A 57117-nucleotide genomic window follows, 5' to 3' on the forward strand; every position below is an offset into this window, starting at 1 on the left:
AGTCCCCTAGCTTAAGTGTATCCAGAAAACTGTTTCGCTCCATCCTCAAGCCGATCAGCTAGACTCACGGTATTCGTCTTACACTGGAGCAAGTGGATCGTTGAACCGCGATGGTACTGCAGATGCAGCTCATCGATGTAAACAAAAGAAAACTAACCTCACAAAAGGAGGATCGTATTGCAGTATGCATTGAAAGCACGGTTTAAATAGTGTATGAGCCGAAGAGGTTGGCTCTTTCATCATTTGTTCTTGCAAACCACCATTCTAAGAGTTGGGACCAGCATGTATACCAGTGGTTCGCTGTTGGTGGCGTGTTCTTTTGTCGCTGATGGTGAATGATGGTTGGGCTATGCGAAATTTGAGAGCTTCCTCTCCGTCGTATTTCGCAGTACGGTGCAGCGTCATCGGTAAACGAACGATCGTGAGGTTTCCTTTTACACGATTTTCAAGAATACTTTCATTATTACCGAAGGTTTTAGTCAACACGCCGTTTTATTGTGTAGCGTTAATCAAACATAGTGGTGTGACAGATATACGGTTTTGTACAGTAGAAACATTTCAGTTTCCGGACCGTGTTTTAATTTTTTCTCTAGGTTTTATAAAACGTGATTTCCTGAACGCTGTTGCTACCGGATACTTATGTTACATTTTGAGCCGTTCTAATTACCGCACGTGCTGAGTTCAGCAAGTGTTTGCTTCCGAAACTCGTCTCAAAACGAACGCATTTCATCGTGGTGGGTGGTATTATACAATAGCACAGAAGCAACCCTTTGTACTATTGGCATCCTTGTTTTAATTCGTAGACTGCCCTTGAATGCCTTTGTCTATTTTTGAAGAAAAAATATTCACTCTGAAGGAAAGCATCTTAGTCAAATTACGAAAAACACCAAACAGTGTAGAGCTGTAGCGACCTCACGCAGATTTCCTGTGTCTCTGCAGATGATTAGTTTTGTATGGTTTTAGGTGTCTTTTTCTTAAATGGCTTAGCAACCAGTAAACGATCATGGCCTGTGTTGCTAAAGCTTTCTATGATTTGAAATTTTCACGTAGCTGGCTATTCAGTCCTGCGTACGAAGGAGGCTCAATCGAGATTTGAACCCGGTTTTAGGTGTAGCTGTAGTTTTTTGTTGCTCATGAAAAAAAAGGTTTCCTAAGGTTACTTTTCATGGCGGCATCGATCATAACTCTGGACTTAGGTTTATATAAAGTACTGGTAGTTCGATCATGTATAAAAGTAGAGAAATAACAAACAGTCGTTTGAGTAGCAGTAACAACTACATTCTTTTGAATATTTCATCAGTGTAGTCCAAAACAAATTGATTGAAAAAAAACAAGAGCAACGACATTCAATTTCTCTTTGGACATTGTTCGTCAGATTTATTCTTCGTGATTTTGATAGCTCTCAACGAACCAATATCGTTCGAAATGTGGCAACGTTCGTCTTTTTATAGGCCGCTTTGATGTCTCCATCCATCTTCGTTATTGCTTGCTGTATGTCGTAGGTCGAGGTTCACTTTCTCGCGTTTGATCGATATCTTTTCAATTGGTTTAAAACGAAACCATCGTGCTGTCCTAGAGCAGTTGGTCGGTTCATATAGCCCGCTTCCATTTGAATATGATGGGCTATGGCCTTAAGCACCGTTGTTCGTTAGCGATCATGTTGCGGAAACAATGGTACCAGCTATCGCACATGATCTTTCCGAATAAGTTCAACGTAATCGGACATTTTAACCGGAGATCGTGGTTCGCTTGAGATGAAATATTAAAATGTTCAAAAATGTACCAACGATCGCTATCATATTGGTCGCACTACTCGCATTTCTAGCTATTAATGTTGCGGTGCGTTCAACCAACCTACACGCTATCGTTTGGTTTGTCGAAACTGACTTGTTTGCTTTCTTATGCTTCGTTCAAGAAAAATTTACTTGTTCCCGTTACATACACGCCGCATGGCAAATGATGGTTATGGGATTTGTCAGCAGATTGCCTCGCCGTCGGACCCGTGAAGGGTCGGTACTGAAATGTACACGTGCAGAAATTGTTGTTTTTTTTTGTTGCGTTCCCGGCGTCTGTATCTCCATATCATCGTGGTACTTTTTGCAATGTACGATCTTTATTTGATTGCATTTCATTTTTTTTCTTCTGTTTCTCTTTACAGCCTGGCTGGTAACGCAAATTTTGCCGAGCTACAATTTTTGAGTGCCCGTCGAGCCGCAGTTGCTGCAGCCGTCGCTAACGCTGAAGCCGCTCAGATTAGCGGGACAGTATTACCTCCACATCCGCCAGCTCCAGCAACGATGGTGCCTTTGGCCACATCGCCACCGGCCACATCTGGCGCATCGCTGAAAGGTGACGGTGAACGGTCGGGCAGCACTGGAGCGACCGGTGCGACCTCGATTAGCAACGGAACGTCACCGGCGGGCGCAGGGGCCGGTGGTTCCAGCCCAGGACTTCCTACACCGAACGGTACTACCGGTGCGACGGCGGGTCCTTCTGCCGGGCAGACCAATCTTCCCACCGTGGCGGTGCCCCATCCCAGTGACTTTCATCCTGCCTACAGAATACCCGGTTACATGGAACACCTGTACTCGTTACAACACGCATCGGCGTCTCTCCACGGTAAGGATGTAGCTCAGTAACTATTTTGGGACACAAAGGTCTTGTCACGCAATGCGTTTATGTGAGATCAGATACCGTAACCGATCATCAATCGTCGTGCTGGTCTCTAGCCGGAAGTGCTCGTTGGGAGAAACATTTCAAACAGTCAACAAACACATCGGAACGACCGCGCGCGATTGCAAACGCGCGATGCAAACAAATGGTTCCATTAGCTGTTAAAAATACTGCCTGCAACCGTGCGCATGGTGGCTTCCAGATCCTCATTTTCCGTCCCCTTTTAGCCACCTATCGATTTTTCTAGCGGCGCTCGAACACAACATCCGGCAGAATGTACCTTCCCTTTGCCACGGTATGGTTGTGGTCGCGGATGGTATTTTAACCGCCGAATGACTAATGTCTCCTCGCTGTCACTCTACTTCTTCCACGCACCTACAATCAAACCATGGTCGTCCTGTCCAACTACAGCACACCAAGCATAGGGTAACGGGTGTTGGTCGACAGTCAAAATATTGTTTCAAAAAACTCGTAAAATTCTCTACTTTTTCCCAGCATTGTACCAGCTTTGTTCTCGAATGACGTACTATACGCGCACATTCTTCGCCAGCTAGTATGGGCCGATGCTGTTTCGTACAGCATTTTTCATACACCGTACAGAGATCGCTCTGGCAAAACATTTGAATGAAATAAAAACAACAATAAAATGCAGACAAATTACGCCCTGCTTCCTACTCCTACATTCGAGGATTACTCTAAAAGCCGTGAGGAAAGGGAAGGAAATAGAGTTGCATACGCTAGCGTGCCGTGCAGAAGCCGCGGAACGGCGTGTAGGCGCAGATCCGTACATTGGGTGGACGAGAAACAGTGCGTGGAAGATGACGGCACTAGAAGGGTTACCTATTTATAAGTTCGATCACGTTCATGTACTAGGGATGTGAAAGAGAGATTCCGTCACGCCATGTACATACTGTTTCCTATGTTGATTCAGTTTCACATTGCTGGATACAATACTTTAATCCACATTTTTTTTATAAACACTGCACCATTGTGCTTAAATCGATAAGAAGGACGGTGTGACCAATATGTGTAATAACAATGTTGACCACACTGATTGTGATTTGGGAATGAAAAACTCAGAATTGATAGAAGGCATTCGAAGTCTGTTTTGATATTTCTATTAGGCTTACAATAAATTAGGTATTATATTTGAATATGAAATGATGCCATGTAATAATGTATCATACAATTGCCTCAACACATCTTTTAGGTAACCTTGACCATTTTCCACATCATCAAGTGCCACACACTGTCAAATTGTAGAATTATCTGTTCATTTTGTTTGAACAAGGATATTAACTAATTAGTGATTTTTGATGACGCCTTACTGGAACATTATTCGTACCTTTCATAAACTTACTGCTGCAAAATGCGCCAATATGTTTCATCACATGATGCGGGTCGAAGGTTTGTGTGGTTTCAAAGATGTGGTAAAACAACGAAATTGCATTGCTAGGACAATCTTTGAAAGTTCTTTGAAACGTCAAACGTATTTTTGTAGCATTTTGACTGTGTTGCATCGTTGATCGTTTTATTCAGCGTCAACGTGCTCTGGAAGTAGATTACAACGTGCATTCCTTTCCGGAAACGTTGTCATCATAACTGTGAGCCCAGGGAGCTCTTTGTCAAAGACGCATACGCTCTTAATGTACATTCGAATGCTCTGTGGTCGGCTGGCTAAAACGTTCGTGGAATACTGACGACGTTTTACAACCACACAACCAAGCCTTCGGCCAGCAATTTTCATGATCGATGCTCCGCCCGTATGAAAAGCTATTGATATGCTAGGTGGTGTTTCTATTCCTCGAGCTAATACGACCTTGTCAAAATTTAGTAGAGCTGTTGCAGTTGACTCGAGAAACTAGTCACAAATAAACCTCGGCAATACCTGATGCATCGGGGCTTCTTCTTGACTACACATGTGATAATCTTATGATTAAGTTTTGTTGCTTGCTTGGTGCAGTGTTTCACAATCTTTATGGTGGTGATCGTTAGTCGGGCTACAAGTATTGCACCGTTGTATTGTAAAAAATAACGCCATCGCCATTCGAACACGCGCACAGAAACGTAATCTCTAAACGTGGGCAATTTGTAGTTACTTATAAAACCGTAACAATAGCGCGCAAGGGTGGAAATGTGCGATGATGCCAAATAAGCGTCCTTGCATAATAAATAAAACCGCGGTGGTCATTTAAGCCAATGTCGTTAGGCTATATTGGCTAAGGTGCTGGGTCAAAAATGGTTTTGTCAAACGATCGTATATCCTTACAAGTGTTGTCATTATTCCCTTTTCGGCAATTATGTATCACTAACTCTGTTATTTCATTTCTCACATTCGAACACGTCGGACGCAGGGCTAGGTTTGACATCGGAGTACATAAATGCCCGCAACGCAATTGCTGATTTGCATCCAGCCAACTCACTGGCTAGTGCGGATTTTCACTTCAGCATTGACGCCGCTAGCCGATTGAATAGTCCTCGTCCGGGCAGCATTCGAGCCAGTGTGAGTCGGAAGCGTGCTCTTTCGTCATCGCCATATTCGGATTCGTTCGACATCAGCTCTATGATACGGTACTCGCCAAACTCTCTAGCCTCTCTGGTGAACGCATCGCGTAGTAGCAGTACTAGCGGCTCGTACGGCCATCTATCGGCAAGTGCCTTAGGTCCTGCTTTGGGTATGCATACTGCAATGCCGCCGCATTTGCAGCATCTACTTCGTAGTAGTGGATTTCTTCATTCACTCCCGGGTCATCACACACCGACCGCCAGTATGTTTTCATTATCTCACCACCCACTGCATGCAGGACATTCACTGAACAAACCACAGGTAAGAATGATCAATTTCTCGAAGTAAGTTTTGAAGCCAAATAAATAATTAATGTAACACAATCAATTCTTCTGTTCCGGTACAGCAAATAGCCGATCTCTCCAGTAAGAAACAAGAGCAACCTTCTTCCAGCTCGCAAGTGACTCGCGTCGAAGCCGACAGTGCCAGTAATGCACAGCAGAAAAAGTTACGCATCAAACGAGAGTGTCCTCCCCAGAACGGACAACCGCACAAAACAAGTTCCCGGGATGAATGCTCGACAATGATTACCTCGAACCATCTGCCAAGTCCTACATCAACGCAAGGACCTACGAATGGAGCCATTTCTGCGTCATCGACTACTCAAAAAGGGGGGCTGAATCTCAGTCCGATGCATCGAGCATTAAGCAACGGAGGGCTAACTGTTGAGCACAGCGGTGCTGTGGTAGGCAGCCCCATGGACATCAGTTGCAACGGTAACGCAAATGGAGGCGGTATTGGTAGCGCGTTTGGTGACGACGGTGGTGGCCGCGATGGGGGTACTCGTGCGGATACTACAGACCCAAAGGATGAGCCGGGTGATTTTATCGAAACCAATTGCCATTGGCGTGAGTGCTCACTGGAATTCAACACGCAGGATGAACTGGTGAAGCACATTAACAACGATCATATCCATGCGAACAAAAAGTCCTTCGTATGCCGCTGGGAAGACTGCTCGCGTGATGAGAAGCCATTCAAAGCCCAGTACATGTTGGTGGTTCATATGCGCCGGCATACGGGAGAAAAACCTCATAAGTGTACGGTAAGTAGTATCCTTTAAAAATGGGTTTCAACATTATTTTGTGTTTTATTAATCATTCCTTCACTTCATTTGTTACAGTTTGAAGGATGTTGCAAAGCGTATTCAAGACTGGAAAATCTTAAGACTCACCTTCGCTCACATACGGGCGAAAAGCCATATACCTGCGAGTATCCCGGATGTAGTAAAGCATTCAGTAACGCATCCGATCGTGCTAAGCATCAAAACCGAACGCACAGTAATGAGGTACGAAGAAATCAACAAGAATCCGTAATGTTTTATCTGTTCAGGAATTCATGGTCGTTTCGTTCTCCTTACTCAACCACTACTTTTTAGAAACCGTACGTTTGCAAAGCACCAGGCTGCACGAAACGATATACCGATCCCAGCTCCTTGCGGAAGCATGTGAAAACCGTTCACGGAGCTGAATTTTATGCCAACAAAAAGCACAAGGGTAACAACTATGGCGGTGGAGGAAGCAGTGGCGGCGATGGGCCTGGAGAAGACGGCGACGGCTCAAACCATATGTTTGATAGCAGCCCACACAGTGAAGACAAGACAACAAGCATGAGCAGCCCTAGTATAAAGTCAGAATCGGATGTTAATTCGCCTAGCCATCCGCCAATCAACAGTCCGATGTCAATATCGGCGCTTACAGCCGGGCTTGGTGAGGATTATCATGACAGTGGAAACATGCAGTTGGACGGTATCGCCGGATTGGACGATCCGGCGTGGCCATACGTCGATGAAGATCTTGAGGTGGCCGATCTACCATACGTACTACGTGAGATGGTCGATCTTGGAGGTCCTACAGGAGCAGCGGCCATATCAGCCCGTAGCAATCCACGGAATCGGTTTAAGAATCGCATCAACAACAAAGGTTCGTTACTGAGCAGCAGCCCTCTCTCAAACATTCCGGAAATTAACAATCAAACCATGCGGAACTTTGGACTGGGTGAACTAAACAAAAAAATAACCGATCTCAAAATGGAACCAGGAGTAACACCTCCACCGCAGCCAATGGGGCAGCCCATGCCCGCGATTAGCAAGAGTGGACAGACTGATTTAATGCGCCCGACGCTTCCTCCGTCATCCACAACCACGACGATGATGATGATGAATGCGTACCTCAATCCAGCCGCAGCACAGAACCGGCGAGATAGCAACAACAGTACAACAAGTAGCTCGTATTACAGCATGCGTTCGGCGGACATAAGCCGGCGTAGCAGTCAGGCATCACAGCAAAGCTCAATCTCGACCATGCGGCCAAGCTATTATAATTCATCGTCACTATACGATCCGATCTCACCGGGCAGCTCGCGGCGATCGAGCTCAATGTCGACGGCTACGACCGGAGGTCAAAGTTTACCACCGCCACCTTCATCTCACCTCATTTCAACGCATCTGCAGCGGTTCGGTGGCAATGGTCAGATGATGGGTTCGATGAACAATTCCGGCGGGCAACTGAATGGGAATGGAAATGGTGCACGGCATTCCATTCCAAACAACATGACAAACACCGGCATGGGATTATACGGTCAGTATCAAAACGCTCTTGCTGGACAGATGGACCGACGTATGTCAGAGCCAGTGGCTAGTGGATCGGGTGGAGGACGCACGAACTTTCAATATCTGAATCGTCGTTCGACTGCAGTTAGCAACGCCACAGTAACACGGAATGCTCAAAATGCAACGACCTGCACGGATGCTCCTGGCGCAACAGTTACAGGCACAACCGCAAGCAACAAAATGCCACCTTCAACCAACACCAGTAAGCTGCATCCCAACCAGGAAGTTGTGCTAGATGAAGTCGAAGAAGGCGAAATGGTAGAAAATAAGCTTGTCATACCAGATGATATGTTGCAGTATCTTAACCAGGTTGCCGATATGGGTGGTGATGCCGGAGGCAGTAAACTGTCAAATCAAGTAACTGCAACGACAGCTGCGACTAACAATGTTTCCGGAGCAAATCCCGGAAACAATTCCTGGAACATTCCTCAGAATGAGAACGAAAGAGGAACAACGGTTGGTAATCTGCCAATGGGACTACCAGAAAATCCGACTGCTAATTTTACTCAGCCGCGAACGAATACAGTCAGTATGATCATGAGCCCCCAATCCCAGTACAGTAACGACGAATGCAGTCTTCAAAGCAATGTCATGTCCCCGCAAACTCCGCAACACCAGATAATGTCGCCAATGATGCCAGACAACGCAATTACTCCACTGACACCCGCTATCAGCAATTTCACGCAATCACCCTCTACGGTTGTGGCGAGCCAGGTTCAACCTCAGTCTGGTCAGTCTCAGTCTGTGCAGACACCTGTTCAGTGTCAAATGCTGGCCAACGATAGTGGAACGCAGAATTTCACTAATGGAAACAACAATTATGCTTTGCTCAGTAATACTAACTGTTACGCTCAGCAGCAACGGTCACTGCACCAATCCCAGCAGCAGCTTAATCAACATCAACACCACCACCAGGTGCAACATCAGCAACGTCAGCATTCGCATCAGCTATCGCAACATCAGCAGCAACTACAACAGCAACAGATACAGCAAGGTCAGCAACACCAACAACCACAACAGCAGCAAGATCAACCCTACGAATCACGGAGTCGTCCAATTGCTTGTTCGAACATAATCGGCTACTATCACCGAACTGACCAAAGTGCCAATCATTGCTGCTTGGCTATGATGATGCAGGGATCGCTTCATATCAATCAACCCCCATCCGGTACAGTGAATCATCAGAACGCAAATGATCAGCTGCATCAGTTGTCTCCAAATAATCAGTACAAAAACCCGTTTAGCCTGAGTCTGACTAGTTTCAATACTGGCAACAACTCCCATCGGGAGAATATGGCTGTAGATAGTAATCCGTGTACTAACACCGAGATACAATGTGGTGACATCAGCCAGTCGCAGATGTCACCAGCAATAGCAGCTATGGCTCCTAATGGAAATGCCCCTTCGATGGCAGCTAATGAAAGGCAGCAGGAAGTAGATTTACCAATACTAGCGCCAACACGCCAGCAGCCGATGGAAAGCAGTTTACAAACGCCTCCGTTGCCATCCACACCTACTGGTTTTGGTGACGCTGCGACCGGTGCTGCTCCATTGCCAATGTCTCTTACCGCGGATAACGGAATGACCATGGGGCAGGTAAATAATAACACTGCCATGGGTTCTGACACATACCAGAGAACGCTGGAGTACGTTCAAAACTGTCAGAACTGGAGCGAATCGGCAGCTGATATGGTCAGTAGTAGCACACATCCCTCGTCTAATCTCGTCATCAACGACATGAGCACGTCGTTGAGCTCGTACTTTGAGGAGGATCGTTATCTGCAAATGATACAGTAGACAGTACAGTTGCCATTTACAATGTGAAGATTTCTTTTTGATTAGGTATATGTATGCGTCAAAGTTTAACATAGGATAGCTCGGGGGCGAGTTGACTGAATCAGTTTCCTATATTAGATTAGTAATATCCTCAGTTGACTGTGGCTATTTCCCGCTAATATCGTCTTGGCTATACTGTTTGTTCGCGCTTTCCTGCATTTCTTTTGTAAAGATGCAGAGATAAGAATGTCTGCAAAATAAACTTTGTTGGATACGTGTTTTTTATTGTTTTGTATTATCTCTACGATTGTATATAGATTTACAAGCTCGTACCATAGTGTATTGCTTGGTATTACATGGAACGAAGCTACGATGACTAAATATACAAACAGTCTCTGCCATCATTTCGAATATTGTACATGAGGACGTTGTCTGTAGATAAGATGGAACGCCAGCATACCTATTTTATTTGTAGACGGTGAAATAGTTTGATTAAAGTGAGTAAAAATACAAAGAATGTGAAATAAACGGTTCGTTAACAATTGATGAAAAAAAGGCCTATTGAGTATTGTGTATTTTATTTTATTTTTTGATCTTTTTCATTGCAAAGCGTTCAACCAAACGGGTATGTTTATTTAGACGCGCTACTAAATTCCCATCATATGCAAACGGAATTTAAATCGTACTGACTACGTATGTAAATAAAATAGCGATAGCCACACGGAAAACCCCACGGATTGCCCGGGATACTGGATGAGACAGTCGCACCGAGCAAGTAAAGAAAAAAAATCCGTTGGTGGGGTAGTGCCTAGGAATTATTTTAGAGATAAAGCAAGTCTGTGATGTCGAAGAGCGGCAGTTGGTTGATCAGAACGAAACAACAGAGGTGGTAATCAATATGCGTCGTGATGTAAGATTGTTGATCGCGCTAGTCGTCGTCGCAGACGGTTGTGGTGATTGTAAGTTGCAATTGCATCGAGCATAATGAAATTGGAATAAGTATCATCGTGTGAGTGTTTTAGGGATCTTTCCTGATCGGGCTCAATTCGAATTGAGTAAAATTTTGAACAAAAACTGCGGTGACACTCCGTACACCGATCGTTTAAAACCAGAAAATGGAAGAATGTTCGAAAATCCATGGCTAGCACTTTTGAGGCATCCTGAAGAGGAAGAATATTTCTGCCAAGGGACACTAATTACCAACCGTCATGTACTTACCACTGTTGTTTGTACGCATTCGACAGTAGTTGATGAGTAAGTAGCCAAGAGAGGGGTGTATATTCTTGTTTCAATTAATCACTTAATGCTTTTCTTCTGGAATAGAACGATTGTTATTCTAGGTGAATATGACAGCCAATCAGCCAAACAGATCTGTAATGGAGAAATGTGTAATGATGTGACGATAATGGAACGTTTACCACGCAAATTGATCACCCATCCAAACTTTCAGAAAGATACGTATGAAGCAGATGTGGCTTTGATAATGCTGAATAGAAATGTCATCTACACAAACAGTTCAGTGACGATACACGACAAAGCATTTAATAACATGATCCATGTTTTAACATTTTTCTTCCTCGATTTTTCCAGATGTTAAACCTATTTGTCTACCCTTGACCCCAGTTATTCCTGCTCGAATTCATGATCCAATCACATACAATGCCCTTTGGACGGTGGAAAATAACGCACCCAAACAAGTTCAAATAAAATATATTCCCCAAAAGGAATGCCAAAAGATCTTGGGAAACGCAATTGAGCTGCACAATGGACAGATTTGCGCCCAATATGCAAAGCGGATCGAAACGAGGCTTATCGCTGGTTCTGGGTCACCGCTGCTGATTGAACATCAGGATCGAGCTTTTCAACTTGGGATTCTTTCTATTGGAGTTTTCAACGCTACCTACCTGGATCCGTATTTGTACGTGAATATTTCCTCTTATGTAAATTGGATCCATGAGACACTGACGAATGAATATAAACCATAAATCATTTTTTATGCTCACAATATTTTCTGCGGTCGTGTTTTCAAAATTTCCCTTAAGAAATTTTCAACTACGCCGAGACGATTTATTTCACGATCACAATTTGTTGGATACAAACTAAGATATCGTGGTATCAAGGATTTGCTTTTCCAAATCTCGTATTATCACTTCCACGATCCAATCATGAAAAGGAGCAACGGATGTGATGATGTATGGCTCGTGGAGCTTAGCTGGATAACGTGGTCCATACGAGAGCAATCCGAGCAGAACAATTTTATTTCCTTCGTGTACTGTGTAAACTGGTGCACCTCCGCCACCGCGTAAGTTTGGTTCTTGAGCCTGTTCAGTAGGCAGTGTGTGTCTTTCGTCGAAAACTATGCAAAACATCTCTTGCGACATAGTCGCTCTGTAGCTGGGCATGAGTAATTGACAATCATAGGGACTGATTTGTTTCATGTGATATTGCTTTGGTATCAACGATAGTCCTGTTTCCCTTCGACCACACCAGGAAGCGAGCAGTAAAATAGGGCTTTCTGTATGAAGTTCTCGATCAGATAGACAAATAGGAGCTACCGAAGGGCTATCTATGTTGGCCAATGTCCTTAGCTTCACGAGAGCAATATTGTTGTTTTGTTGGATCACGTCGTAATCTGGATGCACAATGATCGCGTCTACGACAATATCCTGAACGGGTTGAGCACACGTTTCATTTTCTGAAACGAACACTTCACAGTCAACGTTAGTTGAGCTATTATGTTCACCTACTCGAGCATATGTGCTGCGATAAACATAAAGAATTCATTACATTATTCGTGTTATAGAGTTACTATTTTTTAACTTACAGTTGCCCCAAGAGCTTAAATTGTACGACGAACGCCGTTGTTAGTACATATCTTTTATTCACTAGAACTCCTTGAAAGACGTAGTTCACAGAATTATTGCTTTCATAACCGAATCGCACAAGCCAGGGATGCTCAAACAAACGGGAGTCAACTGGAAAATCACTATCATAGTATCGCATTCCACAAGATTCATTTGGTAGTATCTGACGATCGGCGATAGAAGTATCCATTAAGCCAGCGAACACACTGGCAATAAGAATCGCGAATGACGCATTGACCCATGGGAGACGATTCATTTCTGGCGCTATGTGGACTGTCGGGATAATCGACAACAACTGACTGATAACAACTCAAGCTCGTCGATTTTTTAGCGATTTTTCTGACATACACGTTGGTGTTAAACTTAACAGCACAGTCATCATTAATGCCTTCAACGTTTGTCATTAAAGCATGGTATTGAATCATTTAAGACGTGCATCTCAGACCTATATATGATAGTTATTATGCGCGCGCAAAACACGTGATCCGATTTGTTTGAAGAAAAGTAAATTTTAAAAAGTTGAAAAATTGTTTTGAACGCCTTAGTATATCAATATAATAAAATTTTAACTACGACTAATTTGCAAATGTTTTATTATATACTGTATGGCAGAAAGTGACTGCCAGCATTCATGTACTAGTGAATCTGCTCTTTCGCCATCACTTGTTTGCATATCAAAAGTGGGTGTCATTCGGTTAGGACGTGCGATTCGCTTTGACAATGCGTACAATTTTTGTTTACATCTTGCCGGTAGTTTTTTTAAGTATTGTAGCTAATGGACAGTGTGCGTAGATAGAGTTTCTAACATGCAATGCCTTTATCTATTTGTGTTAATCTTGTTTATTTTATTACCGTATTGCTTTTAGTGCTTTTTCCGGATAAATTACACATGGATCTCAGCAGATCAATCAATAAAAAATGTGGTGAAACTTCGTACAGCGCACGGGAACGCCCTACATTCGGTCGGATGTACGAAAATCCTTGGCTAGTGCTATTACGTCACCCCGAGGAAACGCTACATTTCTGCCATGGAACTCTGATTACGAATCACTATGTGTTGACGACGGCAATTTGTGGATTATCGGTAGTAACTAAAACGTAAGCCAATCACAGAAGCTTTGTATTGCACTGATGGCAAACAAATTAAAAAAAAAATCATAACAAGAAATGTTTTTAGCAACGTAACAACAACACAAAAAGCAACTGTGATCGTTCTGGGTGAGCATGATCTAAACACCGATCCAGACTGTGCATCGGCGTGGAATTGTTCGCTGCCGATTACGAGGAGATGGATAGAAAGGGTGATCGTGCACCCAAATTTCAATGCTACCTCTTTTCACAACGATATCGCATTGTTGTACATGCAGGACACGGTTCAATTCCAAAACAGTTGAGTTTGGTTGAGAATGAGAAATATGTTTGATTGTAGTGTGTTAAAGTTTATTTCGCATATTTCCAGATATTCGACCCATATGTTTACCCTTGATATCGATTATAGATGATGATGATGTTTTACGACAAACTATATACAATACCATTTGGTCCAGGCACAGTGTACCCAGGCAGATATGGATGCGTAACGTACCTACGGCCGTTTGCCGTGAACAGACGAAAAACCTGCTTATTCTGAATGAAGGTCAAATATGTGCCCGAATCTACGATACGTTTTATGTTGATATGGCTGGTAGCGCTGGGTCAGCATTGTTAGTAGATTTTGATGGTCGTATTTTTCAATTTGGTTTATTATCAATTGGATTTACTGACGTTGTTTACAACGCGCCTTATATTTACATCGATATATCAAAATACACCAATTGGATACATGATTCCATCGAATGAATATACAAACATTTGTTTTGTTGCAAAATGTACTAACTTAATTTTTAACTTTATATTATTAAAGAACACAATTGAGAAAATATGTAAAGTGATGTACAACATAAAATATGAAAGAGAGTGAAAGATGGCATGAATGAAGTTGAAGAACGCGGAAATGGATATGATAAACGAATCTCTAAATACATAATTGAATGAATGTGCATGAATTAATTCAAAATCCTTTCTTCTAAAACAAAAAAAGTGGACCTGGAACAAAAGAAAACGAGGATCTACAATCCAAAGTCGGGTATCCTCTGGTGTCATAGAAAAATGTCATTGTTGATTTGCAAAATCACAGTGCGTAATAAAGACAGCGCAGGATATCAATATTTTCTTTTGCTATTTCTCTCCTGTAAACACTTACACGGTGTACTACTCCATAAACATCTGCTCGTACCACCGGATCCTGTTGTGATGGCCGGAATCGAGGGAGCCAAACATTTCTTGCATGGCAATTACCCATTAGGTTCCCGATGTGTAGATGTTTCACTTTTTATCTTTTCTGGTTACGGAAAAGTTGTTTTATAGGAAGCGTGGTTCGTGGGTGACTTGACGGAGAACAAAGAAAAAGCTAGTATGTTAATCAGACAAATTCACGTAACTGCAAAAAATATTAATGTAAATGTGTCAATTTCTTGAAATTTGATTTTGGATGAAAGATATCCAATTTAGTTCTAAGTCATGTTGCATTATCTCCATCAGTTGTGCTTATAATAAAATTAGCTCGTTACACTATTCAGGAAATAATTTATGGTTTATTGGCACTTGGTTTTATTTCCTAATTACTTGGTTCAATCGAATCTTGAACAGACCATTGTAGTCTACAATCCAACCAGCGCTGTTGCTTTGGCAAAGGACAATGCTATTCCCACTTTGTTAATTTTTTCATTTGTGCTATCCTGTACGCGTATGTTCTTGCCACTGTTACTACATTCCATGTTTAATTTCCCCAGACAGATATGAGTCAGGATACTATTACTTGTAACCTCTAGGCGCACTTTTCATGGACAAAACAATCTTGCGCAGCTAAATAACAGTTAAATAGATCAACTACTAGGTCCATCTATGGGCTGTGGCTTTCTTGTGTCCCAAATCTTTATAGCTCTATCCTATTCTATCCTACACCTGTGTATAGCGCCAATCCAGTAAGCACCTAAATCTGCGCATATCAAACAATATCAATATGGTATCAACACTAGTGATCCTGCTAACAAATCCAAAAGCTAATCTACTCAGGAACGATGCTCAGATAAGTGAACGCACGTTTGAAGTTCGAATCATTTTGCTTGGTAGAGGCGAATGTAGCCACACTGGCTCAAAGTTTCTTATAAAAATAAAACGTTTGAAGTCGATTAAAACTTTTCTTATCTTGCCTCAAAGGTCAATTCCGACAATAGTATTAACCCCTTCACAGTTTTGCCCGAGCTGTGATCGGGCACACTGAGTGTGCCTCTACTGATTTGCACGAGTAGTGCTCGGGTAGTTTTGGTTTTTTTATTCCTCCGCATTTGTCTTGAGCGCTGCTATTGCTTCACTTTTTATGAGTATGTATAGATTGTCCATGAATATATGTTGAGATTTTTTTTTACTTTTTTGGTTAAATTGTAATAAAATTTATAAATAATTACAATTTTTCGAAGGAAGGAAATCCCCAACAGCCATGGATTATGTGAAATTATAGAATTATGAATGAATTATGTATTTTTGAACTAGAAATTTAGTTTTGAAAACAAAACGACCAGGTTTTTGGCTCAAGTAACGAGAGTGCACAGTTTGTTGTTCGTACAGAAGCGAATCCCATACAAATGCTACACAAAGAAACTAGATATTATTATGAAACTATGAATAGAATTCTTTGCTCCAGTCAAAAGAAAACAAAGATGAAATTTAAATTAAATAATAATTCAAAAAAATAGAATTCATTGATATTGAAAACAACAAAAGTAGTTTTTAGGTAATGTTCTAATACGCTGAACTAAATATCATTTTTTTGCATTGAATCTCAACAAAATACAATACAAACTTTAAATTTTATGAATTTTAGACCACTTTTTTCCAAAACACAAATAAAAAAGGGTGACAATTTTTTTTCCAAAATCGAAAGACTGTGAAGGTGTTAATGTACGCGCTAGGATGCAGTCAACCAACCGGTCCTTATCACTCAAACTACTTGTGGTCGACGGATGAAGCTAGAGCTGTGAAGGATGAAATATGTTTGGTATATGAGGTATATGAGCTTCACGATAGCGTCATTGTTGTGAGGATCAGTACGGCCGACTCATACCATAAAATCCTTTTAGAATATCCATGTGGACTGCAAAGACTGCTAGGCAGTTATAGACCGAGGGCCAAGCCAGTTACGCAGTCAAAGATCGAGGGCCTCAAACTCACTTTTGCAGCGGAAAGGTTTTAAACAAACCTAATCATAAAATAAACAATACTATTATCATTTGTGCGTTTGTGCGAGTATTTTTGAATGTTTTCGTAGCATTGAAATAAAAATAATTTAAAGTACATCAAAATCTAAAAGAATTGATAGCAAGCGTTCACGGGACGGACCGTACTCTGAACAGCGCAAAAGACTCAATTTCCGAATTGTCAACTTTCATAATTGTATAGGATCCGCTTGGCGGCCCAGTCCATTTGTTGGATTTATTGAGCGTTATTAAAAGCACGCAGCTGACATCCGAATTCAACGGACGCAGCCGGTTGATCGGCGCATGTCGACTGAGTGCGACACGTCGGGTTGGCCGATCGGTCGATCGATGTCGCTGAACAGAGTTCGTCGTTAGTGGTCGCGCGTTCTCTGGGACGCACGTAGTCGGTCTGTCTCTAGCGGTCTGGACACTTGACTTTAAAACGACCAGGAGCTGACAAAAATTGCATTTTTTTGCATTTTGTTGCTCTGTGGACGGCTGTGTAGCAAAATACCTCCGGCTAGGGTCAGCATCTGACGCCTCTAGATGGTTACACAGGCTCTTCTAACTATACTCTTACTCAGTGCGTGCCTTACGTACAGAGCGGTAACGAGAGGTGATCGGCAGATAGAAGGGTTATTTATGAAGACCTTAACGGAGCGAATGCCAGAGATTATGGATCAGGTGCAGAGAGCAGTAAAGAGGTCCATTGCGATGCTGACATGACAGATACTAGGTGCCTTTGCCATCCTTGGACGAAGTCATCAAGGCCATTACTTGGCCGTCAGGAAGTCATTAGGAAGCTCGCTTGGGAAGCAGTGTATTAGTTGATGGCGAACGATGACCTTGTGATGGCGAATCATGGCCCACTAAGTCCTACGACCAAGAAGCCTCCATGACCAATGGGTCTTGGGCAATACGGGCGGAGGACGCCAACGCCCTCACCATCTTGGAGCGACGGGTACTACAGACTATCTTTGGTAGCATTTGTGAGAAAGTATTTGTTGAAAAGGGGAATGAGCCGCCTGTTGAGCTGTTTGACAGACACCCTTGCTGTGGCAAAGGCCGGAATGATAAGATGGTTTGGGAACGTGATGAGCACGCCGGACTCATGCTCTACCAAGCAGGTGCTCGCCAGCGACCCATTCGATGCGAGATGTAGAGGATTTCAACGAGCTCAGTGGTTGGATCAGGTAATGCTAAAGTTGTCGTAGATTGAATGTACGTGTTCCACTGTGAGTGGGCCAAGAACTAGAAGAAGAAAAAGATCGCCGACAATCGAAGAGACAAATTTTATAATCTAATCCAGGGGTCTCCAAACTTGGCGGGCCGCTTTGAGCGTAATAGCCGCAGCTGAGGGCCAATCATAGATCGATCACAAGTGGAATCGGCGGTGCATGTTTTAGAAAATAATTATTATTTTAAATATTGAAATAATTTTTCAAAATATGTTCAATGCTGTGCAATAAAAAATTGCTCACAATATTTGTTATGTATTACGTATACATTAACAATTTTATTATAAATGCAGTTCTTAATTTTACATTGTCATAACGTTTTACATTGTCTTGATTTCTTCAATGACATCAAAATAATTTGAACTTTTCTGTATATATCTTCTGAAACTAATATCATTCGCATTGTTTCTTAGATGCTGTAATTCCGGACCATTCGGGTTTCCGATTTGACGTTCCTATCGTCAGCATAGATTCCGTGTGTTTGTCCGTCAAGTTGGATCTCAAATTATATTTTACGTATTTCTATGGACAAAATGTTTGTTCGCACAAATATGTTGTTCCGAACAGTTAAATGTACTAAGACGGATTATTCTTAATGTTGGAAAATCTTTTTTCCACAATAATTTGAGTAAATCTATTAATCCTCCTTTGAATTTATCTTTCAGGTTATCATTCAATTGTATTTCGATAAGCTCCGACTGCAATTCATTGGGACAATTCAGAACAACTGCTTCGAATGGATTCTAACAAATTCTTATTTCTGATGCCTTTCGTCTACTACAGAAAACCCTTCACTGACCTGCTTTTGTAGGTTACTTATTAAATCACATGCATAATCAACTGGGAATTCTGCCTTTCCTTCTCCTTTAATTTTCTTACATTCTGGACAATGTGTTAAGTTTATTATCTGTAGCTAGTCTAAAAATAACCTGAGTTTTTTTGCTGAAAGCCTTAATAAGAGTGTATATGTCAGAAGTATGATTTTTCTGTCCTTGAAGATTAAGATTCAGTAAATTCCAGTAAGTTGTTATGCCTGCTGCAAATACCAATTTCTATAGCCAGTTTTCATCACGCAGCAACGGTTCTTGTTTGCTCGAGATTTCTAAAAATTCCGTAACATCCTTTCTTACTTCAAGCATTCTTGTTGAACGTTTTCCACAACTTAACCGTCTTACTGCTGTGTGATAAGGCATATCTGGATAATATGATTCATTGCATTTTAACGAACTTCTAAGCTGTCTATGATTCAGACCGTGTGATCAAATGAAATTCACTATTTTAACTATGGGATGAAGTATACAGTTAATTTATGAATATTTAGCGGACAACGCTTGCTGGTGAATCATACAGTGGACAAACATAGACTGAGGAGCATTTCTTTTTTTGCACTCCTCCTTCACTAGCCCAACCAATCCTTTTTAACACCACTCACATTTGTTTCTCTATTAACAATTGAACAACTAAAATGACTCCAGTTATATCATCCCCGGTAGCGTTACCATGCATGATTTGCATAGCAACCAATGTTTGTAATATATTCACGATTTTATCCACTCCTCTAATCACCACAAAAATCTGCGAGGTTGATGAAATGTCCAACGATTCGTCAATTGCAATTGAAAAACATCGACAGTTTTTGCACTTGTTTTCTTTTGATATACGATGTTTTTACGGATATCTTAAACACGACGTGTGATGGTATTAGCTCTCAAAGACAAATTTGAAAATCTTTTATACATTTCTGGACATTGTTCTTGGGCAACTTCCAACATACACTCTTTATCTAGTTCTCAGTCAGTAAACGATTTACGTCGTTTAGCCAAGATATATGCAATTTTGTAACTGGCGTTAGTCACAGATTCGTTGTCAGTAGATAATTTGAGATGAAATTTGGTGGTGTAGCTTGGAAAACCGTTCTGTGCGTTCTTTTTCCTTCAATTGACCATATTTATTGGTTTAATAATGACGATGAAGGTTGTAATCTTCCTTCATAGACAATGTTTTGTTACAGTTTTTACACAACGCTTTTTCCCCTTGTTTTGCAAAAAAATATTTTAAACTCCTTTCTTCTTGAAATTGTCGATACTCGTCATCAACTATTCGTTTGATGCTCTCGGTTATTGAAATAAATGAAAGGTTTCGGTACGGTCAGAAAAGTTAATGTTGTTTCAATAATAGTGGGTTACTACTGAGACGGAACCATTCGTGAGCAAACCTATAGTCGAACAGTAAGTGAACGATTCCGGTTGGTACAAGGAAGCTGGAGCGTCGTAGATTCGAACTCGTTGCACAAACGGCTCGAGTCGAGAGCATCCACCGGTCTGACTGGATTCCCATCGATCGGGATGTGAATAGTATGACCCACCAATAGTTGTCATAACGCGTAAACTATGTAGCTATTACTTTTATGCTAATAGAGCGTATATGTTTCTATGTACTACCTCAAGCAAGGGAGTGCTGATATCAACTTAAGTTGAAAACTTCGCTGAACTGAAATTCATTTTTATGCATTGTACAATGTACGAAACAAGAGATCAGAAAGAGTTCTCAGAAATAATGTGTGTTTTGCTGAAAACTTTTATTGTTAACAACAAAAACCATGGTTAGATATCAAAATTAAACCGAAAGCTTTGCGGGCCGCACGGGAATGCCTAGTTTGGAGTTTAGTTAGTCAGTTAGGGCCGTAATTTGGAGGCCCCTGATCTAATCGAATCGATTTGAAAAATGTTTTTTGGACAAAGGTGTTTATACGTAAGTCAGTAAATAAGCAAGTATATTTGCATTATTCCCTTTTTAACCATAATTGTTAAAAAATGCATCATTTTCAATCGTGGTTGAGTTTTACTGATGCTTATTTATGTTTTCAAGATAATAGTTGGCGAGGATTTTTTATATCGTTTTGGCTGTGAGTCAGGCAATAATTTAAAGTCGAGCCATTTTTTTCTTCTTTTTTTTGCGAAATGGGATGGAGCCTTCTATATTTGAATATTTCAAAGAGTCACTTCTAATATATTCAAAGGTTTACCACTTCTTTATAGGCTCGACTATCTAGAGTCATATGCCTTACAGTGAAATACACTGGATACAACCGTCCACTTCGAGCAGCAACGATTGTATGGAGCAAATATGTTAACGTGCTGTTTGATCAGGAAAGTTTTCTGATTGCCGACCACTGGTTTACGCGTACTCAACTGTCAAAAGAAATGTCATTTTTCGCCCAGGGAGCAACATGTCAAGCGCTTCATTGCGACTGCTTCCTTATTAGCACGCATCTTGAGGATATATACATGTGTGCGTGGTCGATTGTTTTGATCGGTAATGATGATTTTCTGAGAAATTTTGTATTTTTCTCTGTTAAAATTGCTTAAATCACGAACTATTTCTCAAGTTAATGAGTAGAAGTGCAAAAAATAACTAAATTTCTTCTAAATAATATCGTGAATAAGGTGAATAATTCATTAGTGCTACAATAACGTGGAATCTACTTTGTGTATTGAAGAAGAAGATGAAAGCATAATACACTTTGGAACTTGATGTACGAACTAGCGTCGTAAACTGAAAAGAATATAACTTTAAAATAATAGCCTGACAAATTATTTTGTTGCGAAATCATTCATTGATGTACTCCGGGTCTTTGTTGAATTTGTAATTGAATGAAAAAGAGTATGTGGAGAAAACTGTGTTCCTGTATAATGTAGCTTGTACTTGCAGAAGAAGAAGCGAAAAACGAAGAAAAACAATTCATGAGTGCGTGGAAATTCATAACTTTTTATTTTGCTTGAAAAATCTTTTGATAATGTTGATTTATATCATATAAGAGAGCATATTCGTACCGCCGTAAAATGTTTTGAAGATGCATTAGCTAAAGCCATTTCTTGCTATATTTATAGCGTAATGAGAAAGATGAGTCATCGACGGAGAACCAACTGTATCGAAGAGAAATCCTGTGTGTTTGTGCTATATGTCCGTCGGTCTTACTAAACCAGTTTTTCTGAACTTATCGGCATTGTTGAGAAAATTTTAATTACGATTATTTCAATCTCGCCTACAGGTGAATAAATATGTGACCATATCGTGCAAGCATCGCTAGTGTTCGTATCAACATTGCAATTACTGTAAAGACAGGAGTATTTTGAAAATTGAACAAGAAATCACGGCTGGAAAGCAGCTAGCTTGTCGTTTCCGACATCCGACGGAGAAGTTCCCCAATAGAATACGTAAACAATTTTCCAAACGGAGGTGGTGTGTTTAATCACGTCCTATCTATTCTGTAAAATGTCTGATACGCAAGTCAAAGCTGATACCATAGAACAACAGACGGAACGTAATCAGCAGGAGGGATTGGAGCGTGCAGAAAAGACAACTTCGACACTATCTCAGGAAGAAACGGGCACCGTCAAAGCCACCACATCAACAACAGAAGAAGCGTCATCTGTTGCAATTATCGTTCCTACGGATATATCTCGTCCTGAAGGAGAAAACTTACCTGTAACGGACACCGATCTATCTTCCGTTGGTGAGGTAGTCACTTCTAGTGATTCCAGTGCCACGGGAGCTACTGCTACACAAATTCGTTGTTCATCTGTGGAACGCCAAACGTCGGTTGGTTCGATAGATAGTTCAACCATGTCGGCAGGAGGTGGTAGTGGTTCAGGACCAAGTGGTTTCCGAAATTCACTAAGTCATGGACGGATGTTCAGTCGATTTATTTCGGTAGACCGTACACGCTCAAACTCCCATGGGACCTCTTCCAGACGTGGCTCAAATTTTAGCAATGCTGTGCTAGGCGACTTTATGACTCTACTGCAACAAGCAAGACATCCGAGTAGTTTCTTTTCTACCGATCGGGCGGGTCTGTTTTTAAATACCGAACGATCACATGGATCTGGAACAAGTACACCGCCAATGCAAACGGGTAACTCAAGTAATTTGATTGGAAATAACAATGCGAACACAACCACTAGTGATGTTGTTATTGATGTTGACGATGGTACCGGAACGGCTGGAGTTGGATCTTTGCGATCTTCTCACAATGAACTATATCCGATTTCGAACTCCTCTTCTTCCGCAAACACGAGTATCCGTCCGTTTTTGTGGATGCCATCGGGTGAAGATAACAATCCTTCTTTGGTTCAACAGACCGGTGGTCGATCACCTCTAATGCCAAATTTCAACTATAATCACCATCATCATCATTTTCACAATCATCAACCGCTGTCGCTGCATCAGTCAGGCATGGGACTGACCTCGGCGGCAACGACGATGAACGCACAATCTCCAATTTCTGCAGGAGCAGGAGAGGGTATGCCCTCCACAAGTGGCGACTCGTTGACAAATGGTGGAATACAAACTCCAACGGCAGGAAATGCACCCACAATTGGCGCAGGTGGTACTACGCGCAGTAACAGCGTAAGTTCAAATCATCAGAACGATGAAGCAACAGTTCACGAAGCGCTAAACCAATTTCCCGAGACACGCGCATTGATCGAAGCATTGGGACGATATATACCACTGCTGTTGATATTGGTAGCCAAATTGTTTTACGATCATATAGATGGTATAGCGCGATTTATGTTGCTGTTATTGGCGTTCTACCATGCCAACTGGGTCGTACGACAAGAAATATCGAAACAGAAGCAACAGCGCGTGATTGTGTTATTGCGTGAATTAATCATAATTATTTTCACGTTGCTGATATTTGTATACGAATTTAAGAGGTTATTTTTGGTGATGCTGTTCGTGCCTCATAATTTTCAACCAGAATCCCTAAAGTCATTGTTATTTGTCGTTTGCATAACGGATTTGATACTGAAGTTGTTTACCATTGCTATCAAAATCATGGTCACTCTATTGCCGCCAAGAGTGTTAGATTACAAATGTCGTGTGAGTAGACTTTTATATCAGCTAAAAGCTGGGTTTCTTATTGTATTATATCATTTTTTTAATTTTTTAGGGTAAAGTTTACTTGATGATAGAATCACTGTCCCAGCTATATCGTGCAACAGCTCCAATTCAACCATGGACAATATTTTTGTTTGAATCATATTCCGGATCAGAAAAAATGTTTGGCGTTATTCTTTTCGTGGTATATATCGTTGCTAAGGCTACCGATTTACTCGATAGGATCAAGTTCTGCCATCGGTCATTTATCAAGCTGCTACAGAAAACGGTGAGTTGAATAAGTTATCGTACATCTAACTATGCTAAATTTCTTTTCACCTATGCGAAGCAGAAAGAATGGGAATCATTTTAGGCTTTGTTCTTTAACCTGTATACACTTCGCTCACACTATAATATGCAGATTAGATCTATTTTTGTAATGATTTTGTTCTTCGTTATTCATTACAAATAAGAGCATTTTGTATGAATCTATACAGTCATTAATTTACTATTAAAGTAGGTAAATAATAAAAAAATCCAAACGGTTGTAAGAGAGCTTTGAACGCATGACCTTGTCGTTAATAACACGACGCTTTCACCAGCTGTGCTATGGGGTCGATGTTTGTGGTGCTTTAATTGGTTGATTCAATGGCTGCGTGTGAATCAGCTATGTGCAATGCGATCAGTTAAATAGGAAATTTGGTTTTCGATCAAAGGTATAAAGAGAAACTTTGAACGAAACAATTCCATGTAATTAGTGACATGTTTCTAAGACTACGACCGTTTAGTAAAATTGTCTTTGTGCTTGAGAAACCTGAACCGTTTGCGGTCGAGCACCGTCGTCTGCAGCTCCTATCAGCTTGGTTCAATTTCATTTGAGCGACAGAATCGCCCCAAGTGAGTTGTACTTTCTTATGGAAAATAATCTACATTGGTTTTTGTTAACTAAGGTGGGGTTGGCAATGCATTGGATTAGTTTAGTAAACAAATTTTTTACATTCAATCAGGTTAGAAGAATTTGTAAAATGTATAATAAGCGCGGCCAATGATGTAATGAAAAAATTTCTTTTCAGAGTTATGGAACCGTACCGACAAAGGAACAACTGCAGGCTTGTGGTGGTCAATGTTCGATTTGTCACGATAATTTCAACTCGCCAGTGTTGCTCGAATGTAATCACATCTTCTGCGAATTATGTGTTGGTACATGGTTCGACCGAGAACAAACCTGTCCTTTATGTCGTGCGAAAATTGTCGATGACCCTTCCTATCGCGATGGAGCCACTTCGTTCTTCTTCCAGTTATATTGAAGCATAAGCAGTTGAAGTACACATTACCTTTAACTTGTAACCTCATTCCACATAAGTTTCCTTCGCACATTTGTTTTTCTGGATACATTTATTGCTCCAACATGTTCACGGACGTGTATTGTTTGTTGAACAAAAAAAAATCTGCATCGATCATTTTTTCAACAAAACGGATAGAACAAAATTTTGACTCTTTTCTATTTTGGTGTGCATTTTTTTTTGCAATAGCCAGTAAAATTGATCTAGCTATCAATCGTCAAAGCCAGTAGAGAATTGAGACTATCCTGAAAAACTGCAATTAGAAAGCATTGTATTAAATGTCGGAGTGAGAGAGAAGACAGAAACAGTAAAAGCAAAAGGATATTTTTATATGCATGCACATAAATAAACATTACTAATAACAGGCGCATTTAGTTGTAAGGAAAAGATTATGTCAGATACAGAGAATTTCAGTTTCTGCAAGAATCATAGGATTAGTGTTATAGTCATAAGGACGCACTGTAAACCGTAAAACGATGTACAATAGAACAAATTGCAATCAATAAAGGAATCCATAATATGTTTCATGGATTTGTTAACCGTTGAACTGCTTGTTATATGTTAAGAAATCATTATAAGATTTTGAAAGCTATTGATGATTTTAATGTTTTTATATTTTACCTATAGCAAAGAATCTTCTTAATCTACGTTAGTACCTTGGGACCGTTGCTCCACGTGAGCTGAACCCGAAATCGTCGTGTGTTAATGGCTTATTAACGACGGTGAGGTAATGAGTAATGAAATCTAGGATGAGGTAATTACCATGATGCTATAGATTAGATCATGGTATAGATTGCCAATGTTGTCTATCATATCGTTTTAAACTTTGTAACACATTTGTAAATAATTTAATTGTATTTCAATGGTTTGGCGACTGGCCATACTGACGACTTCCTTAGAATGCTTGATATTTTATCTCTAGTCTATTCGGTTGTGAATTTGAAACTCTGCTGTGGATTAGTATTGTTTTTTTGTATTAATTTATTTCCATTACACCCTCTTCTTCTTCTTTTTCTTCTTTGCGGAATGGGATGTAGCCTTCTATATATAAATTCTCCAAAGAGTCACTTCTAATATATTCAAAGGTTGACCACTTCTTTATAGGCTCGACTATCTAGAATCATATGCCTTTTTCACGAAAGAATAACGAAAATAACGACATAAGTTTGACGTTTGAATTTGTACGGTTCCTGACGTAATGCATTCGAGAAATGTCATTTTTTGTGAGCTAGAAAGAATGTGTATTCGATTGTTTTGGTCGGTATATCTATTACATAAATTGAAATATAACTTTTTAATTAATTTATTATATTTCACATTATGATTGAACAGGCTACGGTAAATAAGTTAGTTGCGTGCTTGTGCGGAGAAAAACAAGTTCCCACAAGAACAGTGGCAAAAGGTGTGAAATATAATATAAAACAGGCTGAGGTAATAGAAAGCGCATTTTTGCGTACCGAAAAAGTGGATAATTTCGTCCATATTACCAAAAAGATATAATCTTGCTCGCTGAGGTGTAGAGAATGGCTGCGTTCGCTTCTGTACGACGATTTCTTGTTCATTCTCGTCAATTTGCAGCACAACGAGGTATTCACATGTCGTCCGCACGTGAACAGTCGGAAAAGGTGCTGGAGGAAATGAAGGAAAAAAATCCTTATTTTGAGAAGTATTCAAACAAAATTGCCGCTGTGCAGCAAAGCTCTCCTGAAGATTTTCTTTCGCGACTAAGTTCTGTCGATAAAGAAAAGAAAAAACCAAAATTTGGGTTAACAGAAGCGGAACGTGACTACTCAGAGTTACTGAAACCCAAAGTACCACTAGGAAACCAATCAACAAAAGATGCATCGCAGCGAAAATTGAGTGATATTATGCGGCTGGAATTAATCGAAGATAAGTCGGCGGATGACATCAAGCATTTGTGGTTAGAATACCACAAGGATAAGGATGTTGTATCAGCAGCCATTCCTGTGGATCAGTTTAATTTGATGATGAAACGTGCTAAACATCATCCCATATTCATTCTTCCAATTCCTCGTAGTCAAGGGTATGAGTTTATCATGCTACAATTTCACTCGAACACTGTTCATTTCACACCCTTGCTGAATTATCAAGTATGTTTCAATAATAATCGCATTTTATTGAGGGCAACAGTTTTATGCACCGCTTGGTTCATATTGCAGGTTCACAAGGAAAACGCGCCGGAATGTTTGAACATAACGATGTTCACGGAATGCTCGGACAAAGGCATCGTACTTATGCGGGGAGAATACGATCCCAAAGTTCTTAATGCTCAGGAAGCACAATGCTTGGTCAATCAAGTTCAACTTTACTACAGCCAAGATAACGAAACAAAATTGCGTCTTCTTGATACGTTCACCAAATATCCGGAAAAGTTTAAACACATGGATGTTATAGAGGAACTAAACAATTTGCAAATTTAAAAGTCAGAGCTGTTGCAGTTGAATTCCAGTGTGCATCTCTATTATCAAAAAAATGGTTCGCGTATTACCGACAAAGTTGTTGCTGATAGCATATCTTGGGACAAGTGCAAAGGAGTTTCTGCTATGTCTACGTTCAGCATGGAGTCTTCAAGGGTATCTTCTGATATTTGAAAATGAGTTGGAAAAGTGACATTCATCGTTTGATTTGCTGGACTTGTAAAATCAAAATCACCGATGAAGCCCTTTTGCATCCCGTTGAAGTCATCATCGTCTAGCAAAGCATCCAGTTTTTGCATCAGCGTGTCGTCGGTAGACATATGGTCAGGTAATAAAAATGTGTTTTCCTCGTACAAACCATGTCTACGTCTAGATGACAAAGTGGGAGAAGGGGGAGAGGCAGTCTAAAATTAAAGAAAGAAAGAGTTTTGTTGATTAAGTAACATTTGATTTGAGTACATATAGACTTACTAGAAGAATTTCCTCTTGCGTTGTATCATCTTCATGGATAGTTTGGGAAAAAGTTTCAATTAAAAATGTAACGTTGTTCCGTTTCTTCGTTGTTTGAACTATCATTTCATCGTTTTTATCTGGATTAGAAGGACACGGGTCTGGCGCATCTAGTGTTGTAGCAGAATTACATTTGCCATCAAGAAAGTAATTCTGATTACTTATTAAAGAATGGTCTTTCCAGCTTGGGCGTTCAGAAAAATGTTTGCTCGGAATCAGCGCAGTTTGCGGCTCAGTCAATTCAGGCCTATTTATGATTGGTATGGGTTGCTCTGTTTCGGTGCTGACGGGTAGCACTTCCAGCTCTTTTCTTTGTTGTTCTAATATACTTGCAGGATTACCGTCTTGATGTATACTAATTAAATATTCTTCCACACTATTGAGGAATGCTTTCCATTCGATTGTGTTTTCGTCACATGGTGAAGTATTAGGTGTATTTGACTGAAATTCTTCGGGGTCGGAAAGGACTCCGGAAATTCCAAACGAAGACAAACGATCGAATGGTGTTGATGCAGCCGGCGGTACAAAATTATTCGTAACGTTACCTATTGTTTTATCAGCCGCATCGAATGGCAATTGCATTTGATCAGATCCGGAAAAAAAGTTACCCGGTAAGTTCAGGTAGTCGTCTGAACGCGTTGTTTTATGTAATACATTTTGATGTGTACGATGATTTCGTTGATGGTCAATCCATTTCATTAGGCCTGTTTTCAAACCGGCAACGGGTTCTTGTCGCATAAATCCCCCATTATGTGTGTCACGCTCGAAACGTGCGTAAACTGCACGATCAAATATACCAGGTTGTTTGCGCTGTACCGCAGCAGTCGAATCACGCTGAAAGAAATTTGTTCGAGTATCTGTGTCAGCTATATCTGCAGGCTTTTCAGTGTTTCTCGTTAGAAAATCTTTAAACAACTGCTGCACGTATACACTATGGTCTTGCTTGGGTTGTTTCCATCCACGACGGGCTGGCATATTCAATATTTGTTAATTTAGTTGAATCTCTATATATTTTACACAACTTTCTTTGCGCTGTTCAACCTTTTGCTCTATTTTCACACAATTTCCTTTGTGATGTTTGATGCTGTTAACAGTAATCGGAAAGCGTGTTGTCAACTAATCAGGAATTAAGCACTATAATGCGATCACAGCAACCGTTGTAAATGTTACCATGCGTTACTACTACATTAATAAACTTGTAGGTTTATATTAGTAGTTAGATTATGTTTAGGTCATTTAAGGATAGGAATTATCGTTGTTTTAATCGATGGTTGTTATCGATTTTTAATAATTTTTTTACTCTCTACCGCTAAATGAACCTATTGAAAGGTTTGAAATAAAATTCTACAATACTGATAACGCCGTGAAATCAAATCAAAACAAGCAGTAAGTAGAAACAAAGACATACATTAAAAAGCTTTTATAGTAAGAGACCGTATGTTAAAAATATTTGTGTAGTATTTCAAAAAAAAATATTTCTGTATACGACATACCAAAATGGAATATTAATTCTGGCACATACACATTTATTTTTATTATATACGTTTTTGATATCTAACACAATGGACTTTGGTTGAAATGACCGTGACAGTTTTGAATGTGAATTATGAAAAACTTGACAGTTTTTGTGGCTTAAAAAATCGAGCTAAGATAAACTAAGATAAAATACTACGGTTAACGGTAGGATGTATTATTTATAACGCTTAACGGTTGATAAAATTAAAAACTATCAGAGCATGAATTTTAATAAACATGCACTAAACTCCTATGCAAGAAACTGAAAACTAACCAGTTTTAATAGACCAATTATTTGAAATATATAATGTGAGATGTTTTATTGTAGTAAAGTATGTTCGAAGAGAATTTTTGTAAAATTTTATTTTGTTTAGTATTTTTCCTTGCTTCTGAGAATAGATTTTCAGGTCAATGAAAAAATTGTATTTGAAACAAGTGTTTTAAAATTTGGACCATCGTTGATTTTTAACGTTGTAAATAATGAAGGTAATTGAGGTAAACGAACAAATGTTTGAAATTCGTTTATTTTAATAGCCGTTGTTTATTCGGAAAACCCTCAAGGAATGGCTAAAAGGTTGAAGACCTAAGAATTTTGAAAGATTTTTTGAAGATGAACGTTTGGAACCGCGGAGAAAAGCATTCTTCGATAACAATAAAATATTTTTTTTGCAATTTCTGCCAGATAAAAGAAACCATATGCTGATGTTGTAACTCTTATTATATGCAATAGATGCGAGAAGTTTTGGAGCAGAGGCGTTTTAAAGAAATTTTTAATGAATTGCTTCTTTACTTGATATCTTCATAGTTCATCTAGATACAATTTCTAGAATTTCACCTTACCGACTTTACGGTGTCTGTAGTACCATCTATTGCACATTTCATACTACTATTTCCATCGGATATTGCACAACTTCTAATCAAAAGTAAACTTGTTTTAATTTTATTATTTATTTGATTATCCTTCTTATACTTCCTTTCACGTATATTTTACTTTCTTTCACGCATGTTTGTGTGAGGTGTTCTTGCTAATTTTTAATCACCGCAGACTATTTCGACTATTTTTATATCGAACTACTAACAAGCTTGTGTCATATTGAGAATCATATTAATAGGTGATGTCATTTTATTTTGAAAGCTGTATCGGATTTCCTCTTTGTTGCCTTCTGATGTATCTGAAAGTCTTACAATATAAGCAAAGGAACCTGAGTAACTGATTTTTGTATATTGAATGTTCATTGGTTTATAAAATGATATCAATTTCAATAATTTTGTTTTTTTGACTCTGTATTGACTTCTGTATTGATTTTGGATGATTGTGTCTTATCGTACTCAGAATTTTATCATTTAGAATTTAGTTTAATATAAGCAAAGGAACCTGAGTAACTGATTTTTGTATATTGAATGTTCATTGGTTTAAAAAATGATATCAATTTCAATAATTTTGTTTTTTTTGACTCTGTATTGACTTCTGTATTGATTTTGGATGATTGTGTCTTATCGTACTCAGAATTGTATCATTTAGAATTTAGTTGATTTACCCGTTTTTATAAACAAAAAGACTAAGCAATTTGCTATTTTTCACTTTTTTTCGACACATCTGCACTCCTTCAATGAATTTATTCTCCCCGACTGCTCTTTTGTTATCTTACCTCTGCACTGTACTATTTTATGACTATATCATCAGATTTTAAATGAAATTCTCTGTGCCCTCGCAGTTTCTTAGCAATGATTTTCCAACTGATCTCGCTATTAGTTACCTTTCTTCTTTAATTTACACCGGGACACTCACAAGCCTTTCTGTGTGCGTTCTTATTACACTTTCTCTAATAAAGAACCACATGTTGTCAATTTGAGTTAGACCTTCTTATGCTTTAAATATTGAAAAATATAGTTTAGATTTGGATTATCAAATACAGAATACGAGAGCACGAGTTCAATTATCACTGCGTGAGTGATATTTTAGAGTCTGTATCGAGGAGTGCAGACGGGCGAGGTGGAAGAAAAACAACCAAATGCAATCGGATTGCATGATCCTTTATTAAGGCATTTATACAACGACTCGACACATTTTTTGACCATCATTTCTTTCTCACACGTTTCTGTTCCCGTCTGCGTGCCAACTTGTAATAGTTATAGGAATTCGCGCGTAAGCAGGCTGTTGCAGATAGGTAATATATAATAAATGAAAAAAAAAAACATAGTCAGAGAATGTCACCATATGTCCAGCCAATTTGTACGACATTTGTATTTGTACGCATTTTTTTCCTAGAGGAAGTTGTAGGGAGCTCTTTTTTGCTTCCGCAGGCGGGAAACAGAAATGACTTGTTCATCAACACTGATCTGGAAAAAATTATGAGCATTGAGTTCATGTTTAAGTAAATGTTGATTGATTGAAGATTGTTTGCAAGGTGAGACCCGAGCTGCGCAGAGTTTCATGCAATTTTCATTACCATACTAACTTACCATTTATTACGCTAATACTGCTTCATATGCAATGTCCAACAATCATGTAAATATGTGCTAATTGCTACGGGAGCTCATCTTAATCTTTATTCTCACAAACACAACAAAATTAGTACACACAGTAATGCTGGGTTCAACATTTATACTATGCAAGAAGGGTTTATTTTGTATAGCGTCTTCTGTCTGAACGTAAAGCCGGAAAAAGGATGTGCATTGTCATTTAAATTCAGAAACACTTGCTTCTAAATGTACATTTAAATAAGTATATTTTGAATGTTTACTTTTAAGTTGAATTTTTATTTCACCGCTTTTGTACATCATGTCCACGTTCTAATAGCCATGTCTAGTAGTTCATGGACACCAAATCGTACATAGATGTGCCGGCAGGTATGTGTTATTCAATAATCTAGTCAATTAACTTTTACTGTTATATACTGTTCGGAGCAACTAGCTCCAACCACATGCACAAATGAGAACGACATAAGCAGGGTTAGGTAGGGTTAGAAGTAAGCTCTAACTTCACTGTGCGTATGTTAGAAGAGAGGTAATAATGCATGTTCATAATAGATCGGCGCGGTATTTCGGCGAACGGATCAAGATCAGGTCATTAGATGATTATCCTGCTTGCTGATGAGATGGGTAAATGATGACGCTGTATCGGTTGCTGCACATTTGTTCTCGGGACGTCATTAGAAGGAGCGTTTAAACATTAGAAGGTAGCTGTTCATCTCGAAAACGTTGGATCCTGCCAATCAACCTGTAAAGGTTCTGTAGTATTTATTCTTACAGACTACGAACATCATTGATAGAATGTGAAGCGTTGCTAAATCAAAGTTCAACAACCAATACTTTACCTCTTGTTCATCTTGTCCAAATACCGCCGGATTCAAAAAAACGCCTCGTTTGCCAAATCTGCCAGATAAGAAAAGAAAAGTGCGTATAATCGCAATGTTAGATATCGATGGTGTGTGCGTGTTTTTGTTTTCGTAAGATACTAAAAGTTCGTCAATGGTCGTCGGTTGTCGCGTTTAGTGTACCTAACTGGCCGCATAAGAAAGCATTGGAGCCAATATTCGGAGTGGAATGGGAAAGAATTTATAGAGGAAAGACAGTCAATGGCAAAGGTAATAGGTTGGTAAGGATCCGGTGACAGCGGCTCACCTGGGTCTAGCGTCAGTCGAGTGTGCTCTGTCGATAGCTTCTAGGATGAAATATCCAATAATTTTATCTAGTCCCGAGTGAACACCATTTATATTGGGAGGAAGTTCACTTCGTATCAACCTACAAAAACACAAAGACACGCAGATGGATGAGAGTAAAAGCAAAGGCTATGAGGCTACATATCAGGCATCAAAACCACCGTAAGAGATAACGCGTGAAACCGTTCAATCAAACGATCGCAAAGATTTTCTAAAACTTTTAATGTATATAAAACATTTTGAGGCGAATCAACACTAAGGCTGAGTAGTAGTAACCTGAGGCTAAATGAAGTAAAGATTCACAATCTAATGTAAGAATGTAAGGATTCGAAACTTGACTGTGCTTGAAATTAAAATAGTTTAAATTTTGTTATCGTTCTACTTTATTTATTATTATTTTTATCATTATTATACTGATTTATTATACCCGCTCGCCTGGCCGGGATTAACGATTGGCAAACGACGGCGCTCGACCGCGAGCGGTTCCGGTTTCTCTTGGAGCAGGCCAAGACCGCTAAGCGGTTGTAGCGTTTGATTAGTAAGTATTCTACTCGCTTTAGTTTGCCAATATAATATTTTACGCTACATTCTCGACTATTCACGATCGAATAATTCAATTATCGCATGAAATAATGCTGATGAATGATGAACATGAAAAAAAGATGCATAATAAATATTTATCCTTCTCAGTTTGCGTATGAAAAGATAATCAGCTTTTAAATTTTTTTGATTGTGAAAAAATACTATAGACTCTCGTATAGAGTTTGAATAAAATCTAGTTGTCTCCTTTACTGGAGATAGTCAATTGCTATGCTGCTTCTGTTTTCCGATTTATAGTATCGTGCATAGTTGCAGAAGATTATTCCACTTCTTATCGCAACAGGCAACAACGAAGGATGCTTTAAATTAGATATACTGTTTAAAGAGAAGAAGCGTGATTTAAGCTACCGGATACGATTGCATTGAAGTCAGTTATCATGGGGAGCATCCGACAGTAAGACTGTGTCAGAGCATTTTGGTGTTACCATCTGCCTGGTCGTTGTAGTGTAAAATATTGGAATATTGTAGATATCAAGCATTGAAATCGGTAGTTTATCTGCATTAAATAAAAAAAATGCATAATGCAGCCAATGGAATAAAAGTTTTCACCTTGGGTGATAACAAAAATTCAAAAAATGGTGTGATCGCTGACCTTGAATCAAAAAGCTATACCTTTGATGAGGTGATAGATATTATAGGTGAGAAAATTCATTCCAACGTTGCATTGAAAAAATAGTTACTAGTGTGTTTAAAGTGATATTTCTCCATCGGAAAAGGTTTTGGGCGGACCACATTACACATCTTTATAGCGTCTTCTATAATAATGATGGCAGTGTTAAATGAAACGATGGGAATCTCTATCGTAATCCCTGCTGCTCAGTGCGATTTGAATCTGTCTCCCACGGATAAAGGAATTTTAACTGGCGTGAGTTTTGCAGGTAAGTTCAAATTTAAACATATCCTGTTCATATCAATAACCACATCATTGTCGATACATTTTTGAATACACGAGAAATAACGAACGAACGTAAATGACGAACATAGCAGATCAAAACTTTTACAGTGAATGAACTCCTTATCCCTCCCGTCTCTCGTTATCTCTCTCTATCTCTTTCACTCGCTCCATTTCTCTCCCTCTCTCTATCTCTTTAATTATTCTTGATGGTTCTCGCTGTTTCGTGATTTCTCAATTTCTATTTTTCGTATAGATTTGAGTAAAAAGAATTTAAAATGAACACTTTTTAGCGTGATAATTTAGAACTAGTGTCCATGGCGACACCCCAGGAAGAGTTGTGTAAATTTGTGCATTGTAATGTTCCGCGTTGTTGGCGTTGGTGCTGATCATCAGTGCTAATCACACAACCAAGGTGGTGTCAACGTAGCTTAGCACTAGCTTTGATAAGAAAACGGAACGGACTTTAACGTGTTGCTTGTGTACCTCAAATGTGTACTTTAAGCTTTTCCTAAAGCGTCGAAGTCAATGTGATGCAGTTATCAACAACAACACATTTATGTTTGGGGAACACAAATCACTCTTTACATCCTTGGCGCATGGTTGAAAATATTGAAAATAGGAAGATAATACAATAGAACAGTTGTGTCTGCATACTACTTGAGAGCGTACTGTACAGTATGTCTCTATCGTCCTGCCATTGCGAGAAAAACCGAATCAGAACTAATTTCACGCTGCATTAATCAGAGGCACGCTCAAATCTAACAATCGTCCGATGATGTGCACGCCACACACCAACAGGTGGAAAGCTTGCCTTGCTTTTTTACGTTTTTCCCACGTTACAATGAGTTTTTACGTTTTTCCCCCCATATCCTTGTATTACTGCCAATCTGCGATACAGGCATTATCGTTTCGTCACACTTCTGGGGTTATATGGCTGACACGAAAGGTCGCAGAAGAACGCTCATCGTATCACTGTATCTGACCGCGATTTGTGCGTTGGTGTCCGGTTTATCCATAAACTTTAGTATGATGGTGATTATGCGCTTCCTGGTCGGCGTATTGTGAGTATCGTATCTGACCCACCGTGTCGGCATACTGTACCATATTATTTATAAGAATATTTTGAATTTGTTTTCGTAGTATCTCTGCACCATCGGCAACGATCTTTGCGTACCTGGGAGAATTCTTTAAGACTGTGAACCGCACCTTGGTGATAACGTATGCGAGCGTGGCTGTTGGACTATCGGCCGTTTTCACCGCAAGTGAGTTTTACGGCGGCATGATATCATTTTGCCGCTGTACGGTCTTCTCAAGGTGGTCAGCGAGTGTAAACTTCAACCTCTTTTTTTCTCTATCATTTGCTCTCTTTTCATGTGTCGGCTTTCGTCGTTTGTTTTTGTGATGCGTTTTTTCGGAGTAGCAACTGGATGGTTCGTGTTATCCTATGACTGGTCGCTGGATGTTCCTGGAACGGAACTTGTTCTCAGGCCTTGGAGGCTTTTGTTTTTTGTCTATACTCTGCCCACGCTAATAGGAGCATGCTGGCTTACGGTGCTTCCGGAAAGTCCAAAGTTTTACCTTTCCCGCGGGCGAGAATCGGAAGCGTATTCCATATTGGTGCGTTTGTTCCTAGAAAATCACCCAAACGCAACAGCGGATGATTTTGTGGTTAAGCACATTACACCTGAAGCTGGCCAGAAAGATCGTAGCACCGGGCGGTGCGGGTCTCGCGGCTGTTGGCAGGTGGTCAAAAGTATGTGGAATCAGACGGTGCCTCTGTTTCAACGTCCAAATGCACTAAATTTCATCGTTTGCTGTGTAGTTCAATTTGGGCTGTTTGTGGTGTAAGCATTTCATGAACGATTTCAGATTCACTATATTATATGAGTTCATTAAGAATGACAATGGTCCTATTTATGCTTATTTCAGTTCCGCTGGGATGGGCCTGTGGTTTCCCGACATCATCAATCGTCTCACTGCTTTGAATGTTTCCGATGTGACCGTTTGTGAAGCATTGAATGCATCCGCCAGTAAGGAGAACGAGATCGCCCTGGAAGCTCAATTCATAACCGTTAATGCCGTTTGCAACGACAATATCAATGAGCGTGTCTTCATCTACGCCATCACACTTGGTGGACTATACACCGCACTGTATCTCGCTATGTCGGTTCTGATGAAAAAGCTGGGACGAAAGTGTTTGGTGGCTTTCAACCTGTTCTTTTCCGGGTTCTCCGGAATTGTGTTGCAGTTTGTCGACAACCCGTACATCACCGTAGGGTTGTTTTGTTCATTTCTAGTGTTTGCTGGGACATCAATTTCCGTCTTAAACGGTGCAACCGTATCGATCTTTCCCACAAATGTGCGCGCAATGGCGGTTTGTCTAAGCCTGATGATGGGACGGCTAGGAAGCGTTTTCGGGAGTAATCTGGTAGGCCTCATTATGGAACAGAATTGCACTCTTACATTCTATCTCTTTGCCAGTGGGTCCATTATCTGCGCAGCACTTACGCTTGTCCTGCCCAGCTAGTAGTAAAAGCATGTTTGTCAAGTGCTTTGAATTCATTGAAAGCATCATGTTCAGTTCGATTACACCGAAATGGAGGTAGAAATGTGAATGCAAAACTGTCCGTTGAATTAATACGATCTTGAGTTTACGTTGTAAAAATAGAAAGCCTTGATACATACTGGGTTAACTGCTGGTGCTACAATACCCCTTCACGCAACGTTAATAATAATCCGATGATCCGATTCTATTGTCAGGGAAATAAAGTGAACCCATTGACGCGATATTCACGTTTTGTAGACTTTCGGCAGTTTGCAAGAAATTCGATTGGCGTCATCAAACAATCCCACAGCAGAAACAACCAGTTGGTATAGATCAAACGACAAATACGAAGAATGGAATTGTTTTGACACCTTTTTTTGTTGCTGCTCTTAAGTATTTTCTCTCAGTTTGCGCTGCTGCATTCCTTCGAGCCTTTCTTTACTCCTGTTTTTTTTTTGCAAGTTTCAAATGACGTATCTCACGAGCGTTCTTATCGCATTACACGTACACGTATAAGAGAAGGATTCAAATATTGTTTTCTCTATTGGCTTAAATTTTGACTGGAACAAATGCAATATCTATCGAATGTCTGAAATACCATGAAAATGTTCCTAAAGCATGATGATTGCCTAGTCGAACTTAAGTTTTCGTTAGAGCTCACAAACAAATATCACGTATCTGGAAGGAGTTAATGTCGTCAGCGTCAGTCTATGATTGAATTTAAATTAAAATAAAAACAGTTCAAAATATACACAAAATGAGGACACATGTAATCGACGGTTTGAGGGAAAAAATAATTGATTTCAACAGAAACAGCTCATACAAGAAAGCTAACACGCTTGATGAAATATAAAATAGATTGTGAAAACCAAATAAGTAATATTTAATAAACGGTTGACTGATTCAATCATAGCGGTGTTATGTAGGTTTAAGTCTAATATTTTTATCACGCTATAGGAATGCAAACTGCACGCTATAAAATGCAAACAGACGGCACACAGATTGAGATTAAAACCAGAAAAAATAAATAACTGCAGAAAAATCATACTACGTGCTACCCATTATCAACACCCATACAATCGTGTGTAAGGCGAATCAAAGAATGGGTCACACCTCATAATCTTGGTGTCGGTGGTCAGTAGCACGGTAAGAATGTTTTGCTTGGCCATTGGCCGATATTTGGGTTACTTCAGTAATCCGTAATCGCTCCTGTCAGAGCCGGGATGGGCTGATCTTAAGCGAACGTTGCTAATTGACTTCTACTGCAAGTCTTGAAGGTTTTACGTACGTGTTTCATGATATGCATTGTCAAGCATACAACTGTATGACGCACAAATATCTTTTCTAGTTTTTCGGAATCGGTTTTTACACAAACGATGGCAAAGAAAGAAATGTTCTATATCATTCGTCCAGCCTCAGCGATAAGCGGCGAGAGAAAAGGTGAACGAAATTGGAAGAATTTCAAAAACCAGAAAAACTAGTAATCGAAAGCTGCATCCGGTTTAGCTAGGAGCAAGGGACACCGAGAGAGAATCGGTGGAGTGTAGTAGAGTAGTGCACAATTGCATGTTTATTATGCATAAACAAGCAGAGCAGAAGGCCAGATGAAATTCTGGCTTTGAGTCTGCAAGCTCCAGCAGCACTTGGGAGATCAGCGGGTAAAGAAATGTAATTTCCTACATAACTGTGGGGAATACCCGTGAAGTGCATGCACCCTGACCTGTCATTGTTATTAATGTGTGCAGGTTTATTTACGGCTGAATAGCCTTGACCAGCCCCAAGGACCATTCGAATCGATCGAAGGCTACGGGACCAACGCCCTACCAACAGGGTGTACATCTGGCGACGATCGAGGTGGTTATTTAACGACGTAATACTCTCGCTGCAGTTTTCATTTTCGCAAAGAAAGCTGGTGGTGATCACGATCACAAGAGCGGGTTTGCATGTGCTCACCTGGGTCGGGCATGTTGGGCATGCTTAGTTTCTAGCTCCTGCAAATATCGTATTGCTGCAGCTACAGATGCGGCATCGCTATCCTGGGGTCGGGCAGCCGTTAGTGTGCTGAGGTCGACGATCAGCGTGCAGATCATGATAGCCACGGCGAGACGTTGAGTAAAAGTGCTGGATGCCATCATACAAATCTAGCGTTATGTGATTGCGTCGGGGCTAAGAAAAATGAAAGAAATATAATGGCAAAAGCCAATGAACAAAAAGAATATCCAGAGCAGAGGAGAACACGACGGCAGCTGAAAAATCGCCTTTCATCATCGTGGTGATTGGAATTGCTTGATTAAAGGCTCATGATTCGAATATATGTAAGCTATAACATGTATGCTAATGGCAGGTAGTTTATATTCAACAGATCGAAAAGATTTTAAATGGTCTGTATATTGATAGACAAATTCGATATACGATTTCGAAGAAAGAAATGTAGCTAGTTTAAATCGCAATATTTCTTTTAAGATTTATAAAATAGTTATTACTCGGCGTTTTTAATTTCAAATTCGTATTCTATATGTGTGTATAGTTAGTCCGTTTCGTGTGCTTTAATTTTTTTTTAACTAGTATACTTTTTCGAAAATTTTTTAATATTACATGTATTCATATCTTTAAATCGTTTCACAGTAAAAATTCTCAAAACCGTCTTATTTGAATATGCTTTTCTTCTGTAGTGTCCTTACAACATAATGAATAGAAATAATAAATTGTTCACTTGTGCACTTAGCTGGTTAATGGATCAGCAACAGGCTGTTCGCCAATCTCCAAAAGAAGCTTTGCTTACAACTTAGAGGGAAGGTTTAATGTTTGGTCAATGAAAAAACAAGGACGTGGCTTATCACAGATTGTCACGCTCGAACTTTGCTGCCTCTATGCTCCCTGGACCAAAGTAAAAAAAAAACCCTCAAGAGGGTAGCGAAATAGATGAAATTAGTAAATTGCCGTAAATAAGAGATGGTTTCACGCCTTCCCGAGATTGTACCCATGCTGTCCTTCATACTGTTGAAGGGAAATTGTTTGCGCTCTTACCCGCTGGACTCACTCAACTAAATGTTATGTAAAGTTTATTTAGCGAGTTTATCTCACAATCAATCATTTGGGTCTTGGGATGATAAATACAAACGCAAAACCGATACAAAAGAATGTTGTGCGCGAATTTTCATATTATGAGAAAATATGTAATTAAAATCTGGCAAAACTAAATAATTCCACCCTTCACTGTTGTTCATATGAACACTTGTTGATCATATGAACGAGGCAAGTATAGTGCTATATTCGGCATTATCTCCCGAAGCTGTTTTAAGACTTTATCGTCATGAAATATCTTAGTTTCATATGTTACGATTGGAATTGCCAAATATACATTGAAAGATTGGAAGCCAGATGATCTTTACAAAGAATTTATCATATGGGAAGATGTTTTTTCTCTGCACGGTACAAGCAGACTCGGGTATTAGTCATAGACACTTCCAGTTTGTCCAAAGCGTTATCAAATCATTAACACTCCACGAGGAATAACAACTTTTGTCAATATCAAATGTTTCGATCAACAAATGTGAATAATTTTCCACCGTATCCAAAAACGTCATTAGAAATAAATTTGGAGTTGGGAATACCCTGATACATGCAATGGGGTTCAAAAGAATAGCGCAATTAACGCTATCGATCAAAGGAAAACGACACGACGTGTGCTCCATCCATCTTTTTATATATTTCGTGTTTCTACTGTAGTGTGTTTCATTTTCAAATATGCAAATAACCGAGCTATATGAGAAATATATACAATGATTTTTGTTAAACATATATGTTTGATCATCATGTTTCTTTATCGTAACCAAATGAACGTTGTATTTGCTTGTCTTATCAATACCTTACTAATAACCCTTCAGCAGTCTGGTGACAACGATGCGTTAACGTTGGGGAACGGTAAAGAGGGTTGTAAGTTGAACACGTGTATGATGTTATAAATAAAGGCATAGTATACAAAATTCGTGCATTAGCTGGTTGTAAAAATTCACTTGCGGTTAGGGTAACAATTCAGTTGGATATTTGAAACCAGCACCAAAAATTGTTAGCCATAAGATATCCGTTAGATAAAGTGTCGAAATTTGATGATGAAGATGTTTGCACGGTAACAAAAATTTATTTATTGACGGTATCATTGCTAGATACGGCGGATATATTTGCTTCAAAAATAAAAGACGTTTGATTTTTATACGAATTTTACATTTCAATCAGCTTTCAATCTAGGATTACAGAAAGAGCATGTAATGAGCTTAGTCTTTCCTTAAAAAAGATAAGTTAAGAAAATCAGTATTGGGTAAGCAACACATCCTCAACATGATGTAACAATTTAGTATTTAGTTGTTGCTATTCTTATTCGAAAATAACACATAAACTAATTCTAACTACCTATACAATCCAAGAAAAGAAATACTTTAGATATACACAAACATTTATTCACCTGCTTTATTCACACAAAACTGGTCACTACGACTAGCTGTTGCACTAAATACGTTCACTGCGTTTGAAATGAGAAACGGGTTGAGTGCACCAATTGTTCAACACCAACGTTAAATTCGATCTAACGCCGGAAGTCGATTTGGGTTGGCTTTTTATACAAAAATCTAACCCTCACCGGAAGTGCCAAGTGGTGCCGTTTTCGAGAGCAGAACTGTCCATTTGCACTCTCTCAGGGCGTAGTTTTGTTTGTTGTTTTACCTTTTACTTGCTGGTTTAACAAGCAGATGAGAAAGTTCACTCTCACCGTGTCCTTTTTGCAATTCGTTGCATGCCGTTTTTTTGGGTTAGAGTTTACGATGAGTTTCTCGCCGGTTGCAAAGAGTTTCCGCGCAGGGTCCTACGCGCTGATAAATAGCACTTGCCCTGTTGCGCTTACCAGGATGAGCAAACCTACGCCCAAGGATGAAGAAAACAGATAATAACTGTAGGTGGCAATGAATTCGGAGCCGTAGCAGAAAGATTTAGCGAAATATGAACGTAATAGAATTGAGACGGAGCATTGCTCGCCTGGAAAGCATTTTGTGAAAGGCTGAAATGGCGTGCGACATTCGGAGCACAACTTGTTGATCGGTAGCGAGCTATCGGATGTCTTAGCGCACTTGCTTCGATTTGGAAAATTAATTAATTCGTGAAAAGACGGGCTATGCGCTATCAGCGATCTCAAAGAACTGATGTTACTGAGTCTCGTTTGACGTAAGTTTGCGGAACCACCTAAGAGCCGCACTTGGGGCGGCCTTTTGGCGCTATGATGCAGCGTGTATTCGTGGGATTTTCAACTTTCAAGCATTTAATGTAGGTTTTATGGACTGTTAAACATGAATATAAGCATAAATTATCTATCCCACAACACAGTGTTATATATTTTATAATGGATGATGTACAAGTTTTTACTGCAATGAATCGGTTTAAAATAACCCAGAACCGAATTCAAATACCAATCGTTGGTTTAATCTGTCCAATCCCGCTGCTAGTGTCATGTTCACTGTTTCCGGTCGCTGGTTAATCCTGCTAACTGATGCCAGGCAGGTGTTACCATGTGGTCGAATCAACCCAAACAGCACAGTGTAAAAAAAAATTTTAAATTACATCGATACGCATTATGATTTGTAGTGGCAGAGTTTTGATTTTATCGTTGCCATCATTTCCTCAATTATTCAGCGTGCAGTGCTACTGAAGTGCTGTTTACGACAAATGGAAGCAAAACTAATTTCTTTTTACCCCCTGCACAATGGCTTATCATCACTCTAAGTATGCTGTTATCTTGCGGGCTCCCCATTATCCATGGGGCGAAGAATATCTTGTAATTAGTCGCTCATGCTCGTCAAATAGGCGGAATGAAGAGCTAGCGTCAAGAGTGGAACGATATTTTGGATGCAGAAATGGTAAGGTAATGTGTACGGTTTTATCTCGAAGGGGTTGTAAATTAATTTGAGCATTCAACGATCGATAATCACTACGCATTTCCGTTCCGAATGGGTGCTTGCTTTTTTACCGAGACAGACATTTGGATGGCGTGCGGTTACGAGGGATAGCATTTGAATATCATGATAAGACGAGCCATATGTTACGATGGCGGTGGCAAGTTCACGCAAGCTGCCACCGTGCATATTTAAACAAACACGTGTACTTATTGTGCATTTTTCTAAGATATGTGTAGTGTACGATGGGGTATTGGTGGATGAAAATGCATAGTTTATTTTTCTAATTTCTTTTATTTTAATTTTTTAAACTGTACATGATTTTCAATTAATACTTGGTAATGACAAACTTCAGTAACGTCTTGAGCTTAGCCAGTCTTTCCAACTTCCTTCCTTAAGGTTTTGTATAACGCACGAGTTGAATGCACTTTACTCTCTACATTACCTGTACATACATAGTTAAGGTGTAACGTACGAGTGTGTTGCTCAAACCATCGATAGGGACAATACGCAAGCCAACAAGTTTATGATTTACGAAATATTTCTGAAGCTCAAAATGTTACGGCTTCACCAAATAACAAACAGAGGAGAGTATTTGGGAATATCTGGGACCTGGAACATGGATTTTTATCACTACGCACATCGGTGCTGTCTCTGATGCCTGTCGTGTGTTTACATACGACGTACTACGTCAGCTATAAACATTAGTCATAACGTTGCGACGATTGACGTAGGGTATGGGGATATCAATAGCACTAAAAAATTATCCAATAAAATTGGAATTTTATGATTTCTAGGTAAGTTGGAACAATGGTTTTCTTCAAACTGTGTTGTTTCAACAATTTATTTGTTGTTTTTAAAGCACCGAGATGATATATGTTATACCGTATTTAAAAATGAATATTATTGTTTGACTTTGATGAGATTGGCTTTATATAAATTAGAATCAGTCGATAGGTCAACGGTTATCTGTGATTATGCTTATCTTGTTATTATCGTGAACGTGTTGTACAATGGTCGGTTTTGTCACTGTTCGTATGTTTTTCTGTAAATCCCCAGCAGAAAATTGAGATCGCGAGCCTTGTACACCGCTTTCATGCTCATGATCGATGACTCGGGGGTAATCAGTCAACCAATAATTAGTGATCCAGCGAGCAATACCGCGGAATAGCGAGCGACTGCTTAAGCCTTCAATTTAAGAGCTCGTGGCGCTAAACTGTTAATGGGAAATCCGCTTGTGTTGTTGATAGAGTATCGACCACAGTTTTACCAGAAGCACACATTTTACCACATGGAATGTTTATGGCATCGGAAATTACGCCCCAACTCGAACAAAATCTTCACGTTTTGTTCCAGTCTAGGGCAGGTGTTTGGGCCTGGCGAACGGGGAAATCCTGGGCTCACGTATAATGTGGAGTACCCCGGATGTCATACGGCCGTTGAATGTCTAGCTAAGAAACAGAGAATCTTTCTCGATTACAGACGACCGGAAAAGTGCACAAGGTCGGGTCAACATGGTGAAACCAAATCAAACATCTTAACGATCATGTATCCACGCTTTCGATGCACGTTGATTGTAGGTTTGAAACAGGCGAGACGTCAAAAGCCCATCGGGTCGCTGCACAAATGAACTTTTGCACCTCGGTGTGACTCTACTTGCACGTCATGAGCTGCCACGAGCGAATAACTAAGGTACGTTTGTTTATTCCTCGTTTCGTAATTTTGCACTCCATCTGTGACCTTTTGGGTGGAGTCATTTCAGCATGTTCTTCCGCACACATTCAGCGCCATCACATTGCGATTTCCCACGCAGGCGACCCTTTAGCCTCGTTGTACATGTAACTAGAATCAGAAGAACAACTATTAATACGCTCGTTATTTGTTGTTGAGTATTGTCTTGTGTTTTATTTTTATTTTGTATTATTTTTTTATTGATTGAAAATTGAATATAGCATATAGCTTATGTAAATCGTAGAACATGACCAATTACTCAATATGGTGATTAATTTGTAAATAAATAGAAGTATATTCTTATGCTTGTTGTATACAAAAAATTGCCATCCGAGTAACTACACTTGGATGTAAAAAGGCCTCATTATCTCAAACGGCTGCGAGGAACACTAGAGTAGAAAAGTTTTTACGTTTTTACGAACATACTCGCTCTCGACCTCTTTCTTTCGTGTATTTACACGAGATGGTTGGCTCGTGCCAGCAAGTGGGAATATAAAAACATATTTAATTAAACGTACGTTAATTCACGGTAACAACGTCACTCTCACCAGTGATGCTTTCCGACCTTCTTAAGCGGTCGCACGCTCAGTGACGTCAGCTGGTCAAAGAAAATAAGGAGTAGACGTTTTTTGAGTGTTCCATCGTGATTCATCAAGATACATTGAGAATAGTTAAAAATTAATTTTACTATTTCCTATGGGATGACGGGAGTTCATAAAAATGCTCTAAAAAAGTACGGTACGCTTATAGAGATCTCTTAATTTTACAAATTAAAACATGTTTTTCGAATCACAATCTTTTGTTACGATGTTTATCATACATCGTCGTAGGTACTACAAAGCTTTTGAGAGCACCATTACAAGGCTCGCCAGTAACATCAGGCATGCGTAACGGATTTGAATCGATCACCGTAAGGACCTCGCGCAAGGCTGATGAGTGCAGTCATCCGCATTCCAGCGCCACTGTTAGGTTGCCGGCACTTTTGTCGCTGATGCCAGGAGACCTCCTCCCCAGTGTCAAGTGCAACGTCAACCAACCAAGACCACAGAACGATGCATGATCGTATCGTAACCGCAACAGCCGAGTTACAAACGTGATCCCACGTTCAAGTCGAAAACTGGACGACTTTGATCTTCATTCGCCATTTTCACGGTCTCAGCTGGTCGTAAATCGAGAGTAAGGAGACCTGCGAGCAATTATGCAATGGCGTATGTGTGTCCGTGTGCTACCGGATGAAAGCTTCTAGCTAGCCATCAAGCCCAACGATTATAAAAACATGTGTATGCGTGCGTTGGTATGTGAACCGTCGAACCCACGTTTGTAATTGCGCGGAGCTGCATCGATGGTAGCACTCGTCAAATCATTTCGTCACCATTCGGCGACCGTTTCGTTCCGGATCGGGGTAGACGTCGTTCATGATCGACGAGCTGGCAGGATGGCGACGTTAGACGTTTTCCAATGTGTATACCGACGGCCAGAGGGCATGTACACGCGCAGATACACGCGACTCACGAGAGCAGGGTCAATCCAGGTGAGCACGGAGCAAGTGTAACGCTGTACTTGTTCAATGTTGATGAATTATTTATCCACTTGAATTATGAAGCAACGAATTTATATTCAACATTGTTCCATGGCAGCTAGTTTATTCCCACCATGCTAAGCATGCAGGGGTAAAATGGGAGCTCTCCTAATATAATTAAGCCTGCGAAGATGGAAAATCGACTATTTAGAAAATACGTGCACAGCCGATGTCACAGCTTTCGTTTTTTTAGTACACCTGCGTCATACTATTACATTTTAAGGGGGTTCCCATGTGGTACATGAGGTCTCCGCCATCAAGCTGGTAGACTGGTCTACAAGTTTCCATTTCGATAAAATTGAGAAAACAATCTTGAGTGACATTAACGTCAAAGAACTCAAACGAAAATAACACAGCTTGTATAACGAAGCTATCAAAAAGAAGTTTCAGAAAAGTACCATCATTGCTTTCCATCGACATGGCTAGCTTTTTTGCCAAAATAAATGTCAGGAGCTTTATTGACGAAACAGTATTTGAAATAGGAAGAAGGAACACATACCTCCACGTGTTTCTTCTGTTCAAGAATGTCAATATTCTACGATCACGATTTCGATTTATTATAAAAAAAACTGTAGTAAGTATATTTGTTTATGCGCAGCAACACAACCAGTTATTATGCATGTTCAACGTAAACAAACTATTCGAAAGATGTGTTCGATTCTTTGCTTTTTAGAACACAAAACTCATTTGGGAGGCATATTTGAATTTCGCCTAATGAAATCGCATAATTATCGCATCAATATATTGAAATAAATAAATACAAATAAAAATATGAAAATGTCTATTGACGTAATTTCTGTAATATTATTTATGGGTTGCTTTGGTACAAATATTGAAAATTAGTTTATAACAAAGAAACATGATCTCTTTTAGTACAAAAATGTTTATCATATATACCAATATTTAAAGATAAGATTGCTTGCAAATATGGTTTCTAATATACGAAACAAAAATAAATTTAAAAATTGTTCAATCATAAAAACTCAATCTCACAGATGTGTTTCTTTCGATTCTAAATTTGCTAAGTGTATAATTTGTAAAAAATTAGTATTCCGTTAGTATTTGTATCGTTTATAGAGAAAAAAAACACAAACCAATAGAATATAGTATAGTAGTATTCATAATCTACAACGTTTGTGTAGTTGGGATTCAAATTCTTCTCGTCAAAACTGTATCTTTCATATCGCTTGTTTGTGCTTCTCGTTAGTATGGGCAGCTTGCTCTCGAAATTAGATTTATTTCACATTCCATTCTACGATGGGAAAGCATTTTTATTAGCACAGCATGAAATGAGAGCCCTATGGTTCTATGCCGAATGATCTATGTACTTCGCATTCAGAGAATGTGATAAGAGAACAAATCATCACTATTTAGATGAATAAATTTGTTCTTTAGCGTATACATATTTTTTATGGAACGTTTATATGAACTGAATGAGACTTGCAATTGTTCGAAGAAATTGGTTATGCTTACGTTCGTTAAAAAAACGCATAATTGTACTGTCAATACTCTCACTCTCAGTCAGAACCGTGCGTCCCTGCACGCTTTCGAATGGTTGCTGATCGCCTATCGGAACCTCTTTTCACTCGTATGCAACCAGCATAGCGCCGCTTGCTACCGATGAAACGGATGCTGCTTCACTCACCGAACAGTCCTCGGCTCCTTGACGCGATCTCGTGAGTAGCTTAGCGAGCGACTGGGTAGACAGACATCGAGTACAAGATCAATGGATGGTAACAGCAAGCAAACAAACGGAAGGCGGTGGCGGAGCATCTGAGGTTCATTTGTAGCTTATATAAAGAACAGAACATGCGTTGCTCTACTCTTATTTGCACTATTACTCTCCGGCGTACAAGATCTTCTGCTGGTGGTTCGACGTTTCCTGCCAGCACAGATCTTCAGCATGAGTGATATGGTGTAGTTGTTTTAAAATTGAAACAGTTTTTTACTCTGCGCTTCCATTTTTATTAAGATCATTAAGCTCGTTTGTTAAACGCACTCAAGGATACAGAGAACTTAACACCGCGTAAAAGCGGTAATAAACTTGATATTAGTGTATTAAACATTTGTGCAGCGTAGTGTGACGTGTTAACTGTTTGAGTAACAGCCCTGAACTGGAGTACTCTGCGCCAGATCCGATTAGAGTGCTAATGTATGTTTGTTAGACGAACATCGTTAGTAAAAAGTCATTGTTTGTTAAAGAGTGAGTTTTTTTGTATTAAAATTTGAATCGACAACAGTCCATAGTACCTTCATCTTATCTGAATAGCTGTTCATTTAAATTAAGTTCATGTAAAAAGTAGTTTGATGATTGCCGAAAGCTGAAAGTTGTCAATTATAATGCTGAATACTGTCTGAAACGTTTACTCATAATCAAATCTTATACCCAAAATACGAAAAATCCGTTGGTTGTGAGTTTTGCCTTGCATGCTACGAATGTTTCATTCAGCTATATGATTCACAACGGCTATTTTCCATATCCCACTCATTTTATGAATTTATTTGTGCTTTTAACGAAATCAAATTTGCTTGTAGTCGTGGTCCAATATGGTAATACAGTTTTAAAAATATTACCCTAGAATACGTCGCAAATAATGTGAATTAGTGTAATGAAATTTTAAAAGTAAGCTAGGGAACCTGATTCAACTGCAAGAACTAAAGCTTGATTTTGTCTTGTTACACCCGTTTTTGTTACTATTTGTTTCTTTAGTGACTTCAATCATTTGAAGAGTGTATTGTATGCGTTTCCTCTTGATTGTGCAATGCAGAAAAAGTTCATGTGCCTTAAGCGATGCTTTTACGTTTTCAAGCTGCGCTTTTCGTTGTGTGAAGTTCAGTGCTGATCTTTGAAATATTTACCATCTTGCTCGCGCAAATATCTGTATCCAAATATAATCATACTAACAATAAACTATTTTTGTACCAGATTTTCAGAATTATGGCATTGAATGAGATGCTATAACCGCTGGGTGAAGCAGCCTTCATTAATTTTACAAAAGAGCCAGCCGTACTGTTATTATAATAGTAATAATACTTAGTGGTACATAAAAAACCAGGTGCTTCAAAATGACAACTACTCCGGCATTTTCGCTGGTTTCAAAGAAAAAAAGTAAGTATTTGAATAATTCGTAAAGCTTTCAGTAATAATTTTTCAATCAAAATGCTATTAAACATATGATCAAATTGAGATATACTGTCGTTAGGAATATAAATAATACTGTCGTTGGGGGCCAGTTGTTCATAATCGTCTGAAAGAGAGCCTGTTTACTAAGAGGAATATCTTACGCGTGGTATAATTTCCTGCAACTTATTTTCATCAGTTTAATCCATAAAAAATACTGACATAGGGTCGGGCGCATTAGACCTCACCATTGTCCACGTGGCACATGTTCATGGCGACAGTAATAGCGGTCAAAGATTAATTAAATGCAAAGCTTTACTTCTCAGATAGTGGCATGGGTTTACGGATAATAAGACAATACGTGACCCTTAATGATACGTCCCATACTTTTCCATCTCTCAGTGCCCCTGAACAAGTAGCATTCAGCCAGGAAATGAAAATAATGTTATTACAGTTGCAGCAGAGCAGCATGAATGAAAAGATAACCGCACCGTATGGTTCAACCTTGAAATTCCCGGGTCGCAAGGAATATTGTGTTTATCGTAACAACACTTCGATTATTCGTCAATTGCACATATTGCGAGGCATATATTTTTTGTCTATGGTAGTAGTTTATATTAGGTTCGAGCTTATGTTTGATCTATTCGCAATCGCCAAAATTTACGCACGAACGGAACGTTTAATTTAATTCTGTGCAATTATTTGCGTTGGCAATGGCAATATACAGCTGTATGACGCCCATCGGGCCAGCTGGCTAGTCCATGAAGTTGCTAGCGTCCTTGCACCTCACGTGCAATGTGGCACTCTACATAGCTGACTCCATCGGAGTTCGCCGTTTACAGGCCTTGGTGGGTGCTACTTCTCCTCCATCACACTGGAATGAGATTTGGTGGTCGTAAGCTGCTGACTGTCTACTAAGATATAGCTGGCTAGAGAGCGTAAAACGTGTAACACTGCTAGATTCGTCCTAATACATGATCCTAAACCAAATTGGCTGTTTGTTGTTGGTTGTAAGTTTGCGTGATTAATTTACAAGAAAAAAAACATGTTCAAATGGATTTTCAGGAGCATTAAATGCATTTTAGCGTTTATGCATTTGATCAGCTAAAGCGACAGCTTGTCTGAGTGGCGCACACATTTTTTCACTCGTGTTGAGCGTTATCGTTCAAACTAATCTGGTAGTGCATATCCAATGTACGATCGTGCGTTTCGAGGGAGTTCAAATCCACTTTGTATTTGCTCTAATTATCTGATTATCAATTTTACCTCTTTATTGTGTACAGAATTCGCATTCGATGAATGCGATCGGTAACTTGATTAAGTTGATGGAAATCAGACCACCATATGATCGCACCTACCGATGCCTCAATTCATGCACGCGAGTCTTCATTCACACCTTTATAAGGAACGGCTAGACGTCATTGCCAGATGCAATATTACGGAATTATCGTTTTTTCACAAGCTTTGTCGATCAAGCATTTATTTACAGAATTTAGATACGACATAACATAGATCTCGACCGAACCTCCCCCGAATGCAGGACTGACTTTTCCGCTACGTGAAATTCAATGTCACAGAAAGTCTTAGCTTAATTTAACAAGACCTCGACCGTAAACCGGTTGTCGAGAAGAATCGGTAAGAAGAACCATTTAAGAACCATTTAACAAGAAGAGAAGACTAAAAATTGATGTAGGCTCATCTGCTCACGGGGTCAACGACAACAACGAAATATATAATAACTTTCAGCTGCATAACCTTGAACTTATGAAAGAATACGAGGAATTCGCAAACAGCCATTTCTAATTCTTGACGACGCTTATGAGTCGTGCATGATTGTGCGTGTGCATCAGTGTGGCAACTGAGACTGTTGCGTTATGAATTTTTATTTCCGGTGCTGGCGACAATCATCTCGATAGAACCGAGTATTGTTTTCTGTTCATTCAGGTGCGTGGTTTTATAACTTTCTACCTTCTGTATGCTAATTCTGCATGCACTAGAAAGGGCTGAGATGCGCTTCCGTGCGCTGAGACCTGCGTGTCAGGGTTTGGTAAACACTTTGCTCGGCTTTAAGAGACACCTGTGCGCACAAAGCGTACAACTTCACTCTCTTTGTGAACTGCTTTATTAAATCTCCTTGCTAAGCGTAGGAGAGGTTATCCTGATCATGCCGTTTTGTGATAAACCCTCCAATTAAATTCACGTGTTACATACTAACGGAGCTAAGAACTAACAAAACAAGTAAAGAAATATTCAGGAAAGGCTTGTTGGCTGATCTTGGGCTGACGAAAGGTCCTGTTTAGCGAGAAAGTAACCGGTTTATTGGTATTGCGCCTGCATCCATGCGTCGAGGTTAAACAGGCAGAACACATGCGTTAAATGACCCACTATCTTCTACTGGTTCGATGCTGGCTCGATTATGGGGTTGACCACAGTGTGGAGATGCACGTGCCATACCTAGTCGTGACAACGTGTCCACCCGGCATCAATAACAGGGTTTGTCGCGATTTGAGATCCCAGTTGAGAAGAACGAAAAGGAAAAAAAGCTCAAATAGGTCACAGAATTAAACGGATCATAAGGTCGGGTTCGTCGCCTATGATTAGCTCACAAGTATCGGTCAGGTTGCGGAAGTCGAATGATTAAGTTGATGGTGTGCTTTGCATCTCGTTCGAGATCGAAAGGCGTAATTTGAAGCAGGCGGCACATTGCACGGAGGATGCTGTTTTTTCCCGGTTACCTAGAGCGGAAGCTTGGTTTAATCTAACTATCTGTTTGACGATTCCGGTAAAAGTGAAATTATAGGCATTGTTAGAAACACGCCACTAGACACGTTGTTTTGCCGTTACTGCAAGGTAGAATAGCTTGCTTGAAATGTAAGTAAGTGAGTGCTTTTTTTCTTTGATTTTCAACTCTTGTTTTACTGGATTTTCAAATTTCAACGATGATGAATAAAATATAAGCAGAACAAAGCACCACGTATCAAAATCACTCTTGATCGTCAGAAGTTCACATTCGTAACATTTATCGCATGATCATTTTTGCTTTTGTTTTTCCGAGAATGTGCGTTTCTCAGGTTTATATGTAACAAAATGTAGTTAAAGTCAAAACGATGCACACTGCTTGCTGGAAGAATCTCTGAATTCTCAGTACCGTAATACATTCAATCTACTGTATCGATCGCTCAAGATCGCAGAACAAGTTTATGACGCAGCACTCTCCTTTTTCTTCTTTCTTTCTCTCTCTCTCTCTCTCTCTGTCACTCAATTTTTCTCTCTGAGAGGACGTAATGATAACGTGCAGAATGTATGTTTACAAACAAATGAAAGTGCAAGTTTGACCTGTCGGCGCGTCGTACGCCCGGAAATTGAACAAAAGTGACATAACGGGTTTTGATCCACGTCTCACCTTCCATGACCTATGTGCGGTATGAGCAACATTTATACTCTTTTTTATTTGGTTCACTTGGTCTCAAGGTTAATGGCGCGTGAACTTTTGCTTCATAACCACACATCGTGGTTACCTTCATCTTAGGCCAGGATGCCCGATGTCACGGCACGTTGACACTGGCTGTAAAAATGTGACCAAGATCATCATTATGGAAGACCTCATCGTACAAGACGTGAGAGCAGTCAGACGAGATCTCGGCGCTGCCGGGTTCAGGGCGTTAAACCCCTTGGTAACACCCGACGGAGTAAATCTCAACGAGTAAATCCTTGGGCGCCATGGCATTGAACTGGTGGTGTGACTTGACATACCTTCGTGGCTTGGTGGGTGACCGGGCGTGGTTTTACTTTCGGGAAACGGTGTAACTGCTTTTTGCTATGCTTTCTGATTGACACATCCAGCTGAAACATTTGTTTGTTTCTCTTTTCCTTTTCTCCATGAACTTTCGATTGTGATGCACAGGAGTCATTAAGCTATGCTGTCTTGGAGTGCTGTTTATAATGCTAGCATACGCAATCATCGTGATCGATCCGACAGAGGTTATTGTCGAAGATGTATGTATTTTTTCAAGCGTGGCTTACCGTAAAAAAACGGGACCAACTTGGTGACGAAGCCTTCAGAATAAATGCGTTTAATAATGCCCAATTTTTATGTGTGTTTGATTTGATTAATGTAGAAACTGTCCATGTATGAAGGTTCCTACCTCAACCGTCTATGGAAGAAGCCGCCCCTCGAGGTCTTCATCAGTATTTACGTGTTCAACGTTACCAATCCGGAGGCGTTTATGCGTGGCGAGGAGCGGTTACGCGTACAGGAAGTGGGCCCATACGTGTACCAGGAGTTTTTGGAACATCGCAACTCAACCTTCAACCCGAATGGTACGCTAAGTTTCGTGCCTGTTCGACGGCAGGTTTTCGTACCGGAGCGTTCCGTCGGGGACCCAAAGGAGGATCGCATCATGATACCAAACATAGCACTGCTCGGTGTGTCTAGTGCCGCCTATAGGATGTCCGCGTTTGCCGCATTTGCCGTGGCAGCCGCGCTAAAGCCCCTTGGTATGGCACCAATTTTAAACATAACCACGCATGATCTTCTCTGGGGCTACGATGATCCGCTGGTAAGGATCGCCTCCAGCTTTTTACCGGACATCATCCATTTCCAGAAGCTTGGCATCTTAGATCGGGTAAGGTTCATCGAAATCAAAGGTTTCTACAATATACGAGCTTATGAATGTTACCAGTTCAGGCACAAAAATGAAGATTTGGTTTTGCTAACAGTGTAACAACCAGAACCATTCCGCTTCCGAACTGTACATAACAAGAACCATTCGCGTAGCGTATTCTTACCGTACTTAGCAGTTCCGTTTTCTGATTGCAGATGTTTGACGATGGATTCGATACGGTAACGATCAACTTGCCCGAATCAGTGCGAAATCAGCAGCATTTAAATGACGACATATCGGATGAACTTGTGGAGAGCTTGCACGAGGAATACTATCAGGACGTGACTGTCCAATCGACCAAAAAAGAACCCATTCGAGACTATTCGATCGACATGTGGAGTGGATCTCCGGGACTAGCCCACTGGGGTTACGTAGCTAAGGATCACTGGGATGCCCAGAGGAGGTAATGCGCACAAGCAAGATAACGTAAACGAATCTAGCCGCTTAAAAATCCATATATTTTCACTAGAAATACACCTTGTAACACGCTGCAAGGATCGTACGATGGATCCGTTTTTCCCCGTAACATTTCGAAAACAGAAGTGTTTAAGGTGTATCGGAAAGCCTTCTGCCGCACACTACCAATAGCATTCGAACGGGAAGGAGATGTTGATGGTATCAAGGCGTATTGGTTTTCAATTCAGGAGAATGCGTTCGAGAGCTCTCTAGATGATCCTTACACATCGTGCTACTGTAAAAACAATCAATGTCTTCCGAAGGGATTGGGCGATTTGAGTCCCTGCTGGTACAGTGAGTATTTAAAGATAAAAAAAAACACACACACACACATGAAACAATTCTTTTGCATCCTTGACAATGACATATGTTTTTTCTACTTATAGACATACCTGTAGCGGTATCGCTGCCGCATTTTTACAAGGGAGATCCATCGCTTTCGCAAGCGATTGACGGGTTGAGCCCAGACAAGGCAAAACATGACGCCGTTATCATTATGCAACCGGTAGGTGATAATCTTGAGAAGAATGATGCAACTGCAGTGAATTAAAGTGATTGCTCACGGTTTCGCTATCATGTTCCCTTGCAGCAACTCGGCATCCCTATGAAAGCAAACATTCGCGTCCAAATCAGTCTTTTGACGAACATAAGCTTTAACTCAGAGCTGAAGCCCTTTCACAACACTGTCATACCACTGATATGGGCAGAAATGGTAATTATTTGCATAGTACAATCGCAAACGCTTGCAACCAATCGGCTAATCTATTTCGTTAATCTATTTGCTCCTTTCCGTGGATGATGCAGTCGCTGGAAAAACTCACACCCGAATTGATACTACTGCTAAACCTGCTCTTTGGCATTGCACCTTACCTGCAAATGGGATTCGTGTGCGTGCTGGCACTGCTGGGAGTGTCTTTACTTGCCACGGCGGCGCTGGTGCTGCTATGCTCAACCGAGGCCACTACTTTCGAGTATGATCCGCGCAAATCCATACGGTACTCGACTGTTAACATGATCCCGTACCCTCTGCGAAAGGAGCTAGAGAAGTACGGAGAAGGTGAAATTATTCGCCGTGAGCCGCTTCTGATCGAGAATGGAGCGTAGAATATAACTATCCATATTACGGGGCAGTACGGGGTGTTCCAACAGTAGGACTGAATCTTTATTCTTATAGAATAACTATCCTTACAGTTTTTCCAACCTTTCTTTACCCGTGCCGATGCGGTCATGCGGCCGAAACTCATTCATTATGTTACGTTAAATTCAATGTGATATATTATTACGATCTAAACTTAGATGTAGATGTAGTGGCTGGCATGCGGAGCATAATTAAGAGTGTCGTATTTTTGCAGGTGCAGTGCATAGGATAAAGCACCGCAGCAAAATTTAGTCTATTATAATAAATAATCATATTTAAATGTGCAGGTATCGCTGAAAATGTAAATGTACAAATAGTTACTATAATGGAGTTAATTTGGATTAGTTAGAACATGTTTGATATTAATAATAATGGAAAGGAATACATGAACTAATGTTAAACATGACAGGGTGTTATTTACGTGTTCTCTTAATTATGTTGTACCAACAGTAATATCAATAGGGCTAGCAATATTTTTTTTATTTCTGCAAGTACTAAATTGTTACTGTTGAAGGTTAAATGATCGAAAAGTTGCCAAGTCTCTGCTTTACAAGCTTTTAGTACATTGAACCTGTGAAATCAACATCCTAATGTTAACCAAGTGTTTTGATGAAATTAACCATTCCATTCGTGAAAGAAACTGGAAAAAAAATTCAACGAATATTCTCATTGATTTCCTTTTCTGGCTTCAAATATCTCATATTCGATAAAGATTAGTAAAAATAAGGTCTTTGGAGTATTTATTTATAAATTTTTGTAGGTAACATAAAGCAATAAAGTTTAAAATTTTGTGGCATTCGTGCGATGATTAATATAGACAACAACCAGCGATGTTTTGTACTACGTATTGCATACATTTAAGGTGACAAATGTATAGAATTTGTACTATAACATTCAGCATCGTTATTCAGCTTACCGTGTATGGACATAAATAGATGTAGTTTAGACACCCGTGCGATGATTAACGTAGACATCAACCAGTGCTGAGTTGCAATGTTTGTAACATACATTGGGGTTAACCATAAGTTTATGATGTATATAAAAACATTCCGCTGGAGAATTACAGTTTGAAAACATCGCA

The 57117-nt window shown here is 39.8% G+C and overlaps 8 protein-coding genes across 10 annotated transcripts; 6 read left to right on the forward strand and 2 right to left on the reverse strand.

Annotated features, from left to right (window-relative positions):
• Nucleotides 1-2558: 2558 nt before the first annotated feature.
• Nucleotides 2559-10018, forward strand: LOC128730554 (transcriptional activator cubitus interruptus). Its single transcript, XM_053823610.1, has 5 exons — nt 2559-2619; nt 5028-5500; nt 5586-6281; nt 6360-6524; nt 6615-10018. The coding sequence occupies exons 1-5, from the start codon at nt 2574-2576 to the stop codon at nt 9642-9644; spliced, it is 4410 nt and encodes a 1469-aa protein (XP_053679585.1). The 5' UTR covers nt 2559-2573; the 3' UTR covers nt 9645-10018.
• A 503-nt stretch (nt 10019-10521) lies between these two features.
• LOC128724609 (serine protease grass-like) lies at nt 10522-11624 on the forward strand. Its single transcript, XM_053818334.1, has 4 exons — nt 10522-10582; nt 10646-10877; nt 10947-11137; nt 11214-11624. Exons 1-4 carry the CDS (start codon nt 10522-10524, stop codon nt 11606-11608), a joined length of 879 nt encoding a protein of 292 aa, XP_053674309.1. The 3' UTR covers nt 11609-11624.
• On the reverse strand, nt 11620-15646 carry LOC128724619 (CLIP domain-containing serine protease HP8-like). Its single transcript, XM_053818345.1, is given in 3 exon segments — nt 11620-12383; nt 12448-12650; nt 15578-15646. Coding segments are annotated over 3 exon segments (933 nt in total). The 3' UTR covers nt 11620-11722.
• A 2642-nt stretch (nt 15647-18288) lies between these two features.
• Nucleotides 18289-28029, forward strand: LOC128721944 (ATP synthase mitochondrial F1 complex assembly factor 1). Of its 3 annotated transcripts, XM_053815753.1 has the most exons (4): nt 26476-26500; nt 26576-26674; nt 26822-27354; nt 27424-28029. In XM_053815753.1, exons 3-4 carry the CDS (start codon nt 26839-26841, stop codon nt 27682-27684), a joined length of 777 nt encoding a protein of 258 aa, XP_053671728.1. In that variant the 5' UTR covers nt 26476-26500; nt 26576-26674; nt 26822-26838; the 3' UTR covers nt 27685-28029. The 3 variants fall into 3 exon arrangements, with proteins under 3 accessions (XP_053671729.1, XP_053671728.1, XP_053671727.1); XM_053815754.1 differs by lacking the exons at nt 26476-26500; nt 26576-26674 and adding an exon at nt 18289-18304 and having other exon boundaries at nt 26819-27354; XM_053815752.1 differs by lacking the exon at nt 26476-26500 and having other exon boundaries at nt 26576-27354.
• On the forward strand, nt 22296-25780 carry LOC128721946 (RING finger and transmembrane domain-containing protein 2). The gene is made up of 3 exons (XM_053815755.1): nt 22296-23903; nt 23974-24189; nt 24974-25780. The coding sequence occupies exons 1-3, from the start codon at nt 22296-22298 to the stop codon at nt 25205-25207; spliced, it is 2058 nt and encodes a 685-aa protein (XP_053671730.1). The 3' UTR covers nt 25208-25780.
• On the reverse strand, nt 27729-29166 carry LOC128724630 (uncharacterized). Its single transcript, XM_053818356.1, has 3 exons — nt 28533-29166; nt 28153-28181; nt 27729-28085 (listed from the first exon to the last, which is right to left on the reverse strand). Exons 1-3 carry the CDS (start codon nt 29164-29166, stop codon nt 27729-27731), a joined length of 1020 nt encoding a protein of 339 aa, XP_053674331.1.
• Nucleotides 29167-34482: 5316 nt separating this feature from the next.
• LOC128724641 (synaptic vesicle glycoprotein 2A) lies at nt 34483-38375 on the forward strand. Its single transcript, XM_053818367.1, has 6 exons — nt 34483-34606; nt 34685-34846; nt 35762-35924; nt 36004-36125; nt 36284-36707; nt 36793-38375. The coding sequence occupies exons 1-6, from the start codon at nt 34483-34485 to the stop codon at nt 37388-37390; spliced, it is 1593 nt and encodes a 530-aa protein (XP_053674342.1). The 3' UTR covers nt 37391-38375.
• Nucleotides 38376-49723: 11348 nt separating this feature from the next.
• LOC128730930 (scavenger receptor class B member 1) lies at nt 49724-56002 on the forward strand. Its single transcript, XM_053824022.1, has 8 exons — nt 49724-49766; nt 53683-53774; nt 53897-54403; nt 54598-54845; nt 54912-55192; nt 55285-55403; nt 55488-55610; nt 55703-56002. The coding sequence occupies exons 1-8, from the start codon at nt 49724-49726 to the stop codon at nt 56000-56002; spliced, it is 1713 nt and encodes a 570-aa protein (XP_053679997.1).
• The last annotated feature ends 1115 nt before the right edge of the window (nt 56003-57117 follow it).

Source organism: Anopheles nili, chromosome 2, assembly GCF_943737925.1.
Source record: "Anopheles nili chromosome 2, idAnoNiliSN_F5_01, whole genome shotgun sequence".
Taxonomy (NCBI): domain Eukaryota; kingdom Metazoa; phylum Arthropoda; class Insecta; order Diptera; family Culicidae; genus Anopheles; species Anopheles nili.

Excerpts from the sequence above, each read along its gene's own strand:
- LOC128724609 (XM_053818334.1), top strand. The coding sequence starts at position 10,522 with ATGCGTCGTGATGTAAGATTGTTGATCGCGCTAGTCGTCGTCGCAGAC. Across the intron at positions 10,583-10,645 it reads CGCAGACGGTTGTGGTGATT|GGATCTTTCCTGATCGGGCT; the intron begins GTAAGTTGCAAT and ends TGAGTGTTTTAG. Across the intron at positions 10,878-10,946 it reads CATTCGACAGTAGTTGATGA|AACGATTGTTATTCTAGGTG; the intron begins GTAAGTAGCCAA and ends CTTCTGGAATAG.
- LOC128730930 (XM_053824022.1), top strand. The coding sequence starts at position 49,724 with ATGACAACTACTCCGGCATTTTCGCTGGTTTCAAAGAAAAAAA. Across the intron at positions 53,775-53,896 it reads CAGAGGTTATTGTCGAAGAT|AAACTGTCCATGTATGAAGG; the intron begins GTATGTATTTTT and ends TGATTAATGTAG. Across the intron at positions 55,193-55,284 it reads TTTGAGTCCCTGCTGGTACA|ACATACCTGTAGCGGTATCG; the intron begins GTGAGTATTTAA and ends TTCTACTTATAG.
- LOC128721944 (XM_053815752.1), top strand. The coding sequence starts at position 26,767 with ATGGCTGCGTTCGCTTCTGTACGACGATTTCTTGTTCATTCTCGTCAA. Across the intron at positions 27,355-27,423 it reads CACCCTTGCTGAATTATCAA|GTTCACAAGGAAAACGCGCC; the intron begins GTATGTTTCAAT and ends TTCATATTGCAG.
- LOC128730554 (XM_053823610.1), top strand. The coding sequence starts at position 2,574 with ATGGAACACCTGTACTCGTTACAACACGCATCGGCGTCTCTCCACG. Across the intron at positions 5,501-5,585 it reads ATTCACTGAACAAACCACAG|CAAATAGCCGATCTCTCCAG; the intron begins GTAAGAATGATC and ends GTTCCGGTACAG. Across the intron at positions 6,525-6,614 it reads ACCGAACGCACAGTAATGAG|AAACCGTACGTTTGCAAAGC; the intron begins GTACGAAGAAAT and ends ACTACTTTTTAG.
- LOC128721946 (XM_053815755.1), top strand. The coding sequence starts at position 22,296 with ATGTCTGATACGCAAGTCAAAGCTGATACCATAGAACAACAGACGGAA. Across the intron at positions 23,904-23,973 it reads TGTTAGATTACAAATGTCGT|GGTAAAGTTTACTTGATGAT; the intron begins GTGAGTAGACTT and ends TTAATTTTTTAG. Across the intron at positions 24,190-24,973 it reads TCAAGCTGCTACAGAAAACG|AGTTATGGAACCGTACCGAC; the intron begins GTGAGTTGAATA and ends ATTTCTTTTCAG.
- LOC128724641 (XM_053818367.1), top strand. The coding sequence starts at position 34,483 with ATGCATAATGCAGCCAATGGAATAAAAGTTTTCACCTTGGGTGATAAC. Across the intron at positions 35,925-36,003 it reads CGCTTCCTGGTCGGCGTATT|TATCTCTGCACCATCGGCAA; the intron begins GTGAGTATCGTA and ends TTGTTTTCGTAG. Across the intron at positions 36,126-36,283 it reads ATCGGCCGTTTTCACCGCAA|CAACTGGATGGTTCGTGTTA; the intron begins GTGAGTTTTACG and ends TTTTCGGAGTAG.
- LOC128724630 (XM_053818356.1), bottom strand. The coding sequence starts at position 29,166 with ATGCCAGCCCGTCGTGGATGGAAACAACCCAAGCAAGACCATAGTGTA. Across the intron at positions 28,182-28,532 it reads AATTAGTATACATCAAGACG|ATGATACAACGCAAGAGGAA; the intron begins GTAATCCTGCAA and ends CTATCCATGAAG. Across the intron at positions 28,086-28,152 it reads CGCAAGAGGAAATTCTTCTA|ACTGCCTCTCCCCCTTCTCC; the intron begins GTAAGTCTATAT and ends CTTTAATTTTAG.